We start from the raw sequence: 56,153 nt of genomic DNA, 5'->3' as shown, positions 1-56,153 counted from the left end.
TGTGGAGTTGCCTTTTCTGGATTTCTTTGTGGTTTTAATTTGCCTTTGCCTGATGACTGATTATGTTGATTTATCTTTCATGTGCTCTTTAGCCATTCATATAAGTCTTCTTTGGTAAAATGCCTACTCAATCTCTTTAAAAATTGAGTTGTTGTTAATTGAGTTACAATAGATCCTTTACCTGGATACAGGTTCTTTGTACAGTACAGCTTTGTAAATATTGGGTAGCTACTGAGGGAAACCATAGACCCTACTGCACAATATTTATCAGTAACTAAGTATGTATAATTGCCTGAACGACGTTCAGTCTGGCCCATCACCCATGTACTTAAATCCATCATTGGAATAGTCAGATCAAGAGCTTTTCAACTGCTTACTCCTCATAGAATTGATTTTATTAAACTTTATTTAGAATTTTTGTTCTTGTTTACATTGATGAGTGTTAAAGTTAGCCCTGTGACAAATTTTATTTTACAGTGAAGCCGTGCTTTTAAAAATATTTCCCAGTAATGAGTTTCTTTTGAAGAAATTTCTTTTAAGTCACAGGACAAGACAAGATTTCTTGTATGAATTCTTTTTCTTTCTGGGGATAGAGCCCAGGGACTCATGCATGGTGAACAGACACTACCACTGAGCCACATCCCCACCCTTGAATTCACTCTTATTTTACCTATTTTAGAATTCTTCTTTAATGTAATAAAATATACATAATGTAAAATTAGCTGTTGGGGTCCTTTTTGTGTTGTGTAATTCAGTGGCATTAATTACATTAACATGTTCGTAAAATCATCACTGTTTATCTCCAGGACTTTTCCATCATCCCAAACTGAAATTCTGTACTCATTAAACCATAACTCATCATTTTCCCCTCCATGCTCATTGTGACCACTATTCTAATTTGTCTACATATTTGAATTTTAGACACTTCACATAACTGAGCTCATATAACATCTGTTCTTTTGTGTCTGTCTTATTTCACTTTGCATAATATTTAGTAAACATTCCTTTTGTTTCAAGGAAATGTTCAATTGGATTTTCTAGTTCAGGAAATCTTTATAAAATTCTTTTATAAGTCATCTAGATAACAGTGATAAAGAACCCAAGATCATGTATTGTTTTATCCTTTTTTGGTTCCATAACTAGCAGTGAGTATTCCATAGCATTTGTACATATGCATATGTCCTGAAGAATTTTAGTGACTGTATCCATATCTTATCTTGGAATCTGCTTCAGAAAACTGAACAAGAATATCTTCAATATGAATTGTACACTGGAATAAAGCAACGAGAGGTTATTTTGCTTTTAAATTCTGATGTATCTGGTCTTTGACTTAGCATAGCTAGAATTCCATCTTCACAGTACAAATTAATCTCTTGTTGAAATTCCTTTACTGGTGGAAATTAATCAAAAATATCTGTCATGAATTTGAGATTTTAGGCAATGAATTGACATTTCTTTGTAAATTTGGATGTTCTTTGAAAACAGAATATACCCAAAGTTTTCCTTGAGCAGTGTCTTATATCACACAATTCCTCTGAAACTAAAACTTGAAAATTTTCAAATTTTGAATCAATTGATCTTTGATATTATTAGAAACATATGCCTATATATTCTGTTAGCAAAATATAATTTGCTCATGTATATTCTATGAGCAAAATTGTTAAATGGTACAATAGAAAATTTCAGGGTTTGTTTTTTTTTTTTTCCTATCAGGGTTTTTTTTGTGTGTGTTTTTTAAGAGGTCTTAAAATTTTCTAAATGAATTGTCATACATAAAATAATCTCTTCTTTTTTTTGTGGCAGTGCTGGAGTTAAATGTAGGGCCTTGTGCATGCTAGACAAGTGCTCTGCCACTGAGCTACACCTCCAGCCTGACTCTTTATCTTTCAATCTAACTTTCTTTTTTTGTGTGTGGTCATGTAAGAATTAAGCTGTTTTAATAGTGCGCTGTGTTTACAAACAGTCTGCTAAAATTTTTAAAAATTGTTTTGTTAGAAATTTAATTCTCATTTCTTATGACTAATTTTGTGAATTATTTTTTGACTAATTTGTTAAAAAAATTAGTAATTCTTAATGATTGTCTTCAGTGTTACCTTTTATGTTATCTTCAACACTTGAATTCAACAGCCTTTTCTTTTCATTTTGCTGTAAATTGCAATCAGTGTTGATCTTTGAATGTGCACTATACTCTCCTAGTCCCGTTTTTTGCTGGTTGTAGTACTAGCTTCTGTATCTGCACTGAATTTTGCCTCAATGATATGCCTTGTTTAAAATTTAAATATTTCCATATATTTTTGCCTAGAAAATAATTATAATAGCAAATGTCTCAATTTAATGATTATGATTTACGTGCAAAACACTGTAACTTGTGCTGTCTGCATAGGTATATTCTAACTTGTGCTACCTGCATAAAATATCCAAGTAAACCCACCATAATATTCCATCCGTGCATAGAAAAAAGTCATCTGAACTGAATTAGTCTGTTGATACTGACTAGATTGGTGATATGTTTGTACGTAACACTAAAAATAATGCACGTTCTATACAAGTGTTAGAAGACCAGTGTCCTATGCGATGCAGTGGTTAAAGTGAATTATAGTTCTGTCAAGACAATAAAGTTGTGTTTAATGAAAAAATATTTCCCTGTGCTTCTGTTTTGAATTCTGTTTTGGTACTGGGGATCAAACCTAGAGGCACTTAGCCACTGAGCTACATTCCCAACCCTTTTTATTTTTTGAGATGGGTCCTTGCTAAGTTGCTGAGGCTGACTCTTTTTTTGGGGTGGGGAGGGAGTGTACCAGGGATTGAACTCAGAGGCATTCAACTACTAAGCCACATCCCCAGCCCCTTGTTTTTTTTTTGTTTGTTTGTTTGTTTGTTTTTGTTTTGTATTTTATTTAGAGACCGTGTCTTAGTAAGTTGCTTAGCACCTCACTGTTGCTGAGGCTGGCTTTGAACTTGTAGTCCTCCTGTCTTAGCCTCTTGCTGTTTTAAAGCTTTTGGTATGTGCCACTAATTGCTTTCTTAGTTTTTAATGATCTCAAGTGGCCACCATATTGAACTGTACAGAATTAAAGAAAGCAGTGCTAGTTACAGGTAAGCTAGTTCCAACAAATGCTAGTTCCAACAAATCACAGAAGCTTAACGCAATAAAAGTTTATTTTCCAGGTTTTGTTGCTTTCCGACATTTTGTAGCCATGCCGTTTAGGACATATGACTTCCAAGGTCCCAGAGGCAAGGAAGGGGAGAATTGGTACATGGTACAGTGTGTTTAAGCACTGGCCTAAAAAGAGCTTAGATCCATGGGTCACCACTGGGTTCCAAGGGCACTGCAGAGAACTCCCTGGAGCTTCTCAGAATATTTTAATGTTTAGTGATAGCACATCTCTTACTGATAGAGACAACATCAACTACTACTACTGTGTTGTTGGAACTAACCAGCAGTTGGAATTGGTAGGTATTTCTTTTGGCCTACGGCATTGTGGAAAAAAAATTATATGACCCCGAGAATAATGTAACCAAGAAGTTTGGGAACATTGGAGTCAGAAATAATTTATATTCTCATCTTTTGGCCAGAAATCAGTCACATGATCCTAGCCTAACTCAAAGGAAGGCTGGGAAATAGTCTTAACATGAGCACATGGATTATTTCTACCCCAGTCTCTTAATTATCATTCCTTTTCATTCTTCCCACATGCAGTACATACTTCCTCAAGGAGACAATCCAAAGTCAGATGAGATCAGTGTTTCCAATTCAGAGTCCAGAGTCTGAATTAGAAGCTTTTTAGTTTCATTCACCTAGGTTTTGCTGTTGAGACCCTAATTGTCAGTGCCTGCTAATTTTTCTTGAAGTAATATAATTTCTTCAGCAGGATGTATATTTTGTCTAGAGAAATGTCTTCTAATCAGCCCAGGGCATATAAGCCTGGCTACCATTATTCTGGAGCAGGCAGAAGCAAGCTGTGTGGCAGGATGGGATAGAGGCTTCCATTTCATCTCTTTCTAGTCTTCTATCTCATACCCTTCTGCAGACCTGGGGTCTCCCAGTTAATAGCTTTTCTAGTTCTGTTTGGTGAAATATAATACTTTCTTGTGGGAGGATTATCACCTGACCAAACAAGGTAGGGGGCTCAAACTCCTCTTTCTGTGATTTTTAAGTGCTTTTAGCCTCTGATTTCTTTCCCATTTCAAGAGAACCTGATGTCTCCACATCCTATATCCTCAGATTTCATCAGTAACACATTAGAAGACAGTACCCCTATTTTGGAGCTCAAATTTTCCATGATTTGTCTAGTGGGAATTTGAATGTTTTTTTGACATGACCTCCTCATTCCTTGAATATTTCCTTACTTTCTGGTTTAAGAAGTTCGTCTTGGTGATTTTTTTTTTTTTTAACACTGGGGATTGGCCCCAGGGCCTTGAGCATGCTAGGCAAGTGCTTCCCCACTGAGCCTCACCTCACCCATCTTGTATCTTCCCTCCCCCAGCCCTAGAATAAGCCACTTCTCCAAGGAGCTTTAGTTCTGTTTTGTAGAGAATGGTATGTAAAAGCCATATTCTGAGATTTTGGTGTTCGCATCACTATTGGGATGTCACTATTAAAACCACTTAGTGGACAGAATTAAGGAATATATGTATGTATACGTACGTACATTTGTATGCAGTATGTATATACTACATACAACTTAGTAACAACCATAATTTATCTCATGCATTGAGACTCATGAGTTCACACTAATACTTCCAATTCTTTCCATGTTCGTAACCCTTTTCTAGCATAAACTGGCTTACATTGAGTTTCCTTCCTTGATCAAACCTTCTACATGTTGGTCTTGTATCACCAACCTTCCACCTCTCATGTAAATACTCCTTCATTCCACTCAAGCTCTGACATCCTGCACCTGGTCACCACTCTTGCTTCCCCTTGAGGATGTTCTTTCCCTCTGCTCCACTGGTGAATCCATTGCAACACAGAAGCTCCTCTTGGACTCTGACCCCCATACCAGGCTATCCCATGCATGAGCAACATTTTAACCTACTTGGGATCCAACTGCCTGTCACTCACTCCCACGTGGATACTGTCCTCACCTCATTTGGGATCATATGTCCCATGCCAGGCCACCCCTCCATGTCAGCATCCTGCTTATTCTGCCTGAGCTCTTACATGTACAGTTGCCAGGCATGATATTCTCCTTGCTCTGCCTGCACTCCACACACCAGGCAGCCCTCCTGTTCAAATGCTCTCCTCACCCTGCTCGAACCCTTGACACCATTCATGGGGCCATGACACTGATGAACTCTTCACTCCATTTGGACATTTTTTTTTTTTTGGAGGGGAGGGTATTGGGTATTGAACTCAAGGGCACTTAATCACTGAGCCACATCCCCAGCCCTTTGTATTTTGAGACAGGGTCTGGCTAAATTGCTTAGGCTGGCTTTCAACTTGCAATCCTCCTGCCTCAGCCTTCTTAGTCGCTAGGAATGACAGGCATGTGTTACTGCCCCTGGTTCCTCTGGACTTTGATACATGATGTTGGGGAGTTCTACTGTGACTCAGATGCTATATCCATTTTGTTTGGGCTCCAATCCCCCACCAGTCTACAACACACCACCCAATACTTCCCATCCCCTTTCTGCTCCCTAGTGTATACACATACACAACACTGAGCTCTGACTGTCCATGTCAGGAAGCCAGGCTCCATGCATGAGCTCACCCTGCTCTGGGTCATGGAGTTCCCCTACTCCAAACCCTAAGAGGCAGTTGCCTTATTCAGTCCCACTGATAACTTTAGGATTGAACAGACTGGTAAAAGAAGGACACACAAAAAAGCAGGGACTTTTATTTTTTAATTGTATTTGTGAGTAAATTTGTAAGGTTCAGAGTTCAAAAAGTACCATATGTTATCATTCCAAAGATATCTCTTATCCCTCTATTTTCCATACTCAGTTTTCTTCTTTGAAAACAGACCATTATTGGTAGTTTATTATATCCATCCAGTTTTTATACACAGTTTTTTGCCTCATTCTTTGTACAATTTTATTTAACTTAATGATGACAGAATTGATCAACAAATTGACATCTTTCTGATATTGAATCTTCCTGTCCAAAAGCACGTTACTTTTTCCATATATTCAAATCATTTGTGTTCCTCAGAATTTTAAAAGCCATTTTCCATATAAATCTTGCAAAAAAATTTTAAAGGTCTATAAGTATTCCTAGGTGCTATCTTTTTTGCACCTGTTGTGAATGAAGAGATTTGCTTTTCTTGGTTCATATGAGACTTTTGTTATAATCAATAGGGTTAAAGAGCTTATTACTTCAGGTTCACCATTTTCTGGAAGGAGGTAACTATCCTCAATTTAAAAACAAAGAATCATAAGTTCAAGGCCACAGAGGGAGTAAACTTTTAGACTCTGCTTTGGTTTGGATGAGTGCCCCCTAAGGCCCATGTGTTAAAAGCTTTATCATGACTGGCACTATTAGGAGTGGATTCTTGAAGAGAGGGGACTTATTGGGAGGACATTAGGTCATCGGGAGTATGCCTTTGAAGAGGATATTGGGTCTTGGCTCCTTTCTGTCCTTTTCTTTGTTTCCTGGCTGCCATGAGATGAGCAGCTTCTCCCACCCGTTTCCCTGATGATGTACTGCCTCACCAATTGGGCCCAAAGCAGTGGGGCCAATAGACCATGGACTGAAACCTCCAAAACAGTGAACCAAAATAAACCTTTCCTTCTTTTAAGGTGATTATTCAGGCATTTTGTCACAGTAATGGAAAGCTAACAAACAGACTTCAAAGTCATAATTTTTTGGCTATAACCCGGGAGGAGCAGTAGTAGGTAGTAAGTTGGTGATTGGTTGTTCTTAACTATGAAAATTTCATTCTCTATCACTAATTATAAATCATTTAAATGCATTTTATTAGGTAGGTCAAAGTGATTAGTTATTCTTAGACAATCAAGGCTAATTTTTAGACAATTAAGGTAATTTAGATAGTTAAGGCTAATTTTTACTGAATGGTGAAAAACTAATCATTTAAATTGTCCAGTGGTGGCTCCTGTGTCATTTTTCTCTCATGCTTTCACTACGGATTTCCCCAAATTCTCTCCTTTCAGCAATCCCATAAATGCAGATGGCATGTTGTCGAATCCTTCAATAATGTGTTCATGATACTGGATTTTACCCTGTATCAAAACAACAAATGTAGTATGTTGGTTTCTGAAGCAAATGATACTCTCATCCTCACAAGAACTTTATCAGGTATATCATGGGGACCTGGAAGAAATGAAATGGAGGCCCTGTTTTCTGTGAACTTAAAGTCAATTTGGGACAAGATCCACCTACCTGGTATGCACAAGAGGTGACAAAAGTACACCAAAGAAGCATTTAGAAGTCAGGGTCATCAGTGTAACAACAGGAGCAATGTCACAGGCAATATTAAGCATTCTCTATGTAGATTGTTTAGAAAAGTTTAATAACGTCATGATCTCAGGAGAGGAGGAAGTAGATGAAGACAGGAGCACCCTTGTCAGGTCCTACTGTCCTAGTCACCTCCAGTGGCCAGAGGATGCAGATTCATCACCTTTGTTTGGCCCTTGCTGAGGCGGGGCCTATTCAGGAAATGTAAACACCACGGCAGTCCAATCATTTGTCTCCTCTTTAAGACCAGGCTCATTCAATTTGTGCTTAACATTATTTAGGAGTGTTAGTGAAGGGGTTTTTTAATTTCTTCTTCTAGTACAAGGCACATAGTCTACTAAGTGGAACTAATTTATATTTTCAAGATTTTTTTTTTTTAAATAATTATTTATTTTTTTTAGTTCTCGGCGGACACAACATCTTTGTTGGTATGTGGTGCTGAGGATCGAACCCGGGCCGCACGCATGCCAGGCGAGCGCGCTACCGCTTGAGCCACATCCCCAGCCCCAATTTTCAAGATTTTTTTAGAAAGGGATCTTAGGTAGAGGTCTGAGTGACTTGAACCATTTCCCCCTAATGTATTGTACTGATGGCTAAGCACCTTTATGAATTTATGGACAGAAGTATTTGCTTGACGTCACTAAGAAAGTAAGGAAGCTGGAATTTTTTGATTGGTTCTTTTTAGTTATACATAAGATTACGATTCATTTTGACATAATTATAAGAGGATGGAATAGAATTTGTCAATACTTCCCCTTTCCCTACCCTCCTCCCTCCCCATTTCCTTCCCTCTACTCTTTGTATTTACTTATAGTTTTTTTTTTAAGAGAGAGTGAGAGAGGAGAGAGAGAGAGAGAGAGAGAGAGAGAGAGAGAGAGAGAGAATTTTTAATATTTATTTTTTAGTTCTTGGCGGACACAACATCTTTGTTGGTATGTGGTGCTGAAGATCGAACCCGGGCCACACGCATGCCAGGCGAGCGCGCTACCACTTGAGCCACATCCCCAGCCCCTACTTATAGTTTTTTTAAAAATTAATGCCTTGTAGATATACATAATGGTGAGGTTCACTGTGGTATATTCCTATATGTACATAGGAAAGCGAGGTCAGAGTCATTCGAGTGTTGGGAAGCTAGAATCTGAACCCCTGACTTGAAAGCCCAAGGTCAGTCCTGCTCTTAAAGGAGACAGAGAAGCTGGATAGGATGGAAAGCTAGAATCCAGTTTAAAGATTAAAAATGAAGAATGAATACTGTTACGAACTGATGGACTGAGTTGTGGCCCCTGCCCCAAATTCTCTGTTGAAGTCCTAATCCCCAATACCTAAGAATGTGACTCTTAGAAAATAGGGTCTTTAAAGAAGTAATTAAGATATATTGAGGTCATATGGGTAGGCCCTAACCCAAGAGGACCGGTGTCATAAGTCATTAGGACACAGATACACACAGACTTATGTGAGGTTGCAGGGAGAGGCCTCTGAAGAAACAATCTTGCTGACACATTGGTCTCAGATTTCCAGCCACAGGACTATGAGAAAATACATTTTTGTTGTTTAAGCCACTCAGTCTGTGGTATTTTGTTATGGTAGTCCTAGAAAATTAATATACATATTGATGTAAAATGTTAGTAATGGGGGAAATTAAGGTATAGGATACAGGGCATATGAGAGCTCTCTCTACTATCTTCCTATTATTTTCTATGAATCTAAAATAAAAAGTATGTTCTAAAATAAAAAGTATATTTTTAAAAATAGAAGATGAGGGGCTGGGGATATACCTCAGTTGGTAGAGTGCTTGTCTCGCATGCACAAGGCCCTGGGTTCAATCCCCAGCACCACAAATAAAAGTGGGGGAGGATTAAAAAGAAATTAAGCTGGCCCATTAAATAACTTAAAATGCAAATATCATCAGTTTCACTCTGTTGGAAGGAAGCATCAGGGACACCAGCACAGTGGTTTCTTGTTGTCAACTGTGACCACAGAGGAACTAGATTCAATTTCACCAACAAGGATAAAGAAGCTGCACACTGGAAACCTGAAAATGATTTGGCTCTTAGCCCTCTGGAGAGAACCCCACCCAGCACTCCAGGTGTGAGACTGGGAAGATCAACAAGCTCCAGTGGCTGCCAGAGGAGCAATCTATTTCTTTGAACCAGGAAATGATCGCAGGCCAGGAATTAGGAAGCATTGTATCACTTTTCCTCTCTAACACTAGAATAATGCATCTTGGTCCTTCTGATTTCTGTTGATTCAAACTCCACATGGTAAGCTGGGAAAAGGGTCACAGCACAAGACAAAGGGAGTAGCTTTTTTCCTCTGGATCGAAAGGCATGGCAGTAAAAAGGCTTTTTCCAATCCAGGACCTGGAGAGCCATGGCCCATGGATATGCCCCTCTAACATTTATTCGTTCAAACAACATGTGTCTAACGCCTACATCCGTTTCCCTGTTAGTGCCCACGTTGACTTAGATGCTGTTCTGGGTGCTGGGGATACACCAGGAGACAAAATGCATGAACACTGCTCTTCCTTGTGGAGACTGTAGTCTCTTGGAAGGGAGATAGGCAATACATATAAATCAGGGAGTGAATTATAGTATTTATTAAACTGTGATGATTTCTGTGGATGATATGATAAGGAGTATTAGAAAAAATGGAGGTTGGAACTTAAGGTCATTCTAACGTACACATTCACTGATATAACATTAATAAATGGTGAAATGGCCAGATGTTGCACTTAGCTGTGTTTTATAAATGTACAACATTCACAACATAGACCATTTCCATCGTCCAGGAAAGTTCCTTTGTGTTCTCTTCTGGTTAATTTCCATTTCCATGGGCAACTAGGGTTCTGATTTTTACCACTTAATGTTCATGTAAAGGAGATAATACAGTGTTTCTTGTCTGGATTTTATAATAGATTCAATCAAGTTATTGCATGTCCGTTCTTTTTATGAAAGGACAGTATCACGTTGTATGTATTTTCTACAATTTGATTCATCTATTCTTCTGTTGATAGCCATTTCTAGTCTTCATCCTTTTTCATTATAGCTGCTATTGTCATTTTTGCCACCCCCATAAGATCATTTTCAAAGTTGGCTTATTCATTCTAATGTTCTATAGCATATTATGATTCACTACAATTAATTGTATATTTCAAAATAGCTACCAGAAAAGATTTTGAATGTTCCAGTCAAAGAAATGATAAATGTTTGATGTACTGGATATCCCAGTTACCCTGATATAATCCTTATGTACTGCATATATGTATTGGAATACTAGACTATACCTCCTAAATGTGTAATATTATATGTCAATTAAAGTTTTTTTTTCTTTAATTTAAAAATTGCCTCATCCACAGGGGACCATTTAGAAAAGATACAAAGGAGAGGAGAAAATTAAGCAAGCAGTTATGGAGGATGGGGGAGGAGTTGGGAGAGCGAGCAAGGGGGCGAACACTAAGAAATGAAACTAGAGAGGCATCAGGAGCCAACTGTGTACAGCCTTGTAGGTTATTACAAGCACTTTGGATTTACTCTAAGTGAAAGGGGGAACCTTGCAGGGTTTTGAGCATAAGAATCATAATCTGATTTATGCTTTAAAAGATTACTCTAGGGCTGGGGATATGGCTCAAGCGGTAGTGCGTTCGCCTGGCATGCGCGAGGTACTGGGTTCGATCCTCAGCACCACATACAAATAAAATAAAGATTTGTGTCCACCGAAAACTAAAAAATAAATAAATATTAAAAAAAAAAAAAAGATTACTCTAGCTGCTGTGTTGAGAATTACCGATAGGGATGCAAAAGTGGGAGATCAGCTAGGGGCTGTTTCAAACATCCAGGTTAGACAGGGTGGTAGTCTGCACCAGGGTGGTAGCGGAGGACGTGGAAGAAGTGGTCAAATTCTGCACATCTTTTGAAGACTGGGCCACCAGAATCTACTGACAGATTATAGATATGGGTATGAGAGAAAGAAAGAAATCAAAGATGATTTCAAGGTTTTAGGATGGAGCAACCAGGAAGGTAGAAGTGCCATAATTGAGGTGGTAAAGTCTGAATGTGGAGCAGGTCTAGTAGGAAAGATTAAAACTTCGTTTTTGACATGGTAACTTGGAGATGTTACTAGGCATCCAGGTACAGCAGTTGAGCAGCTGGATATACCAGTTTGGACTTCACAGGAGAAATCAGGATGGAGATAGAAATTTGGGGGCTGTCAGCATACTGTCTGTATTTAAAACCACAAGCCTGGATGAGCTAACTAAGGGATAGACAGAGTGTGGGTAAGAGGGAAAGAGACCCAGTGACCATGCCCTGGACATTAATTATTATTAATATTATTAATCTAGAAAGTAGGAGCTAGAAGAGAAATCTGAGGAAGACTAATCAGTGGGGGAAAAATCAGAGATAAGGGAAGCCAGGAAAGAAAGCACATCAATGAGAGAGATCACTGTCAAATCTTGGCCATTGCCAAGCAATGCTAAGAATCGGCTGCTGGATCTCCCGGGGTGAGGGACATCAACGACCTTGATGAAAGTAATTTTGGTGGAATTGTGGCCAAGCAAAAGCCTGATATGTGGGTTCAAGTGACAATGGAAGGAAAGGAGATGTCTGCATGAGGGTAGACAACACTTGCAGGTAGGTATTTTGTTATCAAAGGGGGAAACAGTGACATGAACCTGTATTTGCAGGAGAAATAAAATTTAAAGAGGGTTGTTTCAGATTTTTCAGGATGGGAAAAGCAAGGTTTGTATTTGAAAAACAATGATCCAAAAGACAGGAAGTAACAAGTAGTGCAACAGAGAAAGGGACCAATTGCTAGATGGATGGTCTTGAGTGGCAAAAAGCCAATGGAATCCAGCGTACAATGGAAGTGGGTGGCTCTGGATTCCCTTACCTCAGAGGTCCATGTCATCAAGTCTTTCAGAGCCTTCTGGCGGACATCTCCTTGCCAGCGGGTGACGATGAACCCTTCCATGCGGAGTTGTTGATAGATAACAGTTTCTGGGGGTGGGCCTGAAAGAGGAGGGCACATTTAAGCAATAGGGTCTACATGTCGCTCTCCAGGGTGGGAACACAAGCAATCAAAGTCACTTGTCATTGTTTCCCCTTCATTCTCTCTGCCCCTTTCTGATACATGGGGCCGCTGACTATCAACATGTCTTCTGTAGTAGGTAGAACAATGGCCCCAGAGACTCCCATATCCAAAACCCCAGAACCTGTGAATATATTACTTTATGTGGCAAAAAGGATTTTGTAGATGTGATTACATTAAGAATCTTGAGATCAGGAGACTATTCTAGATCATACCACCGTCTCAATAAAAATCATACGTATTCTTGTGAGGAAAAGAGAGACCCAAGAAAATTGGTCAGGAAAAAAATAAATGATGATGGAAACAGGGATAGGAGATAGAGGTAGAGATAGAGAGAGAGGGAGAGAAGGAGGGAAATATAGTTTGGAACTGTAGATCTGGAGTGTTTCAAAAGTGTGTTTCTTTCTTTTGTAAGGGGTGTTGGACCCAGGGGCACTTAACCACTGGGCTACATCTCTACTCCTTTTTATTTTGAGACAGGGTTTCTCTGAGTTGCTTAGGGTCTCGTTAAGTTGCTGAGACTGGTCTCTAACTTGTAATGCTCCTGCCTCAGCCTTCAAGGTCACTGGGATTACAGACGTGCACACCCCACATGGCAAGTATTTGTATTTCTAACAAATTCCCGGGAGCTAGTTAAGCTGCTGGTCCTGGGTCCACGCTTTGAGAACCATTAGCCTAGAAAGAGCACAAAGTCCTCCTACAGCCTGTAAAGAAGGAACCGTTCTTCTGTAAGAGAGAAAGGATTGTTTTGGTTGCTTGGTTCATTTTCCCAGGAATCCTGTTTCCAGAAACTGAGAGAATGATACCTGAGCAAAGTCTTACAAATTCTAAGAAGTCAGATGGAGAGAGACAAGTGGTAGAATCTTTCCTCAACACCCTAGATAGTTGGTGTCACGCAAGCCTAAGGTCCCTACTCACTACTTTGAGAAAAGTAGCATCAGCAGAAAAATGGAGCTTTGTTTTGAATCAACAGAAACTGATGCATGATGAGCAATACTTCCACATGCTAGATTGGATGAAAACCAGAAAGAATTGAATTAGAGGCAGAAAGAATGCTTCTGCAGATGATCCACATCAACCATATTTCTTTTTGAGTTAAACATTGGAACCTGTATTTCTTTCTTTCTTTTTTAGTTGTAAATGAATACAATACCTTTATTTTTATGTGTTGCTGAGGATTGAACCCAGTACCTCACATGAGCCAGACAAGTGTGCTACCACTGAGTTACAAACCCCAGCCCCAGAAACCTGAATTTCTATTTTTTTTTTTTTTTTGTAGTCGTAGATGGACAGAATGTCTTTATTTACTTTCATGTGGTGCTAAGATTGAACCCAGTGCCTCACACATTGCTAGGCTAGTGCTCTATCAATGAGCTGTAGCCCCAGTTCCTATATTTTTAATCTTGGAAATACTGTTGCTGGCCTAGTCCATCCTGATGGGAACTAGTTTATTTTTTGAGATAAAAAAAAAAAGCAAATGTGGGGGCTGGGGATGTGGCTCAAGCAGTAGCGCGCTTGCCTGGCATGCGTGCGGCCGGGGTTCGATCCTCAGCACCACATACAAACAAAGATGTTGTGTCCGCCAAATACTAAAAAATAAAATTAAAAAAAAAAGCAAATGTGGCAGTAAGGTTTGGTGGAAATAATTACTTGGCCCTGAGCTATTCTACTAATGGAATATGTTGGAATTTCTACAGATCCGAGGCAAGGCAGAATCCCAGCTGGTTAAAATAGAATGAACAAAGTCAGCTAACATCTCCCAGATCTACCTGAGTAGTTGAACTTCCAAAGACTAATTGCTAAAAAGACCAGGTCAAGGGGCTGGGATTGTGGCTTATCGGTAGAGTGTTTGCCTAGCATATGCGAGGCCCTGGGTTCGATCCTCCGCACCATATAAAAATAAACAAAATAAAGGTATTGTGTCCAACTACAACTAAAAAATAATTTTTTTTTAAAAAGACCAGTTCAAGTTACTTAAACCTAATTAGATGCGTCTAAGCAAAAGCATCGTAGAACTCTGCTCAGTTAGCAGGCAGATGATTTCTCACGATTCTAGCTCATCGATTAGAAAAATAAAGGTGAAAAAAAAGTTCCTAACAATAAAGTTGCCAAGTGAATCTGGAATTCCCTTCTTAGAGAAGCTAGTTTCTCTTATTTTTTTACAGCCCAAGAGAGAATCTGTAAGTTGCCCCTTCCACTCTCAGCCACCCTCTTCATGCAGTTGTGTTATTAATTAGTGAGACTATAAAACTTCATTCCCATTAGTGAAGCCCATCATAGAATGAGTGAACCATTTATGGTTGCCTAGAACTTGATTGTAGTCTAGAAGACTCATTTTTATTCGTTTTTTCTCCTTTTTGGGGGACCACAGTAAATCTGTAATGTTGATAACAGCACAGAACCATTGTAGCAGAAAGGATTTTGTTGCTTGCTATATGAGGAGCTCAGAAGACTAGTCTGTTTTATGTCTGCTGCTAATAGGATTTAAGGAGTCTCTAATTGTCTTGGCCATTCATCTTCCCATCTGAGATATGAGGCCTATACAAGACCTTTCATAGGACTGGGAAAGATGAATACAGTTTTCTGTTGATACTGCTGTTGAACCTTTGTGAGTGTGGCGGGGGAGGGAAGACCAGTACAAGACAGTGGAGAATGGGGGATGCCGGGCACAGCAGGGCAGTGGAGAAACAAAACACACAATGGAGCATTGCTAGGGAAATGCAACTGTCAGACTGGTCAGGCCAACTGTCTTGCTACTGGGAAGCACTGCCTGAGACTATAGGACCGATAGCCTACCCTTCCCTTGAGCAGTGTCAAGTCACCCTCCACCACTGCACACCTCCACCACCTAGTCATCTAATACCACGGAGAGCCAAAGTGTTCTAAGTCAAATCATGGCTGTCTTTTTACAAATCGGCAGAAAGTGATAGGTAAAAAACTAGAACTTGTTATAAGTGTTTCTTCTGTGCTCTTGGATCCTGTTATTTTTCTTTCTTTCTTTTTTAAAAAAATATTTATTTTTTAGTTGTAGTTGGACACAATACCTTTATTTTTATTTAGTTATTTTTATGTGGTGCTGAGGAACGAACCCAGGCGCTCGAACGTGTGAGGCTAGTGTTCTACCGCTGAACCACAACCCCAGCGCCCCCGCTGTTAATTTTTCATATTGAAATCTAATATAAGTCAGGTGTGGTGGTGCACACCTGTAAAATCAGCTGCTTAGAAGGCCGAGGTAGGAGGATTTAAAGTCTGAGGCCAGCTGTGAGAACTTAGCAAGACCCTGTCTCAAAATAAAAAATAAAAAACAAGCTGAGGGAGAAATAAAGGGGCTGGGGTGTATCTCACTGGTAAAGTGTCCTTGGTTTCAAGTGCTACAAAATAAATAAGTAAATCTAAGCTGATTTAGCAGAAAATATATGAAATCATATATTTTATTTTAATAAATGCTATGTTCTTAAATTTCATCAATAATATCAGGAAGTCATTCTCACATTTTGATGACCTTCCCATATCTATGAAGCCTCCCCAAGCTTCCTAGCCTGTGATCACGGCATGAACTCATTACCTGGGGGAGGCAGACCAGTCCGGTTGTATGTGGAGATGGCCCCACAGATGGCAATTCTTCCAAAAGTCTTCATCTGGGGTATGACAACGTTTGAAAACTCTCCACCTACCTAAACAGATAGGAGAAACAAAGCACACCTTAAATAATCTAAGCATTAGAATTAGGAGAAATCATTAAGTCACAATTGCTATTTCATATTGTTTTAGCAGAAACAAAGTGCATTAAATTATCACAACAGTGAAGAAAATTGCAATTGAAAAAGACATTAGAAATGGACATTTCTATTTGACTCTAGAAATATACCTTATAATAAAATGAATTTTAATGTATTAAATATTGGGATTCCCTCATCAGTCCAATAGTCTTATTGCTCTACAATCTAAAAGTATGGAAAAATACTCAAAAGACATAGGAAGAACAAAGTTGAAGATTCACACTTTCTGATTTCAAAACTTACTGCAAAGCTAAATTAATCAAGATGGCTTGAAAAATAGAAATAAAGATCAGTAGGACTGAATTGGAAGTACCAAAAATAAACCCTGCATTTATGATGAATTGATTTCCTATAAATGCCAAAACAATTCATTGGAGGTCAAAAGAATCCTTTTTTCCCCCCTTCTTTAGGAAAGGAATGAAATTGAACCTCTTTCTTATACCATGCACAAACTAACTTAAAATACTGACCTGAATGTAAGAACTCAAACTATGGGATTCATAGAAGAAAACACAGAAATAAATCTTGATGACCCCGAGTAAGGCAAAACCTTCTTAGACATGACACCAAAAGCTCAAACAACAACAACAACAACAATTTTAAATTAGACTTCATCAAGATGTCAAACTTTTGTGCTTTAAAGGATACTATCTAGACCATGAAGATAACTCACAGAATGGGGAAAAATATTTGCAAACTACATGCAGTTGATCCTCATTATTAGTGGATTCCATATTTATGAAGTGCACTATGTCCTAAAATTTGTAACTTTCAAAATCAAAACTCATTTGCAGTCATGCACAGAGCAGGGGAAAAGACACAGATGTCCCTGGTAGATGCTGAACCAGGAAGGTTCAACTCTTGCATAGAGATTCAAGGAAGGGGGCATAGCAGTGTAGTTCAAGAAGCTCTCGGGGGAGCTGGGTAAGGTATGAATGCCAACTTTGGGAATAATAGGTGCAGCAGCCAAGGCAAGTTACTTAACACTTCTGAACCTCTTTTGTAAAGAAAATAGAAGCTGGGGCTGGGGTTGTGGTTCAGTGGTAGAGCACTTGCCTAGCATGTGTGAGGCACTAGGTTCGATTTCAGCACCACATATAAATAAATGAATAAAATAAAGGTCCATCAACAACTAAGACATATTTTTAAAAAAAGAAAAAGAAAAGAAAACAGAAGCTACTAGGGAGAGGCATCTTTAAAATTTAACTTATGTGAGAAATTTAATTTATGTGAGAAATGTACATATAGGTACGTATTTCTTCTAAGAGCAATGGTTTGATGTTCCTGTGATCAGCTGAATCTGATAAGAGATTTATAACCAGATACATAAAGAACTCCTATAACCCTTGAAATAATCCACTGATTGGACAGGCAAAGTATTTGAACACACATTTCTCCAAAGAAGATACACAAATGTAGAGGAAAAGATCTTCAATATCATTAGCCATAGAGGAAATGTAAATCAGAACACAATGAAATATCACTTCAAACACAGATGGTTATAATAAGATAATGGACCAGTTTTGGTAAAGGTATGGAGAAAATGTAGCTCTCACAGATTGCTGGTGGGGAAATGGAAGATAGTGTAGCCACTTTGTGAAATAGTCTGGCAGTCTCTCAAAATGTTCATCATGAAGCTAGCATGTGACCTAGCAGTTCTACTCATAGGTGAATACCCCAGAGAAATGAAAACATGTTCACACTAAAACATGTCCATGAATGTTCACAGCAATCTCATACATGTTAGCCAAAAACTATAAACAAATCATATGTGTATTGATTGATGAATGTGGTAGATCCATATAGTGAAATATTATTCAGCCATAAAAGGAAAGAGTTATTAATAAATGCTACAATATAAATGAAACTTGAAAATATTTTGCTAAGTGAAAGAAGCCAGTCCCAAAAGATCACTTTCTAAGGGGAAACAAAGGGGTGACAGCTGGTGAGTGTTTCTTATCTAAAACTGTAATGACGGTTGTATTTTGTGACTGTATTAAAAATGGCTGAATTCTATAATTTTTGTGTGTGTGTAGTGGTGGGGCTTGAACGGGGGACCTCACATATGCTGGGCAAGTGCTCCACCACTGAGCAACATGCCAAGCCTAGAATTTTATATTTTAAATGAATGAATTATATTTGAATTATTGAATTATATCTCAATAAAGCTATTTTTAAAAGAGGCACAGGTACTTTCTTCATACAGTCTATATAGAAACTAGTATATTCCTTTATATAATGCCTTATTAATAAGTTAAATATTAAATCAGTTTACACTTACATTATCAAAATAGCAATCATAACCATCAGGAGACGCTTTTTTCAATGTTTCTTCCAAAGACTTTACTGTCTTGTAGTTAAAGGCAACATCAAATCCAACCTTTTTAAGATAGGCAATCTTTTCATCAGACCCTGCTGCTCCAACGACTTTGCAGCCCTAAATGGAGAGAAAAAATAAGAGCCATTCATGAGCCAGAAGCATGGACCAACTCCACGTTCCTGGTCTAGCATGGTCAAGTTCCCCAAGAACACACCTCCTACATGAGGAATACCATGATGGAACAACAGACCTCATGAGTGAAACTGGAACGAGCCCACAACCCCACTTCAGCTTGCCTTCTGTTTACTTGGTTTGAAGTTTGTTTCAAACTGCTTCTTTTTTTCTTAAATTTTTAAAAATTTATATATAACAGCAGAATGCATTACAACTCTTATTATACATATAGAGCTCAATTTTTCATACCTCTTGTTGTAATACATAGTATATTCACACCAATTCGTATCCTCATATATGTACTTTGGATAATAATGATCATCACATTCAACCGTCATTAATTACCCCACGCCCCCTCTCTTTTGGTCCCACCCCTTTACCCTATCTAGAGTTGGTGTATTCCTCCTATGCTCCCCCTCCCTATCCCACTATGAATCAGCTTCCTTATATCAAAGAAAACATTTGGCATTTGATTTTTGGGATTGGCTAACTCCACTTAGCATTATCTTCTCTAACCTGCAAATGCCATGATTTTATTCTCTTTTGTTGCTGAGTAATATTCGTGTGTGTGTGTGTGTGTGTGTGTGTGTGTGTGTGTGTGTAAGCCACATTTGTTTTATCCATTCATCTACTGAAGGGCATCTAGGTTGGTTCCACAAATTAGCTATTGTGAATTATGCTGCTAAAAACATTGATGTGGCTGTGTCCCTGTAGTATGCTGTTTTTAAGTCCTTTGGGTATAGTCCTAGGAGAGGGATAGCTGGGTCAAATGGTGGTTCCATTCCCAATTTTCTAAGAAATCTCCGTACTGCTTTCCATATTGGCTGCACCAATTTGATGTCCCACCAGCAATGTAGGAGTGTGCCTTTTCCCCACATCCTCACCAATAATTATTGTTGTTTGTATGCGTAATAGCTGCCATTCTGACTGGAGTGAGATGAAATCTTAGAGTGGTTTTGATTTGCATTTCTCTAATTGCTTGTGATGATGAAAATTTTTTAATGTGTTTGTTGATTGATTGTACATCATCTTCTGAGAAGTGTCTGTTCATGTCCTTGGCCCATTTATTGATTGGGTTATTTGTTTTTTCATATCAGCAAATTTTTTGCTACCTGTATTTGCTCTCTTATCTCATTGTTGGAGCTTGTATTTGCTCATTTAGGTCATTCTTTAATTCACAGATCATTTTAATTATGAACCTTCTGAACTTCTTCTCCAACATTTCATCAACTTTGCTGTCCATGGGTTCTGTTACTATAGAGTTCTGGTTTGTTTGGGGCATTTTCCTCCCTTGTTTTTTCATATTGTCTATGTGTCTTCCTTTCTTGCAGTGTGGATCTGAGAGTTTCTTCCCTATAATCTTGTAGTACACGTACAGATTGTCTGTACCTCACCTTGATGTTGGGCTTCCAGACCCTGCTGGTGTCCCTCAATAGATACTACTGCATCCTGGATCTGGGATCTGCATAAGTTGGAGTGGGTAGATCTAGGCCACTGTTGTTGACCTTCCATGGTAGTTTGCTGGTCAGAGAAGGCAACCCTGCACAAGAGGCTAGGCTCTGGTGAGTGTCTGCCCCGCCGGGAAAGGGGTGGATCCGGCCTGCTGTGTGCCTGAGCCCTGCAGAGGCTGGTATGAGTGTATCTGGGCTGCTGGGCTTTCAACCTGCTTCTTTAACAACCTATTCATTTGACTTCCTGAGTTCTCCATTTTGAGGCTTCTCTTTCCTTGCAATGATGTGTAAGTTATTTCTTGGGGCAACTTCCTCTGGCTCATATGATGGGCAGCTCTCTAGGTAGTGCCCCCTTAGTCCTTGATTTGGTCCAAAGTACTGGGCTAGATGCTGCTTCATCATAGACGAACTGGAGAGCATTCCAGAAAGCACTCTCACAATGAGAGCTATGAGGTAAAGGGGTCATGTCTTTGGGATCTAATCCAAGCAAAATTAGATGTCATAACCAACACATTTTAATAATATAGAATTTTTTAAACTGAATTATCATATATATATATATATATATATATATATATATATATATATATATATATATATTAGTTATAGAGGGCACAATATTTTTATTTTGTTTACTTATTTTTATGTGGTGCTAAGGATTGATCCCGGGTCTCACACATGCGAGGCGAGTGCTCTACCGTTGAGACACAACCCCAGCCCTAATAATATGGAATTTTTAAATTAGATTGTTGCTGGGTGCGATGGTGTACACCTGTAATCCCAGGAGCTTGGGAGGCTAAAGCATGAGGATGTGACTTCGAAGCTAGTCTCAGAAAATTGGTGAGGCTTTAAGCAACTCAGTGAGACCCTGTCTCTAAATAAAACATTAAAAAAAAAAAGGGCTGGGGATGTGGCTCAGTGGTCAAGCTCCCCTGGATTCAATCCCTGGTTCCACACCACCCCCCCAAATTTTGTAAATAAAATTAGACTGTTGAAAACAAAATGTAGAATACGGGAGTAGAATATACTACATTAGAAGTTCATAGACATATAGGTTTGGTTTTTGTATACAAAATATGCATATAGACACTAGCAGAATTTAAATAAAACAGATTTTTTTTTCCATTGGTACTGGGAATTGAGCCCAGGGTTACTCTGCCACTGAGTTATATCCCCAATCCTTTTCATTTATTTATTTATTTAGTTTTGTACCTCATGCATGTTAGGCAAGCACTCTACCATTGAGCTATATCTCCAGCCCAACATTCCAGTTTTGACAATTTGTATGAGTGGCTTAAATTTACCTGTTAATACACTGAGACTTTCAGATGGGGTAAAAAGATAAAATTACATAAAATGAACAGAAGAGTTGAATATAAATGCATAAGGTTAAATACAAATCCTATCAAACTTCTGGAATAAAAATTCCTGTATTTTTAATAAAACACCTGAAATTTGAAGTACTGGAAATACTCCTTATTTATTTTGTAAGTCCAACATAAACCAAGTCTGGCTAGACACTCTTCAGTTTGGGGTGGGAGTGGGGAACAACAAAACTTTAAACTCACCTGTAAATACAGATGTGAAAATTCTCTTTAAAATATTATTGAATCAGAGCTGGGGTGTAGCTCAGTGGTAGAACATGTGCGTAGCATGCACAAGGCCCTAGGTTCAACCCCCAGCACCAAAACCAAAAAATTATCAAGTCAACTCCAAAAGTGTAAATCTATAACATACCATATTAAATAAAACTTATTCTGTAAATACTAGAATGGTTGCATGTTAGAAAATTAATAAAACTCAGTGACTGCGAAATGAATGGGATAAATGCTGAAATGGCATTCATAAAATTCAACCTCTATTCCTATTTAATTACTTACTTCTTTAAATAAATAATTTCTGCCACCTCTAAGGCAGCCTTATATTTGTATTCCAAATCCCCATCAGTACTGAAGACCAGCCCTCATCCTTGGCTGTTGGGTGTAGCCCTGAACTCATCATTCCATTCACCTCATCCCCTAGGAACTAGGTCCTGAGTCCTAAATCCCAACCTTTGGCAAAGCTAGATTAACTAAACTAGATCAGCTTGGAATATTTTAATGGTGTGGTAACAAATCCTGACCAGGTCCAATCTGCCTATTGCCCTGTACACCCACCATCAGATTGGATCCCTTGAGCAGAGACCTGCCAAAATAGGAGGCAACATTTCTGTGCCCTGAATGCCTTCCAGGAGTTAGTTCCCAGGACAGAGCCCCACTGCTCTGTGCTCACTGCCCGTTTCTTGCTGGTGCAACAGTTTGTAATGGAGCCACATGTGGGCAATGATTCTTGTTTTGGCTGATCTCAGGCTCCTCTTTTTTTACTTTTTTGGGGTACTGGAGATTGAACTCAGGGGCACTTGACCACTGAGCCACATCCCCAGCCCTATTTTGTATTTTACTTAGAGATAGGGTCTTAATGAGTTGCTTAATGCCTTGCTTTTCCTGAGGCTGGCTTTGAACTCCTCCTTCTTAGCCTCCTGAGTTTCTGGGATTACAGGTGTGCTCTACCATGCCTGGCTTCAAGCTCCTCTATTTCACAATGCAGTAATGAATAAAGGAGGTTAAGTTGTGGCAAAAGAATGTCTTGTAAAAAAAAAATAATTAGTGCTTACAAAATCCCACTCAAACTGGAGGCCACTCCTGACTTATACTTGAATGTTATCAAATATCATTCAGTTTATCTTTGCTACATGTTTTCCTCATCTCCCCTACTTCCCAATCTCTAACTTCCAAGCAAGATCCACTGACTTGATTGTAAACTCCTCGAGGCTAGGGAAGATCTCTGTGTTCACACTGCATTCCCAATGTGCTCTGCGGGTTTTGACTAAATGTTGCTGGAGGAAGACACTTACCTTGAGCTTAGCTATCTGCCCCACAACAGAGCCCACTGCTCCTGCCGCTGCATTAACCATCACTGTTTCTCCACCTTTCACACCACAGATGTCAAGCAGGCCAAAGTAGGCAGTTAGGCTAAGGAAAGAAAACAGGATACGTGAGTAAATTTGTTCCTCTTTTATATAAACCTTGAAGGACTTCTTAGCCCAGTGCCATAGGGTCCAGTCAAAGTAAGAAATACAGGAAATGATGATTGGTCCACCTTCTTCTCTAGTCCCAGATAAGAATTCAGAAGATTTGAAATAGGAAGGGAATAGAGAATTGGCTGGGATGGGGGCTTCATCACATCCATGTTCAGGTCAGATCTCAGGGATGAAGAAAGATTTAAACTTTGGGGCTCCAAGAATGGAGAACTCATGCCTTGTCTCCATGTAAGTCCTAGGGAGATGGTGAGCTTCACAGAGCAAGCCTCAGAGTTAACAGTGCCTTGGCTGCAGGGTGGATGCTATGCTGTGATAGGCATGAGAGGCTCAGAGACAGCATCCTGAGTTTCTGATAGCTCCAGAGAGGTACAGAAGAACGTCTGAATTTCCCCATGTGCCCTGAAGTGGTATGTGAGGTTAGCTTGCCAAGAAAGAACCACTGGGTGTGGGAAGCCATTCTGACACATGATTGGGTGACTCCCGTTAAGGGCCTGAGGCGCTTTGGCTGTGTCGAAGCTTTCCCGACCCTTTCCTGAAGAGAGAGCTCATCCGTGTGGGGGTGTGCCTGACCACTGACCCCGGGGACCCAATCACTGACCCTGACCTTGGAGTGCAGCCCCCCCTCAACCTTCATTGGATGGGATTCTCCCCTGAATCTCTTGTTCCCCAATAAAAGGCTACTCCCAGGCGTGTTCGCTCTCTCTCTCTCCTGCTAGCCCTGAGTAATCCTTGCTGCCCTGCTGGGCGGCTAGAGGTGGGAACCAGAGAGGGGAGCTGTCTCGGACCTAGCAATATAAATAAGGTAACTGAGTCTGTGTGTTTTATTTCGATCTCTTCTAACTAACTTTATGCCTAGAACCTCATTAATGAAACCACTGCGCAGGCCGCGTGGTAGAACTGGGCCTACAGAGATGCAGTGTAGACAGTCACGGTGGCGACTGGGTGAAGACACTACCATACCCCAGTGGCTTGAAACTTGGAAGGGGGTGGAATGGAAGACATTGAGAGGGAACAGCATAAGACTGACACCGATTAAAATGGAGACGTTGTCCCCATTCTGCCAGCAAGAACTCACCGAACGTTTTCTTTTACTAAACCGGCCCAAATAAGGGCCTGAGAAAGAAATGAAGTTCAGTCATAGATAAATTTTTAAGATGTATTTCTGCATCCTTAAGTTCTGTGCCAAAGATCAATATGTATTATAGTGACAGTTAAGGGACCTGCAAAATTTCAGACAAATTCATCTAAAGTGATTTCTGTGTAAAACAGAACCTACATGTGAGCATGACATTGTTTTATTCAGCCTCTGTTTATATTTGGGGCCCATGACAGTTGGGCCCTAAGGGGAAGACAGTGACAGACACAGGTAATATCTGAGGATTCAAATACAGTCATGAGTTATATAATGATATTTTGGTCAAGGACAGACTGCATGTTCAGTAGTGGTCCATAAAATTACATGACATTGTGATGAGGGCCACAAGCAAGTTAAGATGGCGCCTGGCAGTATGCTAAGAGGAGTGGTTTCTGAGCCAACGCCAATGAGCCATTAAGATGATGAGGATTGGGGCTGGGGGTGTGGCTCAAGTGGTAGCGCGCTCGCCTGGCATGCGTGCGGCCCGGGTTCGATCCTCAGCACCACATACAAACAAAGATGTTGTGTCCTCCGATAACTAAAAAATAAAATATTAAAATTCTCTCTATCTCTCTCGCTCTCTCTTTAAAAAAAAAAAAAGATGATGAGGATTCCTTAATGACTGACTGCTGTGTCTAGATGATGTCAATTAAGTTAAGCTGTGTGTAATTAGTGGGTATATGTACCTCTGCTGTCCCACAGAGAAGCGGCTCCTGCTACCTTGGGTGCCCGCTACTTTGAGTTCTCAGTTCCTGCTGAGTTCACTCGCAATAAAGTAGTTCCAGATTCAACCTTCAAGTTGCTTGTCAGCTCTCGGTTATTTAACCCAGCCGGACTAAGGCAACATTGTAGCTATTTTAGTTTGTGTAAATATAATCTAGGATGTTCACCTAATGATGAAATCAACTAATGAACTCATGGCACCCAGCATCTGTCCTCCCTGAAGCTACCTCCTTGGGATTTCCGGTCAGTTTGTATATTGACCTAAGATATACAAGGCCTTTTCCAAACTAATTTCTTTTAAAAATAAAATGGAGATAAGATGGAGACATCAACAAAAAAAGAAATTCTCGGGGAGGTCAAAGGTGAACTTTGGACTAAGGAGGACTTCATAGAAACAGTGGCTTGGAGAATAAATCACAGTTTGTATCTTAAATGTTCTTCAAAGGCCCATGTTTTAGGCTTATTCTCCAGTTGGCAAGCACTGTTAAGATGTGGCAGAGGCTTTAGGAAGTGGGGCTTTGGGAGAGGTCTTTAGGTCATTGGGGATATGCTTTGAAGGGGCCAGTGGAATGCTGGTCTCTTCCTCTTTCTCTCTCTCACTGGCCAACAGGAGAATGGTTTTGTTCTACCTTGCACTCCTGCCATTATGTGCTGTCTCCCCACAGGCCCAAAAGCAACTGGCCAATCTATCATGGACTGGGACCTCTAAAATGATGAGTGAAAATCAACCTTTTCTTTTTATAAGTTAGTTATCTTAAGGCATTTTGTTATAGTGATAGAAAGCGGACTAACAAATGGAGATAAGATGGAATAGGCAGCTGTAAAGAAATCCTAGGGAGAAAATCAAGGTACACTATGGCTAAGACTGGACAACAACAATCTAGAGAGCAAAACACATGAGGTCTTTCAACTAAATGGAAGGGAATGACACAATAGTTTAGGGGGGGAGGATATTAAATCTGGAGTGTGGACAGTTGAAATACACTGATTTCAAAATTTAACATCATTTATAATTTTTAGCAATGGTCCAAGCATTCTTAAAAATTGACCTATGTCATTGGAGTGATCCACCATGGCGGGTAGTCTCAACAAATAGGTGGTATGTTGCTAGAGAATGCTTAGAAACAGGCATGATGTAACTTCTCCCCTCAATCATTGAGAACCACTGGCATAAAGTTGATTGATGGGAGTAAAAGTGCATTCCTTAGAGGCTTAGAAGAGATGAATAAGAAATACACACCGATTCTCTTTTGGGAGTCAAGATCTCCTAATAGCTTTCTTCCCGGCTGAGTCTTGGGAGACTTGCTCCCAAGTTCCCTCAGGTCTACCTTCACCTCTGCTCTCCTCCACCTGACTCACAGCGCAGAGAGAAGGATGGGTGAGACGACAAGGTAGGAGGAAGAGCTGTCACCAGCGGAGAGTAAAGGAAGGGCAGGCAGAAAAAACCAGGATGCAATCTAATTCTGGTTAATGTCCACTAATTGAAGGTGAGAAGGCATTGAGCCGCCTCTAATTTCACAATGTCTTTTGGCACTGGTGACTCCGAGTTCAAATTCTGACTGGAATATGAACTTGGGGTTATGGAAGTTGTTTTTATAATAGACTGACCATTTAGGGGTCTATATTTCTATTTCATTCTTTAGAAGCTCTTCAAAGAAGGGAATAAGGAGTGGAGAAGGGGGAAAAAAGAAAAGACCACACCACTTAGAGAAAGGAAAGAAATGAATTTCAGGTTGGCAAAGTTTTGGGGACACTGAAGGCAATAATGGCCTTGTTTCTCCAGGGCATAAAAGGAAATGCGAGGTTTCAAAGTTCATCAGGGAACTGAAGTGTAGACCCAGGAGTCTTCCTGAGAGATATGGCCATCAGCATATTTTAAACCTCTTCCAGGTGGAGTGACTGAACAAATACTGTGATTCATCTCAACTAAGTAAACTTCAGATCCTCTTCTACCCCAGGAAACAGACGTATATAGAGAGAGGTGAGGAGGAAGCAGAGCCAGTACAGAAAGGCCACACTGGCTGAAATCCCTCTCCCTTTACAAACTCTGAAGGAAAGGCAGAGATGAGCGGCTGGGAGCAGCTGGTTCCTTTGTGTCTCCCTTGTGCTGGCCACTGGTGGGGATCATGTGCTATGTCACTTCTTATGGTGCTTCCTCTATACCTGGGAGTCTGATTCCCATCTCCTTTCTTCAGCATCAAGGCTAATTCTAGACCACCTTTTCCTTCTCTTTATTTATTAATTTGTACTTGATGAGTGAAAATTGTATATATATTATAATGTACAATGGGTTGTTTTGAAAAAAATATGTATATATGAATGGCTCAATCAAACTAATTAATATACATTACTTCGCATAGTAAGACTATTTTAAATCTACCTTTGCAATTTTCAGGTATACAATATATTGTTAACTATAGGCACCATGTTGTACATCTCTTGAAATTCCTGTCTAACTGAAATTTTATATCTTTTGACAAGCATTTCCCCGGTTCCCTAGCCCTCAGCTCCTGCTAATCACCATTCTCCTCTCTGCTCTGAGTTCAACTTTTTTGATTCTAGGCCTATCATGCTTCATGTCTGTTCTTGTGGACCAAGTTCTGGACAAACCAATTTGGAAAACCCAAGGGTCAGGCATTCAAACAAATGAAATATTCTCATGAAACTCACCCTGGCATACCCACTGTCCCCAGAGCCAAAGACAGTGGAAGTGAATCTGGCCAGTCTGTAGGCAGCTTTTCCAGTCCTTTCCCATCAGAAATGGAGTGCGTTGTCCAGCCCAAATAAGCCAGTACAACAGTCCCTTTGGGGAATGCTGAGTTTTTACTTTCCATAACTCTGAAAGGTAAAGCACATTAAGACATGTGACACCTCTTCCCTTTTGTAGGGGCTGGGATGCTGTGACATTAGTGTTGTTAGTGTTCAGGAATGGGCCCGAGGATGACCTCCATGAGTGGTATCCTGTCACCTCTCCAGTTACCCCTAGTCATCATCGCACGGGGTCCCTCAGAGAGAAGTCCATCCTTGCCTCACCTACTTCTCTCCTTTTTAAGCAAGAAGCCTCCTTCCTTGGCTCCAGGTGGCCTGGACAGCAGCCTCTTCTCTTCAGGGCCTCACCTCTACCTTTTGCCTTCCTTTCTCCTGAATCGCTAACACCTCCCCCTCCACCGCCTTTGCTTCAGCATGTGCGCAGGCTCATTCTGTCACCTCTTAAGCTCCTTCTCATCGTCCCACCTTCCTCCTTCTAGTTGCTTTTGAAGCTAATCCTTCTCACTTCCCATTTTCTTAATAACCTGCCTTCCGCCACCACTGTTCCATGAAGGTCTCAACAACCTCCCGATTCCAAAATCCAGTGGCCATCCTTTAATCACTACCCCATTTTATCTCTGTACTCCATTCAACACTGAAGCTCACCATGAACGCTTCCCATGGGTTTGCAGGACACTGCCTGCTCCTAGCTATTCCTGACTCCCTCTCTGAGCTGCCCCATTTCCGTCTCAGTTCTTTTATTTTTTTTTTCCCACTCTCACTATTCTTTACTATCTTCCCCCAGATCATAAGATTATATAACACATTTTGTTCTAGAAAATGTAAAACAGGTAAGATAAAAATATTAGTTATAATCCACAAACACAAAGGTAATTGCTAATATCTTTGTGTATTTTATGGAAATGTTAGTGATATCCTTTAAGATGTATATTACACATATTTACACAACTGAAGTAAATTTTTTTTTGGTACCAGGGATTGAACCAAGGCTTTGTTTTTGCTTTTGTTCTTTACTACTGTGCTATATCCCCAGCCCTTTTTATTTCTTGAGACAGGGTCCTACTAATTGCTTAGGGCCTCTCTAAATTTCTAAGGCTGGCCTTGGACTTGCAATCCTCCTGCTTCAGCCTCCCGAGTTGCTGAGATTACAACAGGTGTGTGTCACTGTGCTCATATGAAGTAACGTTTGTAACCAAATTTAACTATCAACACTATATTGGTCTATGTAATTTTTTATTTTCTCCATGTCATTAAGAATCCTTAAAAAACTATAACAAGCAGCAGGCACAGTGGTGTATGCCTGTAATCCCATGACTTGGGAGGCTAAGGAGGATTGCAAGTTATAGGTCAACCTCAGCAACTTAGGGAGACTCTGTCTCAAAAAGGGATAAGGGTGTAGCTCAGTGGTAAAGTACTTTTGGGTTTAATCCCCCCCAAAAAAGTTATAATGAATTTAATTATTCATTATTTTATTCCCAGTATCCTTCCTAATGTAAATTACATTTTAATTAATACTGATAAATATGAATTTACTTTTTCCTTAGACAACATTTCTACAAGTAAAATTACAAGGTCAAAGAGTATGAAAACATTTGTAACTCTTGATGCATATTGACAGTTTTCTTTCTAGAAGGTTGTGCCAACTTCTGGACTGATAATGTATCATCATCCATTAATGGATATTACCCAATGAGTGAAAGTATCATCACATCATCTCCATTACTGAGTATTATGATTTTAAAGGTCTCTGCCAATTCAGTAAACACAATACATGTTCATTCTTTGATTATTAGCAAGAAATGTATAAAACCTATGGGAAGCCAGGTGCAGTGCCATGTGCCTGTAATCCCAGGAGGATTGTAAGTTTGAGGTCTTTCTCAGCAACTTAATGAGGCCCTAAGCAACTTAGTGAGACCTTTTTCAAAAATAAAATAAAATAAAATAAAAGGGCAGGGGGATGTGGCTCAGTGGTGAAGTATCTCTGGGTTCAATCCCTGGTACCTACCCCCAAGACTCCCCAAAAAAATCTGTGGGAAGAACCCTGGTAATGGAATATAAGACAAAATGGATAAATGGAAAAGCACACTCTGTACTTGGAGAGAAAGACTATAAAAATATCAGTTTTTTCTAAATCAATCTACAAGGTCATTGAAATATCAATAAAAATCCAAATAAGATTTGAACAAATAAATTATGCCAATCTGCTTGTCATGAAGACACAAACACCTCACTCCTTATGCCAACATAAAAAGTAAATGACTAGCAAATTTAAGCTCAGTGGCAGAACACTTGCATAGCATGTGCATAGCACTGGGTTCAATCCTTAGCATCACATATAAACAAACAAAATAAAAGCATGCTGTTCATCTACAACTGCAAAAAAAAAAAATACTGAAAGAATTTCCTTAAAAAAAAAAAAAAAGGATGGGCATACATGTAAGGAAAGAGGTTCTTTAAAACTACTGGGTGGTGGGAGTGAATACTCAACCCTCCCCAACCCAGTACTGGGGTTGAACCCAGAACCTTGTGTATGCTAGATAACAGTTCTTCCACTGATCTACATCCCCAGCCCTTTGTATTCTATTTTGAAATAGGGTCTCCCTAAATTGCCTAAATTGGCCTTAGTCTTGCAATCTTCCTGCCTCAGCAACCTCAGAAGCTGGGATTATAAGTGTGCAAGATCATATCCAGGCTCATATTATTTTTTTTTGGTGGGGGGAGGTGGGTGATTACCAGGGATTGAACCCAGGAGCACTCGGCCGCGGAGCCACATCTCCAGCCCTTTTTGTATTTTATTTAGAGACCAGGGTCTCACTGAGTTGCTTAGGGCCTCACTAAATTACTGAGGCTGACTTTAAACTGGTGATCCTCCTGTCTCAGCCTCCTGAGCCCCTGGGATTACAGGCCTGCGTCACCGTGCCTGGCCCATGTTATCTTTTTGAAGGGCAAATTGTGGTGAACTTTTCAAATTAAAAATATGCATCTCCTTTGAGCTAGAATTTATATCACTGAGAATTTAATGCAAAGCCTTCTTCTCCAAGTGGACAAAGAATACACAGATACATACATGCTCCCTGAAGAATTATTTGTAGTAGAAAAAAAAAAACAGTTGTATCAGTAGCAGATTTGTTAAATGTCAGAGTATAATGGAATAATTTGCAACTTTTAATAAAGGTAGATTATATATTTACATACTGTTAACAAAAGATATCTATGACATATTAAATGAGAAAAAAGCAATTTGTTGAATGGCATATATTCCCACTTAAAACTATATAAAACTATGTGTACTAAACAATTTTTGAAATAACAATCCATTAACAACAACTGACTTTACCGTTCAGTTTCAAGATTAAATTTTTGGTTTATTTGAGTTTTTCCAATAATCATGAATTGGATGAATACATTTGTTTAAGAAAGTAATTAAAAGTAAGGATGGCAGAGTGAGGCAAGATTGACAATTTCACATCTTCCCTCCCTCTTGGTTAGTCAGGAAGTGGGCAGAATCTCCCAAGGGGCTTTTCAAATCAAAAAGTGAGTGAACTACACAGGCTCAAGTAGGAGCAATGAACAGAGACAGGACCCAGCAAGAGGTCAGGAAGAAGTGTATTTCCCAAGCACTGGGACAAATGAAGATAATTACCTGGCCACTTGCTCCCCCATCATTAAATCACCTTCCTTCAATTTTCTGGATGCTATTCTGAAAAAAATAAAATTCCATTCTTAGTTTTAAGAGCATGGGGGGAAAACCGTCTTGAATTTCAAGCCAAATGAACAAACCATTGGGGAAGTATGTACAGAAATAAAACCCAGATACACAAGGGTGGCACAATCAGGTGAAATGGTTAGGGGCAGTTCTGTTCTGTGACCCCTAAGATGCACTCTGGCAGTAGCTTCCCATGACTGGACAGGAGAGTCTTACCACCGTGTTGAATTGGAGGTGAGTTCCTATCAATAACTTTAAAAATATACTTAAAATACTAGCCAAACAACAACAACAAAAAGATGCTAGTTAACATTTTTAAACTTAATTTTAGGGGCTGGGGTTGTGGCTCAATGATAGAGCACTTGCCTAACATGTGTGAGGCCCTGGTTGGATCTTTAGCACCAAATATAAATAAACAAAGTTAAAAATCCATTGACAACTAAATAAACCAAACCAACCAAACAAACAAAAAACCACTGCATTTTACACTTCAGATTTGAATCTTTATCAATTAACTCTGAATTTATTTATTTATTTATCTTTTTGGTACTGGAGATTGAACCCAGGAGTGCTTCACCACTGAGCTACATCCCCCACCCTTTTCATTTTTTATTTTGAGATAGGGTTTCACTAAGTTGCTGAGGCTGGCCTCAAATTTGTGATTCTCCTGCCTCAGTCTCCTGAGTTTCTGGGATTATAGGTGTGCACCACCATGCTCAGCATGAAAAAAAATATTTAAAAGAAGGATGAATGTATTACTTACTTTGGCAAAAATTACTGAGGTATTTGTTGCCTGGAAGGCTTTTTATTCCCCCAACCCTGAGTTATTTACTAGTATATAAATTTAAGTCAATTACAGATTACCTAAATTAAAAGAACACAGGCCAATGGAAGGCAAGAATATCCGGCTTTAGTCTCAGCAACTTCTGTCCAAATTATTTACCACAAATAAATAGGTGAATTGGGGCTTAGCTTCTTTTTTTCATTTCCCACCACCCCAGAAGCAATTCTGGTGAACAATAAAAGGCAAATTGTGCAGAGCAGAGAGAAGATGGTTGTAAAAGAAAGCAACCATGTTAATCTCTCATTACGCTTCTCAGAAGAGCATCTGTGAATCCATCATTGATACAATACTGGGAGAAACGCAGAAATGACAGTGTTTTGAATCAAATTAAAAATATGCATCTCCTTTGAGCATTTTAAAAGGTGCATTGCAGTAATTCAGAATAGGGTCCATCACACAGCATAAGAATTTTGAGGAGGAAGATAATACCTCATGTAAGGATCCACGGAGAGGAACAAGGCTTCAAGCAGGACCTCTACAAAATATAAGTATTCCACAGGCAGTTAGAAACGCAAGGCTTGGTGCCTGTGCCATTTTTGGCACTCTAAATAAATGCAGATAATCTTTTTGCTTCAGGGTCCATTCCCCACTCCCTCCCCTGGGCTGGGGATCAGATTCTGAGCTTTCTACATGCTAGGCAAGTACTCTACCACCGATCTACACCCCAGCCCCTCATCTGTGCTTTCTATAGAAGAGACAAGAAGGGCTCTCATGTTTGGCCCAGCCTAGCTGCTGCTGATGGTAATGGTGACAATGACAATGATGTTGGTGACGATGTGGTTATTTATCAGCACTCACTCGTTGCTTTTCATGGATTATTTCATTTGATATTCTCAACTATTGATTCCATTTTATTTGAAGTTAAGTAATTTGCCCAGGGCCCCATCTGTAACCACTCAGTCCCATCAGGAATTCTATTTCCAGGGACTGAGAATGTAGGGGAGAGTACTTGTGTAATGCCCTGGGTTTGATCATGCTCACATAGGATTTCATTACCTGTCCTAATTATCATGAAAGAATGTGTATTTTGCTGAAATGACCCTCATTCACATAATTTTCTGGAATTCTGCATCTGAGTCCCAACCATCACGACTTAACTGGGATAAATAACTTTGTCATGCTACTTGACTGCATCCTCTTTTCTCAAAAATTTACCCACTCATAAACGCCCCTTAGGGCCATCTTCTTAATCCATGCTCTGTCATCACCAGGCTCATCGGGACACAGAGGACATTTTCCTCATGGTCCTGTCAGAGCCAGGAAGAGCAACGAACCCAAGAATGAGTTTCTTTTTTTTTTCTTTTTTTTAAAAAAGATTTAGGTTTTTTTTTTTATTATTATTTAACATGTTAAAAGAATTTAGTCAAAAAGACCAAAACCCATGTCATCATCAGACTCCTCGGATTCTTCTTTCTTTGCTTCCACTTTCTTCTCCTCAGCTGGGGCAGCTGCTGTGGAGGGTGCAGGACCTCCTGCCGGTGCTGCACCAGCTGCTGGAGCAGGCCCACCAGCCCCTACGTTGCAAATGAGGTTCCCAATGTTGACATTGGCCAGGGCCTTTGCAAACAAACCAGGCCAAAAAGGTTCAACATTTACACCAGCTGCTTTAATGAGGGCAGCAAGAATGAGTTTCAATGATCAAAAAAAAGCTGAGGATCCTCCAACATGACATAGAGGTTATGGGAGACCTTGAAAGGTCTTCATATGTAAGACCCTGAAAGGCCAGTGTGGCAGACTGCAAAATGGCTACAAATACCTCCTACTCTTTTGTGCGGGCCTTCTGGCCACTCCTCCCATCAGGAAATCTATTTCCAGGGACTGAGAAGGTAGCTTAGTGGTAGAGTACTTGTATAATGCCCTGGGTTTGATCTCCAGCACTAAATAAAAACTTAAAAATGAAAAAGAACTGTATTTCCCCTTGAATATGGTCTTGGCTATCTAACTTGCTTTGACCAATGGGTTATTAGAAACCAAGATAAAAGTAGAGGCTTGAAAAGCAACTGCATGTTGGAATTTGTCAACTCCAGCTGCTCTAATTCCAGGAGACCACTGAGATAGAGAACAGACTAGCCTACTAGAAAGGCCTCCTAGAGGAGACATGAGGCCTGCACCCCAGCAGAAAGCCTGCTAACCATCAAACATGTGAGTGAGAGGCCAACAGAATCACTCACCTTAACTCAACCCAAACTGCCAACCCTCAGAATTGTGAATTAATCAATAATTGTTACTTCAAGTCCCCAAGGTTTGGGGTAGTTTGTTATGCAGCAAAGGCTAACCGATACAATTTTGAGATCTTAGGAGTCTGACTTACCTCCATTTTTTAAGGGTGGGAGTTCAGCAGTCTTCAACTCAAAGTCACTATTAGTAGGGCTGCCACTGAAGTGCTTCTTCAGGGTCCACCTCTTAGCAAGAACCATCCTGAAGCTCCTAGAACAAAGTAAACATATGGTCAGCTCCCTTGAAGTGACTGGATTCTTACATTCTCTAGTCACACTGCACTGAGGCCAGATAGCACAGCTACACATACTACTTCTCATATTATCAGGTAATGTCAGCCACTTTTATTTAGTACTTACTGCTTCTGGTGCTGTGCTAAGCACTTTGCATACATGATATCATTTTATCCCCAGAACTTCCCTATAAGATAGGCATTGTTATCATTGCCAATATACAGATACTTAAAGAAACCTTCAAAGAAAGGAAAAATATAAACTGACGTGGAAAGTTTTCCCAGGCATCACTAGGCTGAATTTCTCCAGGACAGTGACCATCTGCTCCGCGTGAAAATACTTCCAGTTTCTTACCTTCCACGAATTAAATCCTCAGAAAAATAATCAAACACAAAACCAAATTCATTCACTTCTTTCAGGTGGACAGTGCCATCATCTCAAGGCAGTCCCAGGGACGCCTGCATGCCACTGGGTGGCGCCGATGTTACGCCCCATTTTCAGGAGCGAATTTTCTTTAGTTTTGGTTCCAATGGGGAAATCAGGATTTGAGTTTAAACTTGCCTCCACCCCAAAACAAGAGATGATTAAGCCTGCTCTGAGCTCTGGAGTCAGGAATTTGGGCACCGAACTGGGCTGCATCACGTGGGAACCACGCCTTCCCCACCAGTGACAACTAGACAAGCCTGCAGGATTGGTGATCTTACTCTGTTTCCTGGCCAGGACCCGGGAATGGGGGCACTGTAGCCCGGAAGGGACAGGTCTGCATTACAGAGAGAGCGCTGAGGGCTGTCCAGTCCAAGCCCAGCTCTTCCGTCTTTTTGAACAAAATAATATTATTTGTCAACTAATAATTTTATACATTGATGTGGTTCAGCGTGATTTTTTTTTTTTTTTTTTTTTGGTTCTGAAACCTGGGATGCTGTGTTTTAATATGTGTAATACAATGTAGAGTGATTGGATCAAGTTAATTAACATATCCATCATCTTATTTACCTAACATTTTTATGGTGAAACATTTAAAATTTACTTAGTGATTTCGAAATATACACTATTTTTTTTTTTTTTAGGTTTTGATAGACCTTTATCTATTTATATGTGATGCTGAGAATCGAATCCAGCCTCACATGTCAGGCAAGTGCACTACCGCTGAGCCCCAGCCCCAGCCCTCGAAATATACATTATTCTGACTACAGTCACCTTTTCGTGCAGCCGACCTCAGAACTTACTCTCCTATCTGGCCCTTTGTTATTACCTTTCACTAGTAACTCATTCCCGCCCCAAGCCACTCCCAGACTCTGGTAATCAACTTTCTCAATCCTTCTGAGTCTCCCGGGTTTTTGTTTGTTTATTTTTAATTCCAGTTTCTTGCCTTTCTTTACAAAAGGGCAATTGCTGGTGATTCTGAACTCGACACAAGCCTCGAAAGCGCCCCCTGAAAGAGCCTGGCCGCAGAAGCCAGCGCCCTCGGAGGGAAGGGGGCTGGTGCAGTGCGCGGCGTGCGGCACAGACACTTCGCCGCAGGCTCCGATCCTGCTGCGTTGAGTTCACTCCTTCCCCGGGTTCGCAGTCCAGCAAGTTTCTTGGCGGCCCCTTTCCAGTTCGTACGGCTATGGGGTGCAAAGGAAATGCAGCCAGACTTTGCCCCTTCCTCCAGCACCCGTCCCGAACACCCCAAGAACCTGCCTGGACCTGAGGCATTGGGACTTCCGGCTCCCCAGTTTCCCCTTCAGCACCTGGAGAGGAAAGGGTAAGCGCAAACCCTCCTCAACAGGCGCGTTTCTGCAGGGAAAAAGAGGGATTGGAGGACCTGGAGGAGGAGAGGGAGAAGTGGGAGAAAAGAGAAAAGAGAATGTGGGGAGAAGTGGGAGAAAAGAGAAAAGAGAATGTGGGATGTCTACTTACAAGATCAGGCAGACTCCTCTTGCTGGGGAAGAGAAGGCGCAGCGGAGAGCTGAGTTTAAGGTGGTAGCCAGGAAGGTGGGGCTTCTCCGGGGAGGAGCTATTTCTGGAAGCCTGAGACCTCTGACCGCCAGAGAATCACGGGAGGGAACTCTGGAACTGAGGAATGTGCGTGTGTGTGTGTGTGTGTGTGTGTGTGTGTGTGTGTGTCTTCCAATAGTAGCAGCCCCACTGGAGCCTTACTCCCGCGAAAAGATGCCGAGAGAGACGCCGTGTGCCTGGTGAACACCTACCCAGCTTTCAAGGAAAGGGTTACCTCATCTGTGTATCCTTCCCAGACCCTTCCAGAAAGAAGTGAGCTTCTCTGCCTTTGAAGCGCCCCCTGTACACACCCATCACACTACTGCAACTGTAAGCACTTGACTTGGCCTTTCCCTGCCTCTGCGAGGAGAGGCCGTCTAAGGCAGCGGTTGGGCAGAGTCAAGTCGCTGATCTTAAGAGTGTTCTTCTTGGAAGCCTGTGCCAGCTACTTACTAGTGGTGCAGCTTTGAGCACCCATCTGCAAGATGGCAGGGGTTGAGGGAGGTGGGGAATAGTGCTTACCCCCAGAGTAACTTTGAAAATTACATACCTTATAGCTGGGGGGGGGGGGTGTAACTCATTGGTAGGGGGCTTACCTAACATGCATGAGGACCTGGATTAGATCCCTAAGCGATAAAGGAGGTGGGTGTTAAGAAAATTAAATGACTCGGGAGGTTGAGGTTGGAAGATCACAAGTTCCAGAACAGCTTCACCAACTTAGAGAGACTCTGAACCAGAATAAAAAATAAAATAAAAAATAAAAAGGCCTGGAGATGCTGCTCAGTGGTAAAGTGCCCCTGGATTCAATCCCCAGCACCAAAAAACAAAATAAATACCCCCAAAAATACAAAAGAAAATTAAATGTCTTTGTGAAAGAATAAAATGAGTCAAATATCAAGTGCTTAGATTAGTACAGGAGTGTGGTTAATATTCGGTGATCTCTAGATCCCAGTAACAGTCTTCTGAGTTCTTCATAGGTGATAAGTAAATCCCAGACAACCCACACCATATCCAATTACATACCGTTAAACCCTCACCCAGTCTTTGTCAATTACATGACTGACATGGATTATACATAATATAAAATTAGGATCTTTCTAAAGATGGTACTTTACCCCTTTTTTTTCTGATTTAATATCATGGACATCTCTCTAAATAAACAGATATAGATGTAGCTCATTACTTAAATAACTGTCAGGTAATATTCCATAAAAGAGTTCCTTTTAACTGAAGCTCACATCAGGAGTGGGGATGTTGTTTTTACCTTTTGCCAATCCAGTAAGTACAAATTAGTTTATGCCCTGGATTACCTAAACCAATCAAGTGTCCTTGAGCATAGGATTGCTCTTTTTTCCTTACCAGGATTTCAATTAACAAGGTGCTAAGTGAAAGATTTAGCGCTCCAAGAGACTGAATTCCCCATTTTCTATGTAAGATAGCAGTAAAGGGTTTTCAGATGTTAGCTGTACAGCTTTGTCAGTTTCACAGTAAAAGTGGTTTGTTGAATGCAAAAGCTTTTCAATAGAAGAGTTGAAAGAAACCTAGGTGTTTCTGAGAGTGTATTTTGGTTTGATAGGGCTACGGTAACAAAATACTATGGACTGGGTGGCTTAAACAACAGAAATTTACTTTCTCACGTTTTGGAGGCTGGAGTACAAGATCAGTGTGTAGGTTTGGTTTCTTTTGTTTTTGTTTTTGTTTTTTTTTTTTTTAAAACAACATTCTTTTTTTTTTTTTAAAGAGAGAGGAGAGAGAGAGAGAGAGAGAGAGAGAGAGAGAGAGAGAATTTTTATTTATTTATTTTTAGTTTTTGGCAGACACAACATCTTTGTTTGTATGTGGTGCTGAGGATCGAACCCGGGCCACATGCATGCCAGGCGAGCGCGCTACCGCTTGAGCCACCTCCCCAGCCCGGTTTGGTTTCTTTTGAAGTCTCTTTCCTTGGCTTATTGATGGTCACCTTCTCTCTGTGTCCTCTCATGGCCTTTTCTCTGTATTTGTGCATCTCTCGTGTCTCTCTTCTAATGAGGACACAGTTGGATTACAGTCCAACCTAAAGACCTCAGTTTAATTTAATCACCCTTTTGAAGGTCCAATTTTAAATATAGTTGTATGGATTAAGACTCAATTATATGAGCTCACTTAACCTTAACTGCCTCTTTAAAACCCTGTCTTCAAATATGGTTGCATTTGAGGTACAGGGTTTGGGACTTTGACATATCAATTTTCTGTGGTGGAAGGAGGGGACACACAATTCAGCCCATAACCCAGTGAATGGTTAAAATATGGTGGGTGCATTCTGTGGGTTACAATACAACAATCAGAAATACTGGTTTGATGTATATAAAGCAACTTGCATGGATCCTTTTTTTTAAATTTTTTAATATTTTTTTTTTAGTTTTCAGCGGACACAACATCTTTGTTTGTATGTGGTGCTGAGGATCGAACCCGGGCCGCACGCATGCCAGGCGAGCGCGCTACCGCTTGAGCCACATCCCCAGCCCCTAACTTGCATGGATCCTAAAACCAAATTCTGCAGTAGAAAAGAAACAGAATGAGGTCTGTTAATTGTAGTGTATGCCCATCTTAAATAAGAACATGTAAAAAAAAAAAAAAAAAGAAAAAGAAAAAAGAAACTACACACACATTAAACATATCACCATAATTGCCAATAGTAAGAAGCGAAGACTAAGGAATAGTGATTTTTTAATAATGCACATAAATTACAGAGAGGGAAAGAATTCAGCAGACCGGTAACAGTAATGTGCCATAAACTCATTGATGAGTATGAAGAACTCAACCCTCTGCCCCCATGGTCCAAAATCAAATATGTTTGCCCCTAAATCCTGGTACAAAATCAAATATGAACAGTGAAGAAACCACAGCACCCCCCCCCCCCCTCACTTTCTTAGCAGGCTAGACAAAGATTTGGCCACGGTAAAGCTCCTTGGACACAAGACAACCTGCCTCCCTCTTTCTCTGACATTTGGCCCAAGTGGTAACATCCAATTGCAACATGTTCTTTTCCCATTTGGGGCTTTCTTTATTCTCTAACAAATATTGTGAAGTAACCAAAGTATTTTTTACAAGTTATTTTTTTATTTTTTGTAGTTGTAGATGGACTGAATGCATTTATTTTATTTATTTTTATGTGGTGCTAAGGATTGAACCCAGTGCCTCACACATACTAGGCAAGTGCTCTGCCACTGAGCCCCAGCCCCAGCCCTCCAATGTATGGTTTTTTCTTTTTTTTAGAGAGTGAGACAGGAGAGAGAGACAGAGAGAGAGAGAGAGAGAGAGAGAGAGAGAGAGAGAGAGAGAGAGAGAGAGAGAGAATTTTTCAATATTTATTTATTTATTTTTTTAGTTCTTGGTGGACACAACATCTTTGTTGGTATGTGGTGCTGAGGATCGAACCCGGGCCGCATGCATGCCAGGCGAGCGCGCTACCGCTTGAGCCACATCCCCAGCCCCTCCAATGTATGTTTAATTGTGAGAGACCAACCTTACTTGTGACTGAGTCACACTCCCTGACTGGGTGCTGAGGCGCTCAGTCACAGAAATGGGTGTGTCTTGCTACAGCCCCATGGGTGAAGCTATGCTCATCTGTTCCCTTGTAATATAACCCCTTGCACTGTTTAGGATAGAATCTTCCATGGAAGTGCCTTGTGTGTGTCCCCTTCTCTTACTGTGTCCTTGGGTGTGGCCTACCCAGGTGTCAGTCAACCTGCTGACAGTGGACATCATGAAGATAGACTCAGCCCCCTGAAACCTGACCCCTTGCCTCATTTGAATAGCTTCCCTCAATAAAAGGGGTCAGCGGGTGCTCTCGCTCTCTCTCTTTCTGCGGGCCCTTAAGGTCAGAGGAGCCGTCACAGCAACCCCAAAGAAAAAGGTATTTGTGTCTCTTGTGTGGTTATTTCCTGCAGCCCAGTTAACCCAGTTCACCTGGAGTGACCCCTGAGCCTTTTAGTAGTGAGAACAGAAACCCTGCGTTTAATAGCAAAGAGCCAGATAGAAAGGTCTGTTTTGTGGACCATGCTGTTTGCCTGTCCACTATTCATTCTCCCTTTTGTCTTTACTACACAATAGCCCACATTTGTTTAGCACAGCAGTGTGCCCAGTTAAAGAACTCTACTTTCCTGTCTTCTTTGTAGCTGAGGTTGTAGCACAGTTCTAATAAGACATAAGCAGAAACGTAATAAATAGGGTGAAGGAAGGTAATTGTTTTCCTGATTAAAACAAAAAGGGAGAATTGTACTGCAAACATGCATCTTTCTACTTTTGTCCTTCTCCCTGTCCTCACCAAGGTGCTGTCTTGGTGGTGGAACAAACTTCTTGTGTCCATGGAGAAGAAAGCCACCCACTGGAGATGACACTAGAGAAAGTAAAAAGTCACCTGGTTCAATGAACAGTTGTGCCAGCCTTGAACTTCCTACTTTGGATTTATTGTTCCAGAAAGAAGAACAAAGTGCTTTTTAAACCATGTGGTTTTGGTTTCTAGAACCATATACTGTAGGTCTGATCCAGAAAAGGAATGGGTGGAACCTGTGCCACCATGTTTTCTTTCCTCTAGATGAAAGAAGAACTATCTGGCAATTGATCAAGAAGCCACCTCTGCCTGTGAGGAGAGAATTTTCAAAACTTGCCTGGCATGTAGAAGTGGATTTTAGGGAAACAACTGCAGACCTCTAGCCCCATGACATTGTTAAACAGGATCGGTGTAAAGATTGTGTTATGGTTCAGATATGTAGTGTCCCCCCGCCCAACAAACTCATATGAGACAATTAAGAATGATCAAAAGTGAAATGATTAGGTTATGAGAATGATAACTGAATCTGTGGATTCATCCAATTGGATGGATTAACTGGGTGGTAACTCTAGGCAGGTAGAGTATGTCTAGGGGAAACAGGTCACTAGGGGTGTCACTTTGCGGTTTATATTTTGTCCCTGGTGAGCAGAGCTCTCTCTGTTTCCTGACTGTCATGTCCTGAGCTGCTTTCCTCTGCCATACCCTTCTGCCATGATGGCTTGCCTCAGCTTGGGCCCAGAGCTACACAGTCAGCCAGCCATGTTCTGGACCTCTGAAACCAGAGCCAAAATAAACTTTTCCTCTTCTAAGTTGTTCTTATTAAGTCTTTTGGTCACAGAGACTAACACAGATTTTGACATGGGATATATAGTACTGGCAAGTAGTAAGGCCCTCAAATATCATTTTTTTTCCTCTCCACTTTCACAACTTGTTTTTTTTTAACATTTAAAAATACACTTATTAAATACCTATTGTGAACAAAACATGTTTCAAGTATATCAGATAATCACAACACTTCTGCTTCTTGATATTGAAAGAACTAATAAAACTGCAGGTGTGAAAAGCCTTTGCAAAGTAAGAATTAGACAACTAAAATGTCAGGAATATGTGCCTGCTTGACATGAAATGGAAGGTATAGATAAGATCTGGCCAAACAGGTCAAACAGGATCTCTCTACCAATCATTTTGACTCATTATAGCAGCTAGTCAACTCATGATGATCAGACAAAGTCATGGCTGGTATGTACTCATTCACAGAGTCACAAGATAGAACAAAGGATCAAGGGAAACGATTGCCTTTGCTTTGTTCTGGGAAACCTTATATAGGCTTCCTCAAATATGTGTCTACTTAACATGAAATGGAAGGTATAGTTAAGATCTGGCCACACCAGGTCAAACAGGATCTCTCTGCCAATCATTTTGACTCATTGTTGCAGCTAGCCAACTCATGGTGATTAGGCAAAGTCATAGCTGATATATACTTAAACACAGAGTCACAGTATAGAACAAAGGATCAAGGGAAAAGATTGCTTTTGCTTTGCTCTGAGAAACCTTATTCAATTCAGTCTTCCGACCTTAAGCTTCAAAGAACTCTGATCTAGCTCTCTGAGGGAACAATTCACTTAGTAAAATCATGGAAATAATAAAATAATTATTTGCATCAAATGCCTGGTAGGAATTCCTCATGGATTTCTATGACAATGCATTTAAAAACTAGACAAAGTAGGCTCGGTGGCACATGCTTGTAATCCCAGTGAGAGGCTGAGACAGGAGCATTGCAAGTTCAAAGCCAGCCTCAACAACTTAGAGAGGCCCTAACCAACTTAGTGAGACCCTGTCTCAAAATAAAAGAGGCTGGGGATGTATCTCAGTGGTTAAGGACTGGATTCAATTCCTGGTACAAAACAACGAATAAAACAAAACAAAAAAACAACCTAGACGGATGTGTCCCCTTTTTGCTTCTTTACAACTTCCATTTTACTGGCCTGGTGAGATAGTTGTGATTTGTAATCTCAACCCCACTAGTGACTAGCTCTGTGATCTTGTTATTTTGTTTTTTTTGTTTGTTTTGTTTTTAATATTTTTTAGCTGCAGATGGACACAATACCTTTATTTTATTTGTTTATTTTTATGTGGTACTGAGGATCAAACCCAGTGCCTCATGCATGCTAGGCAAGTACTCTACCACTGAGCCACAATCCCAGCCCCCTGTGATCTTGTGTAAGCTAAGTGGGGCTGCGATTGGAAACCTAGTTAGTCTGCTCCAACACCCTGCATTTTTCTCTGTTCCATTCTACCTCTCAATACAGGTGAGGTAGATGCCTCTTATAGGTAAGACAAACTTAAGGAAGATCATAAATGTGGGATTTCTGTGTGTTACTCTCAGGAATGTGATTTCTGACATGCAAATATGCTGAAGTCTCCGAATGTCACTTTCATCCTGATTTTCCCTCCAGTCCCTCCTCCCACCCTCTTGTCCACTTGGCGAGTGTCTGATGTATGACACTAGTGTCTGAATGCCAACTTCTGTTCCAGATCATCTTTTTCCTCATGATGTCCTGGGCTTGGGTTAGGGCATAGAGAGTACATCTTTTTCTATCTTTCCATCTTTTTCTATCAGTAAGCAAGCAAGTATGCAAAATAAGTATACAAAACATGATGGGAACAAAAAAGAATGGGGTCATGTCAAAAAGACCCAAAAGCTACCCTATAGGAACTTCTATTGGCCAAATCTGAAACGATTTGAACATCAAAATAAAAAATGAAATGAACATATCAGCACCCACATAATTATCAATAACAGTTCATGTTAACTTATACAATAAATTACCATGGGTTCATAAATGCAGAGAAAAGGAAAATATCTTCCTGACAGTTGAATGCCAACTACTGAAGGTAGGTAGAATGACTGAATTAGAATGTCACCATTTTGCAATCATTTTATTAATAATTGATTCAGGCAATTATGGAGGTTGAAATTAATACATAAAAGTTTGATAAGGAACAGGATATTTTCATAGTGGATATTTGCAAGTATCTTATCATAGATTATTAAAGGAGGAAAAGGTCACTGTACAGTGAAAAATCTTGGCAGACAAGTGAGTAAGGCCAATATTGCCAATAATAAGATAAGTAGATATTATCTCTACTTTCTTATATTATGCCTGGAGAAGAACACAACATCAGTTCTGTGATATCCTGATGGAAATGCATAACCTGGGTTGAAACATGAGGAAATAACAGAAACATTTAAATTGAGGGATTTTCTACAAATTAACTAGCTTGTAATATAATCTTTAAAAGTGTCGAGATCATGGAATTCAAAGAAAGACTGAGGAACTATTCTAGATCAAAGGAGGCAAAATAGACATAGCAGACACATGGTGCTGAATGAGATTGCAGAGGGTGAAAGGATAATCATACAGACATAATTGAAATAACAGGTGAAATCTAAATATGAACTATACATTAGAGCAGGACTTGACAAACTATGGCCTTCAGGTAAAATCCAACTTATTGCCTATTTTTATATATCCTGCAAGGTAAAATGGGGTTTTTATTTTTTAAAAAAACTTGTAAAAACCATGAAATTTACCACCTGCACCATGTTTAAGTTTATTGTTTAGTAGTAAGTGGGTTCACATTGTTGTGTAACATCTCTAGAAATTTTTCATCTTACCTTTCGAAACTCTGTACCCACCAGAACAACTCCTACTTTCACCCTCCTCCAGTCCCAGGCAACCACAATTCAACTTTTCTTTCTGAGTCTGATTACTTTAGATACATCATATAAGTGGAATCATGCAGTATTTGTTCATGACTGGATTCTTTCACTAAGCATAATGTCCTCAAAGTTCATCCATATCATGATATTTGATAGGATTTTGTTCATTTCAGAGGCTATATAATTTTCTATTGTATATATACATTGCATTTTCTATATCTATTTATCCATCCAGGGACATTTTGGTTGGGATTACTGAATGATATGGTAGTTCATCAATTTTAATTTTTTGAGGAACCTCCATGCTTCTTTTCCACAAGGACTGTACCATTTTACATTTTACCAACACTGCACAATGGTTCCAGTTCTCCTTGCAAACACTTACTAGTTCCTGACAGTGATCATGGTAATGGGTCGGAGATAATACCTCCTTAAAGTTTTGATTTTCATTTACCTAATGATAGTGATCTTGAACATCTTTCAGATGCTTTTTGGTCATTTGTATATTTTCTTTGGAGAAGAGTCTAGTCAACTCCTTTGCCCATTTAAGAAAAAATATTTTTAGTTGTAGTTGGACACAATACCTTTATTTTATTTATTTATTTTTATGTGGTGCTGAGGATCAAACCCAGCGCCTTGCATGTGCTAGGCAAATGCTCTACCACTGAGCCACAACCCTAGCCAAATCTTTTGCCCATTTTTAATTAGAATTGGAAAGATACTGGTCACAGGACAGAAAAATCTCATTTAGGAAGAATAAGCTCAAGAGATCTATTTTACATAATGGTGAACACAGTTAATAAAAACATGTTATTAAAATTGCTGAGAGTGGGGGCCTGGGCTGTAGCTCAGTGGTAAAGTGCTTGCCTCGCATATGTGAAGCACTGGGTTGGATCCTCAGCACCACATAAAAATAAATAAAGATACTGTGTGTTCATCTACAACTAAATAAATAAATATTTTTTAAAAATTGCTGAGAGTGAATTTTAAGTGTTTTTATCACACACAAACAAATGTTAAATATATGCAGAACTTCATTTCCATCCTCTTAGGCTCTCAGCTGAGTCCAAGAATTAAATTTACATAAACTAGAGTAACAGGAGAGAAGCAGACCAGCTTATTTAATGCAAGTTTTATATGGCATAGGAGTCTCAATATGGAAACGAAGACCCAAAGAAGCAGAGTCAATTATATACTGAATTGGACAGAGAACAGTAAGTTATGACGAAGCAACTGAATTTCGTGAGCAACTACATTCACAAGGTCCGTGGAATTCTCTTGATCTTGAATTTTCATTCTTGAGTATAAAGATGTTGCATCTTTCATATGGGAATTTCATCTGCTCTTAAGAAATACCAGGAAGATGAGAGTGATCATCTTGCATCTGCTATCTTTTAATTTAAATAATCAATGTGCTAGAATGACATAGTCATCCCTCATAGGTAATGTGTGTTAAGTAGTTTGATTTAGCCCTTCCACAATGTATACATAAGTCAAAACAAATGTTGTATTTCATAAATATATATGTATATGTAAGTGTATATATATCACATATTGTTGATTAAAAATAAAATAAAAAATATAACCATGCAATGTCATTGTGATTAAGTATTTGCTCAATGAAATTAAGGTAAACTTAAATTAGGAGCCTCCTTGCAGTTCTAATCAAGTTCAGTTAAAATGTCTTTGAAACAGCCTCTGACTTGGCAATTTCCTTTTTCAATTTTTTTTTTGTAGTTGTAGATGGACAGCATGTTATTTATATACTGAATTGGATTTTTGTACGCAGTGCTAAGAATTGAACTTCACACATGGTAGGCAAGTGCTCTACCATTGAGCCACAGCCACAGCCCATGACTTGGCAATTTTCTATGAAAGAAATTCATTTAGGGAATGAATCAGGAATCAGGTTAAGCATTTTTTTTTTTTTTTAACAATTCACCTTTGTCGGGGCTGGGGATGTGGCTCAAGCAGTAGCGTGCTGGCCTGGCATGCATGCGGCCCGGGTTCGATCCTCAGCACCACATACAAACAAAGATGTTGTGTCTGTCGAAAACTAAAAAATAAATATTAAAATTCTCTCTCTCTCTCTCTCTCTCTCTCTCTCTCTCTCTCTCTCTCCATTAAAAAAAAATAACAATTCACCTTTGCCTTCTCAATTTGTTTATTTTAAAATGTGAGTATATGAAAATAATATTGAGTTTTCTTATCAAAGACCTTGGAAAGACTAATAGGTATTTGTATATGAGGTAGAAAGGGCAAAAAAACAAACTTGAATTCTGGCCTACCCTTTTACTTGCTGTGTACCTCTGGGTAAAGTCACTAAGAGAAGATGAGAGAATTTGGAACTCCCTATTTTAGAAGAAAAAAGTAAGGGAAGAATGGAGATAATGGGTCTGTGTTACATGCTGGAACCCTTCCCATGATCCCTTAATCACACAAAAATTATAAACAAAATTTCTAAATATTGGAATGAATCGGTTGTTTGTGGGTAAAGGGGTTAAATATATAACAATGTAGAAGGAGACAAGCCCATAAGTCACAGATATTGTGGGTGGACTTTGGACGATCGGGGAACAAAAAAAAAATTAAGTTTAATGCCAGGTTAATCAGAGCCGAAGAGGCTCCCACCACTGACTCTGGATTGTATTTGGGTTTTATTTGCCAAGTGGAGACATTGTTTAGATACTAGTTTGTAGTTATGAACTGGCAAAGGGGAGCCATTCTTCAATTAGGGTCTTTTCACGTTGGTTTTGTGAGTTATGTGGGAGGAGCAAAGGAGAAATTACTGCCAGCAATTACTCAGAGTCGTCCCGTTTTCTGAGGGGATTATGTTCCACATCCTTTAGTGGATGCTTGAAACCACAAATAAACCCTATATATACTACGTTTTTTTTTCTTACATGTACACACCTATAATAAAGTTTAGCTTAAAATTAGATACAGCAATAGGGCTGGGGCTGTAGCTCAGTGGCAAAGTGCTTGCCTAGCATGCATGAGGCACTGGATCCGATCCTCAGCACCACATAAAAATTAACAAATAAAATAAAGGCATTCTGTCCACCTACAACTACAAAAAAAATTAGACACAGCAAGAAATGAACAATAATAAGAAATAATAAAAGAACAATTATACAATATAATTGCTTTGGGATCATTACTAAGTAGAATAAAGGTTATTTGAACACAAGCATGATTACACTACAATAATTCATCTTATAACCAAAACAGCTGATGATGGCTAATTGGCAGGTAGTGTATATAGCCTGGATACAATGGGAAAAGGGGTGATTCATGTCTTGGGCAGGGTTGAGTAGGTGCCACAAGATTTCATCATGCTACTCAAAACAGTGTGCAATTGAACACTTATGAATGGTTTATTTCTGGAATTTTCCACTTAAAAGTTTTGAGCTGTGGTTGACGGTGGTATCTGAAACACAGAAAAACTATAGATAAGGGTGGGGGTCCTATTGTACCTGGATTTCTGTCTAGAAGATTGAGGGAGTTTCAGAGAGAGCTTTTTAGCAACTCTCAGGGAAGTCCTAATATCTTCATTCAAAATAATTTCAAAATGATATGAGGGGTTGAGAAATTGTAGGAAAAGAATGCTTTGTATGAAAGAGAGTCAAGTATCACAAATAACAGCGAGTGGTTTGTGGTCAAAGGAAAAAACAAGTGCTGGATGTTGGTTATCTATATATTTCTTTAGCCTGGACTCTTGGCCTCATGTTTGAGTTATAGCACAGGGGACACTAACAAAGAAAAAAATGAAAACTTAAATAAGTGGTATCACTAAACTCTCTGTAATGTACTGAGCAGCCTTGCTACTGTCACGAGCGGTTACTATGACTCATTCTGAGGCACTGTTAGATTCCATCAAATCTATTTTATTGATGCTCATCGAACTTTAGATACACATGCTAAGTCCTGAGCGTTCACTTCTGACATGTCTTAAGTCCAGGTTGCTGAACTCGATCTGAGCCGGAGGAGTCTGGCACAAGGAGGACAACAGTGATGGAGGTCTTGGTCTCTCTATCCACGTCCTGTTAGTCTCCCCAACCTCCAAAAAGCTGGGTTTTTAAGTCATAGTTCAGTTGTGTTTGCAGCTGATAACTGAGTGAGCTCTGGGGTCTACACCCAGGTGTATACTCTTATGTCACTAACTTAAATCTATTTAAGTTCTGTGGTTTATCTAAGTTTTGCAGTTTACACTACATTATGGACATAATGCTTATAGTCTTTATCTAACACACACACTCATTAATATAATTCACAGTCAATAATCCTATAATATTTTTCTGGTACTTATATCAGCTACTAAGCAGCTTCCACATGGATGGCAGATGGCACTGTCAACTTTGACCATATTAGACACACTGAGATTAATTGACCTAACCACATGTATTAAGAATGTCCAAGATTACTGCCATGTTTGGAGGGCTACTAGAAGGATTCCCAAGATTTAGTGTACTGTTTCACATCAAAGATTTATTACAGCAATTTGGTAAGGAGGGAAAAGAATCAGGAAGAGTCTGGAGACACCCATAGGTGAGTATCCCTAAGCTCTCTTCCCATGAGGGATGATGTAGGGGCACCCCCTTTCTCCACAGAAAAGTCTTAACTGGGTTTCTCCAGAAATCTCCACCATGGCTGATTTTAGGACTGTCAGCAAAAGAGTCTCTACAAAAGAGTTCAATGTAGATAAACTTCCTATCTTCGTGTTGTGCTGTCTTACTTGGCCACTGGCTGGGAAGAAATCAGCACTCCAGGTGCTGGACACCCACTTACTAGTTTTTCACAAACATGTATCCAGTGTAGTAGTCTGTAGAAATGTGCAAACAAGGACTCTGGCCTTGAGCTGGCTTCACAGAGATGGCTACATTTCTGATAAGAGAAGTTACCAATCGGGCTCCATGGTAACAGCTGGCAGGGGGAGGAAAGAAAGGGGAGAAGAAGCTCTCCCCTTCTCAGGTGCTGTCCTTGAAGGGTTAACTTGCCCAGAACAGTGATAGAAAAAGCTGCTTTTATGTGGGCTGGGGATGTGGCATGTGTGGGGCGCTGGGTTTGATCCTCAGCACCACATAAAAAATAAAATAAAGATGTTGTGTCCACCAAAAACTAAAAAATAAATATTAAAAAATTCTTTCTCTCTCTTAAAAAAAAAAGAAAAGAAAAAGCTACTTTTATGTGAACTTCTGCAGACTGTGAACTTCTGAGCCCCTTCCCTTACATGCTGGGTATAAAGTTCTGAAACTACTTGAACTTGGAGTTCAGGGGATTGATTGATTATAGCAAAAGCTGCCCTCTGAACCTGGCTACAGCTGAATAAAACTGTTCCCTGCTATCTTTGGTGCCTTGCCTCATCTGTCTCTACAACAATGACACAGCAAATTCTTCCCTCTGCAATGAGAATGTGTCCCCTCAACAATAAGTACTGAGGAAGAACTTGAACTGCAGGTTAGATGTGTTAGCTCATATTTTGGCTTAAAGTCAAGGGGAATGAGAATCAGATTACGTGGAATTTAGAGGTGGTACTCTATGGAACATAGGTCAGAAGCTCTGTCACTGGTGCTTAAATGAAGACGTTTCTGAGGAAGGTTTCATCAGGGTAGAAACTGCTGAGGAAGCATGAGTTGAGCCTTTCCCTCCCCAACCATCCATGAATTAATCACACGAAGTACAACATATTCTGGCCCCATCTACTTTGTTGATCTCAGAATATTCAGAAAATGGTAAAAATCACACAGTATGAGTTACAATCATCTCATGTTCCTGTCCTGATGTTTTTCAAGTTTAGTTTTTCTGTAGAGTTTCAGAAAGAGAAAGAGTTATTTTTAGGTTTGGGTTTAAACCAGATGGCTTCCTCATTTTGAGAGGGGGGGGGGGCAGGGAGAAAATCCACAAAATTTATCTGTGAAAAGGAACAAATAGGGAAGATAGATATAGGATTGTTTTTGACATGTCCTCTTTCCTGTTATCTAATGCCTCAAAAACTTGAAATTAATCTTGTAAATTCAACAGGTGTACTTAGATTTTTCTTTTTACATCTTTCAAGAAAGACTAATTCAGTTTCTTTCTTCCTATTATATAGAAAACCAAGAATTTCGTTTTGTGTTCAAAATGATTAAACCATGAGTTCAATTTTGTTCCATTTTCTTTTTATATGTTTCAAACAGGAATACCTAGACTCACAGTCAGAGACCTTTTCTGTCTGGCAAGTGACCTTAAACAGTTTATGTACTGGTTGCTTAAACATAACCAGACAGGCCATGGTCAGAGATGATCACAAAGTTTGTGCACAAATTCAATTTCCTATGACAAAAATAGTTGATAATTGGGAGTGAAAAAAGTCAGTTTTCCTTGTGATGGTTTAGCTATGAGGTGTCCCCCAAAACTCCTGTATTAACACAGGAATGTGAAATGATTGAATTGTGAAAGCTGTAATCCATCCCAGTTTGAATGGATTGACAGGGCAGTAGCTGTAGGCAGGCGTGCGTGGTGTGGCTGGAAAAGGTGGGTCTCTGGGGTGTGTCCTGGAAGGGTGTACTTCCCTATGGCCCTCTCCTCCACATTTCCTGATACCAGCCTTGAGCTGAACTGCTTTCCTCTACTGGGTCCTTCTTCCATGGTATCCTGCCTCACCTTGGGCCCAGAGCAGTAGAGTCAGTATGGAATGAGACCTTGAAACCATGAGCCCCAAACAAACTTTTTTTCCTTTAAATTGTTCTTATTTGGTATTTTGGTTACAGTGATGCAAAATCTAACTAAAGCACCTTTAACAAGTATTTTCCCCTTATTAATTTTAAGTAGTCTTGGGGTTGCAACATCACTAACTTTACTAAGCAAATATTTACAAAGCACGTTAGTTATAAATAAGAGAGCAGGTATGAATTTAAACTAGACAAGTTTTTTCTTTTCTTGGAGATTATCTAGAGATTCTTTGTCATTGATGTTTCTAAAATCCTTAAATAGAAGCAATTCTCATATTGGTAAACCACTGCATTCATAAGTCACACGGGCATGTATGCTGGCACTTCAATCCAACCAAGGCCAAAGTACCCTCAATACCAAGAACTGGTCACATTTGCAGCATCAGTATTTGTAGTAGTATGGTGACAGTGACACCTGCAATAGGCATGGGGGTATAGCTAAGCCTCTTGGTCAATTCCCTCTGAAACACTAGAATGAGGAGAAGAATATGTCAGTGAGTAGACAAGCTGGTGACAGAATACCCTACTCGTCACAAAAAATTTCAGGTTGCTAGAGACCCTGTGGAGCAGATGTGGACCATTCAAGAAATGTTGTTATTATTATTATTATTATTATTATTATTATTATTATTATTTTATGAACCTCATTTGAAACTCTAGGTTGGTGTGGCCTGGATAACATATATACAGCACCAGAATTAATGTCTTTGTGCATACCTCCTTTTCCATGTTTGGAATTTTTTTCTTATGGTAGAAAAGTATTGGGCCAAGAGTATGAGTAATTTCTGGGAATTGAAACAATGCTTGAGCTCCTCAATTACAGGTACTACAATCACCACATTACTTTGCAAACAGTTATCCCAATTATTAATTTATGCAATCCCAAGGAAAGTGTGAACTGTCCTCTTTCACCCATTTTGCTAAAATTGGCTATTGCAAATTTTACAATCTTTGCTAATTTTGTCAGGTAAATATCATTTGAGGCTAATATTTGCATTCCTAGGATTACTAGCCAAATTAAATATCTCCTTTTCTGTCAACTGGTTTGATTTCTTTTTCTGAGAATGCCTATTGAAGATTGTTGTTGGTTTAAAAAAAATTTTTTTAAATTAGCTATACATAAGTATAGAATGCATTATGCACTACATAAGTAGAATGCATTTATGCACTTTGATATATCATACATAGATGGGATATAATTTCTCAATTTTTGTAAGTGTACATGTGCAGAATCATATTGGTCATGCAGTCACATATATACATACATTAATAATGTCTGTTTCATTCTACTATCTTTCCTATCCTCACATCCCCTCCCCTTTCCTCTCATCACTTCCCCCTACCTAATCTAAGGTAATGCTATTCTTTCCTAGCATCTCCTGCCTTATTGTGAATTAGCTTCTGCATATTAGAGAAAACATTTGGCCCTCAGTTCTGTGGGACTGGCCTACTTCACCCAGCATGATATTGTCAAACTCCAACCATTCACTGGCAAATGGCGTAACCTCACTCCTCTCCAAAGCTGAGAAATACTCCACCGAGCATATACACCACATTTTCTTTATCCATTCATCTATTGAGAAACACCTAGCTTGGTTCCATAATCTAGCTATTGTGAATTGAGCTATAAACATTGATGTGGCTGGGTACTATAGCATGCTGACTTCAAGTCCTTTGGGTATAAACCAAGGAGTGGGATAGCTGGGTCAAATGGTGGTTCCATTCCCAATTTTCTGAGGAATCTCCATATTGCTTTCCGTAGTGGTTGCACCAATTTGTAGTCCCACCATCAATGTGTAAGTGTACCTTTTCCCACATCCTCGCCAACATTTATTGTTGCCTGTATTCTTTTTTTAATATTTATTTTAGTTTTTGGCAGACACAACATCTTTGTTTGTATGTGGTGCTGAGGATCGAACCCGGGCCGCACGCATGCCAGGCCAGCACGCTACCGCTTGAGCCACATCCCCAGCCCCTTGCCTGTATTCTTGATGATTGCCATTCTGACTGGAGTGAGATGAAATCTTGGAGTAGTTTTGACTTGCATTTCTCTAATTGCTAGAGCTGTTGAACACTTTTTCATATATTTGTTGATCAATTGTATTTCTTCTTTTGTGAAGTGTCTGTTCAGTTCTTTAGCCCATTTATTGTTTTTTTTTTTTTTTTTGGTGTGTGTGTGTGTGTGTGTGTGTGTGTGTGTGTGTGTGTTTTGAGTTCTTTATATATCCTAGAGATGAATACTTTATTGGAGGTGCATGTGGTAAATATTTTCTCCCAGGCTGTAGACTCTCTCCTCACATTATTGTTTCCTTTGCTGAGAAGAAGCTTTTAAATTTGAATCCATCCCATTTATTGACTCTTGATTTTACTTCTTGTGCTTTACGAGTCTTGTTAAGGAAGTCAGATCCTAGCTGAAATGGTGAAGATTTGGGCCTATTTTTTCTTCTATTAGCCACAGGGTCTCTGTTCTAGTGCCTAAGTCTTTGACCCACTTTGAGTTGATTTTTGTGCAGGATGAGAGAGAGGTTTCATTTCATTTTGCTACATATGGATTTCCAGTTTTGCCAGCACCATTTGTTGAGTAGGCTATCTTTTCTCCCGTGAATGTTTTTGGCACCCTTGTCTAGTATGAGATAACTGTATTTATGTGGGTTTGTCTCTGTGTCCTCTATTCTGTACCATTGGTCTACAAGTCTATTTTGGTGCCAATATCATGCTATTTTTGTTACTATAGCTCTATTGTTTAAAGTCTGGTATTGTGATGCCTCCTGCTTCACTTTTCTTGCTAAGGATTGCTTTAGCTATTCTAGGTCTCTTATTTTTCCAAATAAATTTTGGGATTGCTTTTTCTATTTCTATGAAGAATTTCATTGGGATTTTAGTAGGAATTGCATTAAATCTGTATAACACTTTTGGTAGTATGACCATTTTGACAATATTAATTCTGCCTATCCAGGAGCATGGGAGATCTTTCCATCTTCTGAGGTTTTCTTCAATTTCTTTCATTAGTGTTCTGTAGTTTTCATTATAGAGGTCTTTCACCTCTTTTGTTAGATTGATTCCCGGGTATTTTATTTGTTTTGAGGCTATTGTGAATGGAATAGTTGTCCTAATTTATCCTTTAGTGGATTCATCACTGATATATAGAAATGCATTTGATTTATGAGTGTTGATTTTATCACTGCTACTTTGCTGAATTCATTTATTAGTTCTATAAGTTTTCTGGTGGAATATTTTGGATCTTCTAGGTATAGAATCATTCATCAGTAAATAGTGATAGTTTGAGTTCTTCTTTACCTATTTGTATCCCTTTAATTTCTTTCTTTTGTCTAATTGCTCTGGCTAGAGTTTCAAGGATGATGTTGAATAGAAGTGGTGAAAGAGGATTGTTCCAGTTTTTAGAGGGAATGCTTTCAATTTTTCTCCATTTAGAATGATGCTGGCCTTGGGTTTATCATATATATCTTTTACAATGTTGAGGTATGTTCCTATTATCCCTAGTTTTTCTAGTGTTTCGAACATGAAGGTATGCTGTATTTTGTCAAATGGTTTTTCTGCATCTATTGAGATGATCATATGATTCTTGTTTTTAAGTCTATTAATATGATGGATTACATTTATTGATTTCTGTATGTTGAACCAACCCTGTTTCCCTGGGACGAATCTCACTTGATCCTGGTGCATTATATTTTAAATATGTTTTTGTATGTGATTTGCCAGAATTTTATTTATTTATTCATCAGGGATATTGGTCTGAATTTTTCTTTCCTTGATGTGTCTTTGTCTAGTTTTGTATCAGATGATATTAGCCTCATAGAATGAGTTTGGAGGTGTTTCTTCCTTTTCTATTTCATGGAATACTTTGAGGAGTATTGGTGTTAATTCTTCTTTGAAAGTCTTTTAGAATTTGGCTGAGGATCCATCTGGTCCTGGGCTTTTCTTGGTTGGTAGGCTTTTGATTGCATTTTCTATTTAATTACTTGAAATTGATCTGTTTAAATCATGTATGACCTCCTCATTCAGTTTGGGTAGGTCATATGTCTCTAGAAATTTGTTGATTTCTTTGATACTTTCTATTTCATCAGAGTATAAATTTTCAGAATAGTTTCTAATTATCTTCTATATTTTAGACATGTCCCTTGTGACATTTCCTTCTTCATCTTGTATTTTAGAAATTTGAGTTTTCTCTATTTTTCTCTTCATTAGCATGGCCAAGGGTTTATCTATTTAATTTATTTTTTCAAAGACCCAACTTTTTGCTTTGCAAATTTTTTCAATTGTTTCTTTTGTTTCAATTTCATTTATTTCAGCTCTGATTTTAATTATTTCCTGTCTTCAACTGATTTTGGTGTTGTTCTTCTTTTTCTAGGGCTTTGAGATATAGTGTTAGGCCATTTATTTGTTGACTTTTCTTCTTCTTCTTCTTCTTCTTCTTCTTCTTCTTCTTCTTCTTCTTCTTCTTCTTTTTTTTTTTTTTTTTTTTTTGGTGGTGCTG

General features: G+C 39.5%; 1 protein-coding gene across 3 annotated transcripts; it reads right to left on the bottom strand.

Moving 5' to 3' along the window:
* Positions 1–6,901: 6,901 nt before the first annotated feature.
* Positions 6,902–42,368, bottom strand: PTGR1 (prostaglandin reductase 1). Of its 3 annotated transcripts, none has more exons than XM_081282462.1 (10): positions 42,365–42,368; positions 34,794–34,909; positions 32,912–32,957; positions 31,576–31,632; positions 27,834–28,001; positions 23,120–23,237; positions 18,563–18,718; positions 16,068–16,176; positions 12,305–12,423; positions 6,902–7,182 (listed from the first exon to the last, which is right to left on the bottom strand). In XM_081282462.1, exons 2-10 carry the CDS (start codon positions 34,897–34,899, stop codon positions 7,072–7,074), a joined length of 990 nt encoding a protein of 329 aa, XP_081138588.1. In that variant the 5' UTR covers positions 34,900–34,909; positions 42,365–42,368; the 3' UTR covers positions 6,902–7,071. The 3 variants fall into 3 exon arrangements, with proteins under 3 accessions (XP_081138588.1, XP_081138587.1, XP_081138589.1); XM_081282461.1 differs by lacking the exon at positions 42,365–42,368 and adding an exon at positions 36,835–36,980; XM_081282463.1 differs by lacking the exons at positions 31,576–31,632; positions 42,365–42,368 and adding an exon at positions 36,835–36,980.
* Positions 42,369–56,153: the final 13,785 nt, after the last annotated feature.

Source organism: Spermophilus citellus (assembly GCF_964194105.1).
Source record: "Spermophilus citellus genome assembly, chromosome: 2".
Lineage (NCBI taxonomy): Eukaryota > Metazoa > Chordata > Mammalia > Rodentia > Sciuridae > Spermophilus > Spermophilus citellus.
The sequence above is the reverse complement of the archived record's forward strand: the minus strand, read 5'-3'. Positions and strand labels throughout refer to the sequence as shown.

Coding starts and splice junctions, on each gene's coding strand:
- PTGR1 (XM_081282462.1), bottom strand. CDS start 34,899: ATGGTTCTTGCTAAGAGGTGGACCCTGAAGAAGCACTTCAGTGGCAGC. Junction 31,633..32,911: donor TCCGTGGATCCTTACATGAG/GTATTATCTTCC, acceptor TATTTTTTTCAG/AATAGCATCCAGAAAATTGA. Junction 28,002..31,575: donor ATGGGGGAGCAAGTGGCCAG/GTAATTATCTTC, acceptor TTTACCTTTCAG/AGTTATGGAAAGTAAAAACT.